Genomic DNA, 72,089 nt, shown 5'->3' on the forward strand with positions numbered 1-72,089 from the left:
AATGTAAGATCGCATCAGCATTATTATGCCCATTGTGAGAGAACACATGCAGAAGGCCCAAGAGTCCCAGAACAGGTTGTACAATAGAGCGGCCTAGGTGAGGAGGTTCAACCCTGGGGACCGGGTACCAGTGCTGGTTCCCACGGTAGAAAGCAAATTTCTGGCAAAGTGGCAGGGTCCTTTTGAAGTAGTAGAAAGGGTTGGAGAAGTCAATTATAAAATACATCAGCCTGGTAAAAGAAAGCCCATCCAACTCTATCACGTCAATTTAATCAAACCTTGGAAGGATAGAGAGTCCCTGGTAGTGGCCACAAAACCCCAAATGGACTGTCACACAGATATTGAAAAGATTGCAATAGGTGACACCCTGTCCAAACCCCAAAAACAAGAAACCAAGGAGTTTCTACAGCGGAACAGGGATACTTTTACGGATCTGCCAGGCAGTACAGATGTCATTCAGCATGACATAGTCACTGACCCCAAGGTAACGATAAACATTAAACCATACAGAATCCCTGAGGCTCGGAGACAAGCAGTCTCTAAGGAGGTAAAGCGTATGTTAGCTCTGCAGGTTATTGAGGAATCCAAAAGCCCCATTATATTAGTGCCTAAGCCAAACTGGACCTGGCGGTTCTGCAATGACTTCCGCCATCTAAATGAAGTCTCTAAATGCGATTTCCTATCCTATGCCCCGGGTAGATTAATTAATTAAAAGGTTAGGACCAGCTAGGTATATTACCACACTTGACCTCATCAAGGGGTATTGGCAGATTCCTCTATCAGATAAGGCAAAGGAAAAGACTGCCTTCTCCACCCCAGACGGACTCTTTCAATATACCAGATGCCCTTTGGGTTACAAGGGGCACCCGGAACTTTCCAGAGAGCGATGGACAGGGTCTTGGTGCCCCATAAAAGGTACACAGCCGCATACTTAGATGATATTGTGGTCTTGAGCACAGACTGGGAATCCCATCTAGGTAAGGTACAGGACATACTGGATTCCCTCAGGAAAGCTGGCTTTACTGCTAACCCGGAGAAGTGCGCTATCTGGGGTATATTGTAGGTAAGGGCACAATAAGACCACAGGTAAACAAAGTGGAGGCAATTCAGAAGTGGCCACAGCCTCAGACAAAAAAACAAGTGAAGGCATTCTTTGGGATTGTTGGCTATTACCGCAGATTTGTCCCGAACGTTGCCTCCATTGCAGCACCATTAACAGACCTTACAAAAGCCCTATGCAGTTAGCCTGTGCTGATTTCACCAGACTTCTCAAAAGAGTTTGTTGTCCAGACCGATGCCTCAGAGGTTGGGTTAGGGGCAGTAATGTCACAAGAGGTAAATGGGGAAGAACACCCCATCATATATTTGAGTAGAAAACTCCCCTCCTGTGAGAGAAACTACTCAATAGTGGAGAGGGAGTGTTTGGCAATAAAGTGGGCCCTAGAGGCTCTACGGTACTATTTGGCAGTTAGGAAGTTCCGCTTGGTATCAGACATGCCCCTTTAAAATGGATGCACCGAAATAAAGGGAACAATGCAAGGGTGACACGGTGGCTCCTGGAGTTACAGGACTTTCATTTTGTGGTAGAGCACCGGGCAGGGAAGCTTCATATCAATGCTTATGCCGTGTCAAGGATTTACTGTCTATCAGGGTCAAGTGCCCAGTCCCCTGGCCATGGGCAGAGGGGGGGGGATATGTAAGCATCCAAGGGGTGAGGTTATTGATGGTAAGTATGTGTCACTGAGGCTGCTGCTCTCAGTGATGTAAATCCCGGAGGTAAACAGCAACCAGTGATGTGAGATTGCTGAATTTGTGGTAACTAGAATTTGGGTCTGGGATTTAGGAGTGACTGGAGAGTTTGGGTGGGAAGGTCACTATGTTGTTGTTAGTATCTTGAAGTGAATTGGCTGAGTAATGGGGAGCCAGTGAAGTGATTGGCAGAGGGGCAAAGCAGAGGAGGAATGGGATAGAGGTGGATTAAATGGGCAGCAGAGTTGAGGATCGATTGGAGGGGCACATGAGTGCTAGATTGGAGGTCACGGAGGAGGATATCATAGTAGTCTAGCATGCACTAGCATTTTAATTGACTCAAAGGTGAGGCCGGAGTGAATATGAGAGATGTTCTTGACTTGAAAGCGACAGGTGGGCTCCAGTCACCTCCATGGGACTTCTGAAAATAGCTGAGCGCGCTTGCTCAGTTATTTTTAGAACTCCCGTAGAAATGAATGGAGAGTACACTACACACGCGCAGTGCGCTCTTTCAATTTGAAGGTCCTGTTCTGGAGATAGGAGCTTGTCCCAGAGATAGGACCTGCACATGTCATTGATGGAATACCCTAGAGATAGCGACATGCCATCAATGTCTGAGATGGGCAGAACCCTTTAAAACTATGATTTGCAAAATGTCATCCTTAAAACCAATAAATCTGCAACTAGTCACTAAGGGAAAACATATCTGCCTGTCATTGGGCAGATAGCCATCCCTCATTTTATGTGGACTTTTTCATGCACAGTTTACCGTCCAACCATTTATCAGCAATCACTGGTTTATTTATTTTATTACGACTATGATGAAGTGATGCCAAGTGGCAGGGGTGGAGTACACACATCAGAGTATATATAGAGGGGTAACACAAGCTGGACGTATAGAAGACACGAAGAACACAATGTTCAGCTTCCTCATTTTGCTCCTTGGCATCGGCCATAGTCATGCAGCCAGCTTGGTAAGTTCCTCTGGAAATTGTAAGGTAATTACTTTACGTGTATCACATATCAAACATCTCTGCACTCTTGCATGCCAATAAAAAATACTTTAAAGGCTATAAACACATGTGTGCATTAAAAATCAATAATCCCATATGCAGCACATAATAAAACTGCACTTGTTAGTTTACTGGTATCAGCTTTGCCTTACATGCTCTCAGAAATGCTCTTCCATGAGATTCACTCACTGTTCTCATCTGCCCGGCGTTCCTGTGGATTTCACATGCACCTGCAATGTCAAACTGGGGTACTGAGGGCCCACCAGTGTAACTGATTCTGGGGGCCCACCTTAGGGTTCCTGCACACTAACTTTTCCATGTCTGTACCGTTCACTTTACTTCAATGGGGCCACACAAAAAAATTACTCAGTGTGCATTCCGTGTCTGTATGTCCGTTCTGCAAAATGATAGAACATGTCCTATTATTGTCGGCATTACAGACAAGGATAGGACTGGTTTAATAGAGGCCGACTGCTCTGTTCTGCATAATGTGGAATGCACATGGCCGGTATCCATGTTTTGTGGATCCGCAATTTGCAGATTGCAAAACATCCAACAATCGTGTACATGAGCCCTTACAGTGATAACAGTAATATGACGGCAGACGTTCACAGCAAAATGCAAAAACATACATGTGGCAGAATTTACACATATTTGGATATCCTGCACTTAAGTTAGTCAGACAGAAGACACATGCAGCGCACACCAATCACTTATTGGACGCATGTGGGACAGAAGACACTTATACATGGGTCACATGCCACTGATGCATATGTCACATACTGCACATACACCACTGATGCATAGATCATACACTGCCTGTCCAAAAAAAAGTCGCCACCTGGATTTAACTAAGCAAATAGGTATGAGCCTCCTCTTGGATAATTACTGCATGGGCGATTATCTTTCAGCTGGCAACAAGTTATTTAACCCCGACTGGTGCCATGAGTTGCTTCTCATTTTGTAAACAACCATGTCGGAAGACACATCTCGTGGTCGTGGAAAAGATGTTAGTCTGTTTGAGAAGGGTCAAATCATTGGCATGCATCAAGCAGAGAAAACATCTAAGGAGATTGCAGACACTACTAAAATTGGGTTAAGAACTGTCCAACGCATTATTAAACACTGGAAGGATAGTGGGGACCTGTATTCGAGGAAGAAATGTGTCGGGAAAAAAATCCTGAATGATCGTGTTCAGCGTTCACTTAAACGTTTGGTGAAATCAAATAAAAACAGTAGAACTCAGGGCTATGTTTAATAGTGAAAGTAAGAGCATTTCCACATACACAATGCGAAGGGAACTCGAGGGATTGGGACTGAACAGCTGTGTAGCCGTAAGAAAACCACTAATCAGTGAGGCAAACCATAAAAAAGGCTTCAATTTGCTAGGGAGCATAAAGATTGGACTCTGGAGTAATGGAAGAAGGTCATGTGGTCTGATGAGTCCAGATTTACTCTGTTCCAGAGTGATGGGCGCATCAGGATAAGAAGAGAGGCAGATGAAGTGATGCAGCCATCATGCCTAGTGCCTACTGTACAAGCCTGTGGGGGCAGTGCTATGATCTGGGGTTGCTGCAGTTGGTCAGGTCTAGGTTCAGCAACAGTATGTGCTCCAAGAATGAGGTCAGCCGACTACCTGAACATACTGAATGACCAGGTTATTCCATCAATGGATTTGTTCTTCCATGATGGCACAGGCATAATCCAAGATGACGATGCCAGGATTCATCGGGCACAAATTGTGAAAGAGTGGTTCAGGGAGAATGAGACATCATTTTCACACATGGATTGGCCACCACAAGTCCAGACCTTAACCCCATTGAGAGTCTTTGGGATGTGCTGGAGAAGGCTTTGCGCTGCAGTCAGAATCTACCATCATCAATGCAAGATCTTGGTGAAAAATTAATGCAACACTGGATGGAAATAAATCTTGTGACATTGCAGAAGCTATAGAAACAATACCACAGCGAAAGCGCGCCGTAATCAAAGCTAAAGGCGGTCCAATGAAATATTAGTGTGTGACCTTTATTTATTTTTTTTATTTTTTTTGGTGCCGACTTTTCTTTTGGACAGGCAGTGTATATAGCACACACCAATCACACATAGGAAACAAACAATGCACACACCAAGACATTTATGCCTAAGAGTACTTTCACACTAGCGTCTCTGCCCTCCGGCAATCTGTATGTAAGCGGATACCATTTGTAGACGGATCCAGATGCGGATCGGTCTCACAAATGTATTGCAATACCGGATCCGTCTCTCCGGTTGTATACTGGAAAAACGGATCCGGTATTTATCTTTTTCCCATTTTTAAAGGTCTGCGCATGCTCAGACCGCAAAACCGGATCCGTTTTTCCAGAACACTTGGGGCCTGATATGGCATTAATGCATTTCAATAGAAAATAATGCCGGATCCGACATTCCGGCAAGTGTTCCGAAATGCTGAGGTATTTTCTCCATCCAAAAACTCTACAGTGACTGAACTGAAGACATCCTGATGCATCCTGAGTGGATTGCTCTCCATTCAGAATGCATTAGGATAAAACTGATCTGTTTTTATCCGTGATTGAGCCCCTAGGACAGAACTCAATACCGGAAAAGAAAAACACTAGTGTGAAAGTTCCCTTACCCTATTAAGTGTGGCACACTTCAGCAATTGGCATTTATCATGTAGAGAAAGTTAATACAAGGCACTTACTAATGTACTGTGATTGTCCATATTGCCTCCTTTCCATCACATTATACACAGCACGTATCCGTGGTTATTACCACTCTGCAATCCAGCAGTAGTGGCCGTGCTTGCACACTATAGGTAAAGGTGTGAGGCAAACCAGAAAAAAAAAAGGCTTCAGTTTGCCAGGATAAAGATTGGACTCTGGAGCAATGGAAGAAGGTGATGTGGTCTGATGAGTCCAGATTTACCATGTTCCAGAGTGATGGGCGCATCACTGCTGGATTACACGGTGGTAATGCAGCTTCCCACATGTGTGTAAATGGGACACTTCAAACATCTTAATGAATATACATGTGTTTATTTGCATTGTATGGTATTTTCCTTTTATCAGACTGGCAATGTCATTACACCCGCTCGCCCCTAGGTGGTGCTGGCACCACATAATATATGTAGCTTGGGTGTGTCTAGACAGGAAGTGAAGTTAGTTAGGGTTAGTTAGGGTTAGTTAGTAGTTGGTGAGAGGAGGAGAAGCAAGTTCATGGAGGAGAGAGACAGGCTAAAGCCACCATGTAGCTGTGTTCCTTTCCTCTGAGCCCTGATCAAGCCTGGAGAAGACAACCACAGCAACCGAGCACCAGACAGTGAGTCTATGTACAAAGATACTTAGCTTATGTGTCACGAGACGCCGGGGCGCTCGCTCTCCTCATCGCCGCCGGCGTCCCATTTCTGCGCAGGAGCGATGACGCGCACTGCATCCTCGTCTCCTTGGTGATAGGGGGCGGGACGGACCGGCCACGCACATCTTCTCTGCGCGACCGGCGTCCTCAGTTTCCCCAGTTTGGGGAGGTCTGAGCACAAAGCTGGGCACTCGGTGCTCAGCTGTTCTTCCTAGTGCGGGTCATGTGGCACTGGCCACGTCACATGACCCCAGCTAGCCAGTATTTAACCGGCAGCCTGCTGGCCACAGGTTGCCTGTTAATTTAGGTTCCTGGCGATTGTTTGATTCCTGTATGCTTACCTGATCCTGTTCCCTGACGATCCTCTGCCTGCTCCTCCTGTACTGCGCATTCCTCCTGTTATTCTGACCTCGGCTACCACTTGACTATTTTTTGCGGACTCCTGTTGTACTTCACTACTCTCCTGGTATTTGACCCCGGCTCTCAGACTATGGAAACACTAAAACATGATTTTATTTGTTTCAAAAATGAAATCATTGTGTAAAACTTACATAAATAAAAAAAAATAGTACACTACGTGCAGAATTATTAGGCAAATGAGTATTTTGACCACATCATCCTCTTTATGCATGTTGTCTTACTCCAAGCTGTATAGGCTCGAAAGCCTACTACCAATTAAGCATATAAGGTGATGTGCATCTCTGTAATGAGAAGGGGTGTGGTCTAATGACATCAACACCCTATATCAGGTGTGCATAATTATTAGGCAACTTCCTTTCCTTTGGCAAAATGGGTCAAAAGAAGGACTTGACAGGCTCAGAAAAGTCAAAAATAGTGAGATATCTTGCAGAGGGATGCAGCACTCTTAAAATTGCAAAGCTTCTGAAGCGTGATCATCGAACAATCAAGCGTTTCATTCAAAATAGTCAACAGGGTCGCAAGAAGCGTGTGGAAAAACCAAGGCGCAAAATAACTGCCCATGAACTGAGAAAAGTCAAGCGTGCAGCTGCCAAGATGCCACTTGCCACCAGTTTGGCCATATTTCAGAGATGCAACATCACTGGAGTGCCCAAAAGCACAAGGTGTGCAATACTCAGAGACATGGCCAAGGTAAGAAAGGCTGAAAGACGACCACCACTGAACAAGACACACAAGCTGAAACGTCAAGACTGGGCCAAGAAATATCTCAAGACTGATTTTTCTAAGGTTTTATGGACTGATGAAATGAGAGTGAGTCTTGATGGGCCAGATGGATGGGCCCGTGGCTGGATTGGTAAAGGGCAGAGAGCTCCAGTCCGACTCAGACGCCAGTAAGGTGGAGGTGGAGTACTGGTTTGGGCTGGTATCATCAAAGATGAGCTTGTGGGGCCTTTTTGGGTTGAGGATGGAGTCAAGCTCAACTCCCAGTCCTACTGACAGTTTCTGGAAGACACCTTCTTCAAGCAGTGGTACAGGAAGAAGTCTGCAAGGTAAGAAAAACATGATTTTCATGCAGGACAATGCTCCATCACACGCGTCCAAGTACTCCACAGCGTGGCTGGCAAGAAAGGGTATAAAAGAAGAAAATCTAATGACATGGCCTCCTTGTTCACCTGATCTGAACCCCATTGAGAACCTGTGGTCCATCATCAAATGTGAGATTTACAAGGAGGGAAAACAGTACACCTCTCTGAACAGTGTCTGGGAGGCTGTGGTTGCTGCTGCACGCAATGTTGATGGTGAACAGATCAAAACACTGACAGAATCCATGGATGGCAGGCTTTTGAGTGTCCTTGCAAAGAAAGGTGGCTATATTGGTCACTGATTTGTTTTTGTTTTGTTTTTGAATGTCAGAAATGTATATTTGTGAATGTTGAGATGTTATATTGGTTTCACTGGTAAAAATAAATAATTGAAATGGGTATATATTAGTTTTTTGTTAATTTGCCTAATAATTATGCACAGTAATAGTCACCTGCACACACAGATATCCCCCTAAAATAGCTAAAACTAAAAACAAACTAAAAACTACTTCCAAAAATATTCAGCTTTGATATTAATGAGTTTTTTGGGTTCATTGAGAACATGGTTGTTGTTCAATAATAAAATTAATCCTCAAAAATACAACTTGCCTAATAATTCTGCACTCCCTGTATACATATTAGGTATTGCCGCATCCGTGACAACCTGCTCTAAAAAAAAATACCACATGATCTAACCTGTCAGATGAATGTTGTAAATAACAAAAAAAATGGTGCCAAAACTGCTATTTCTTGTTACCTTGCCTCACAAAAAGTGTAATATAGAGCAACCAAAAATCATACAGATACAACATCGCTAGCACTCCCTTCAGAATCGCGGGAGCGCAAAGCGATTTCCAATTCAATTAGCAAACCCGAATCGTGTAAATAGCCATTGAGAAAAATCAGGGTGCAATGTTGGTTTGTGAACACCAGATGGCGCATGGAACTACAGTCAGTTACTTAGTTCCGGTGCGCTATACAGTAAATATCAAAGTATCGCTGTGGAGATACTGTAGAAGTACTGTAGGTGTCAAGGCTTTTTAAAGTGGATTAAAAAATAAGGCAGCAAAGTTCATGTACTGTAGCAGCGAAATTCATAGAGCGATATCTCTCATGGGGCTGGTCCAAATATATGCACATGAATCCGTATAGACCTTATGGATTCATAAATTAATGATATCTCCTGTGTTAATTAATGGTTATTATATAATCACATACATTTCATCCATATTTAAAATATAGTGTTCGCTGTATAATATTCGTAATGCTTCCTGAATCAGACAAAAAATGTTATTTGATTACATGTAGCCCTGGTTTGCTTGAATTTATAATCTAACCCCTCAAGAATGTTGTATTGTAATACACTGGCCCCCGGCAGCAGCTTCACATCCTTGGCCGCGCCGATCCCATCACACGGTATTAAGGTCAATTATTTGTTTTGACGACCTGTCATAATCAATTGACCTTAATACCGTGGGAGCGCCCATGTTCAGGGTATATAAGGACCAGAAAACAAAATGGCAGTCCCCTTTATGTTTAAAGCCGAAAAAATACTGTCCTTTTTTTTCCTTTTATTGACCTCTAGTTATACTGCACATTAACTCTTTCTCTTAAAATAAAGACACAGTGAGTCACTCTCTGCACCGGCATTCATTGAACACATGCCTTTAAAATTAATCTACACATGGCAGCTGCCATCGTCATTTAGAAGATACATATAATCCTGGCAGCCAAACATCTTAAGTGGGGGGGGCACTGACAGGGACGAACGGGTAAGGGTTATATCCAGAGTGGGGAGACTCGGGTAGGGATGAGGGTACCGGTATCCGGGATAAAGCGGCTCCCTCAACACTGGAGATAATTTGAGCTCTGACAGCGGGGAAGAGCATAGGAAATAGGGAAGCGCTGCAACGGTGTACACCCCCTCCCCTGTAGAGAGTACATCCAGTTAAAGTACATTACTACAGATTCGAATACTACTGATTCATTTTGTACTTTGGCTCAACACTGCCATCTACTGGCCTTGTTATGTATTGCTATTGTGAAGAAGAGAAAATCGCGTTTTGTTTGTAACTATATGCAAAATCTGCATGTACCCTAAACTAGTACCAACAAAACTTCCACCCTATCCCCTAGTTTCTAAAATGGGGCCACTTTTTTGGAGTTTCTACTCTAGGGGTGCATCAGGAGGGCTTCAAATGGGATGTGGTGTAAAAAAAAACAGTCCAGCAAAATCTGCCTTCCAAAAACCGTATGGCATTCCTTTCCTTCTGCGCCCTGCCGTGTGCCCGTACAGCGGGTTACCACCACATAAGGGGGGTTTCTGTAAACTACAGAATCAGGGCCATAAATATTGAGTTTTGTTTGGCTGTTAACCCTTGCTTTGTAACTGGGAAAAAAATATTAAAATGGAAAATCTGCCAAAAAAGTGAAATTTTGAAATTGTATCTCTATTTTTCATTAATTCATGTGGAACACCTAAATGGTTAACAAAGTTTGTAAAATCAGTTTTGAATACCTTGAGGGGTGTCGTTTCTAAACTTCTAAGCCTTGTAACATCCCCAAAAAATAAAATATCATTCCTAAAATGATCCAAACATGAAGTAGACATACACTACGTGCAGAATTATTAGGCAAATGAGTATTTTGACCACATCATCCTCTTTATGCATGTTGTCTTACTCCAAGCTGTATAGGCTCGAAAGCCTACTACCAATTAAGCATATTACGTGATGTGCATCTCTGTAATGAGAAGGGGTGTGGTCTAATGACATCAACACCCTATATCAGGTGTGCATAATTATTAGGCAACTTCCTTTCCTTTGGCAAAATGGGTCAAAAGAAGGACTTGACAGGCTCAGAAAAGTCAAAAATAGTGAGATATCTTGCAGAGGGATGCAGCACTCTTAAAATTGCAAAGCTTCTGAAGCGTGATCATCGAACAATCAAGCGTTTCATTCAAAATAGTCAACAGGGTCACAAGAAGCGTGTGGAAAAACCAAGGCGCAAAATAACTGCCCATGAACTGAGAAAAGTCAAGCGTGCAGCTGCCAAGATGCCACTTGCCACCAGTTTGGCCATATTTCAGAGCTGCAACATCACTGGAGTGCCCAAAAGCACAAGGTGTGCAATACTCAGAGACATGGCCAAGGTAAGAAAGGCTGAAAGACGACCACCACTGAACAAGACACACAAGCTGAAACGTCAAGACTGGGCCAAGAAATATCTCAAGACTGATTTTTCGAAGGTTTTATGGACTGATGAAATGAGAGTGAGTCTTGATGGGCCAGATGGCTGGATTGGTAAAGGGCAGAGAGCTCCAGTCTGACTCAGACGCCAGCAAGGTGGAGGTGGAGTACTGGTTTGGGCTGGTATCATCAAAGATGAGCTTGTGGGGCCTTTTTGGGTTGAGGATGGAGTCAAGCTCAACTCCCAGTCCTACTGCCAGTTTCTGGAAGACACCTTCTTCAAGCAGTGGTACAGGAAGAAGTCTGCAAGGTAAGAAAAACATGATTTTCATGCAGGACAATGCTCCATCACACGCGTCCAAGTACTCCACAACGTGGCTGGCAAGAAAGGGTATAAAAGAAGAAAATCTAATGACATGGCCTCCTTGTTCACCTGGTTTGAACCCCATTGAGAACCTGTGGTCCATCATCAAATGTGAGATTTACAAGGAGGGAAAACAGTACACCTCTCTGAACAGTGTCTGGGAGGCTGTGGTTGCTGCTGCACGCAATGTTGATGGTGGACAGATCAAAACACTGACAGAATCCATGGATGGCAGGCTTTTGAGTGTCCTTGCAAAGAAAGGTGGCTATATTGGTCACTGATTTGTTTTTGTTTTGTTTTTGAATGTCAGAAATGTATATTTGTGAATGTTGAGATGTTATATTGGTTTCACTGGTAAAAATAAATAATTGATATGGGTATATATTTGTTTTTTGTTAAGTTGCCTAATAATTATGCACAGTAATAGTCACCTGCACACACAGATATCCCCCTAAAATAGCTAAAACTAAAAACAAACTAAAAACTACTTCCAAAAATATTCAGCTTTGATATTAATGAGTTTTTTGGGTTCATTGAGAACATGGTTGTTGTTCAGTAATAAAATTAATCCTCAAAAATACAACTTGCCTAATAATTCTGCACTCCCTGTATGGGGAATATAAATTAATAACTATTTTTGGAAGTATTACTATGTATTATAGAAGTAGAGAAATTAAATTGGTATTTTTTTATAAATAAAAATCTTTTTTTTTTTACTCCATTTTACCAGTGTCATGAAGTACAATATGTGACGAAAAAACTATCTCAGAATGGCCTGAATAAGTCAAAGCGTTTTAAAGGTATCACCACATAAAGTGACACTGGTCAGATTTGCAAAAAATGGCCTGGTCCTTAAGGTGAAAATGAGCCCCGTCCCTAAGGGGTTAATTCTTTTGGAACACCTAAAGGGTTAACAAAGTTTGTAAAATCAGTTTTGAGTAACTTGAGGGGTGTAGTTTCTACAATGGGGTCATTTATGGGGGTTTCCACTATGTAAGCCCCACAAAGTGACTTCAGACCTGAACTGGTCCTTAAAAAGTGGGCTTTGGAAATTTTCTTAAAGCGAACCTTTCACCTCATTTTCACTTTATAAACTAGCAACAGTACCTTATAGATTATCTTAAGTGTGTTGTTATCCATGTTACTGCCGCTTTCCTGCGCTGTTTATTCATAAAAAAAATCGTCTTAAAGTTCACATTTCGTGCTCCAGCAGTCAAGCAACAAGTCAAGGGGGTAGCCCTTCCCTCTCCTCTGGCCGTACCGCCCCTGCCCTAACGCCGCCTCTATGCGCTGTAATTGACAGCAGGCTCACTCGCAGGGACAGCGCTTCTGAATCCTGCGCATGCGCCGTCCTCCTCATTCGCCTGAAGATAGTGGAGCGCACGCACGGGAGGGAGAGCAGACAGGCAGGCATCGCGTAAGGCGCATGCGCGATTCATGGTCGCGCTTGTGTCCGCCAGAAAGACAGGATCGAGCGGCGAATGAGGAGGACTGCGCATGCGCAGGATTCAGAAGCGCCGTCCCGGCAACTGAGCCGACTGTCAATTACAAGGCATAGAGGCGGCGTTAGGGCAGGGGGGGTACGGCCAGAGGAGAGGGAAGGGCTACCCCCTTGACTTGTTGCTTGACTGTTTGAGCACGAAATTTGAACTTTATAAGACGATTTTTTTATGAATAAACAGCGCAGGAAAGCAGCAGTAACATGGATAACAACACACTTAAGATAATCTATAAGGTACTGTTGCTAGTTTGTAAAGTGAAAATGTGGTGAAAGGTTCGCTTTAAAAATTGTAAGAATTGCTTCTAAAATTCTAAGCCTTCTAACGTCCTAAAAAAATAAAATGACATTTACAAAATGATGCCAACATAAAGTAGACATATGGGAAATGTTAAGTAATAAATATTTTATGAGGTATCACTTTCTGTTTTAAAAGCTGAGAAATTTAAATTTTGAAAATTGCGTATTTTTTCAGAATTTTGGTAAATTTTGGATTATTTTATAAATAAAGATGAAATATATCAACTCAAATTTACCCCTGTCACGAAGTACAATGTGTCACGAGAAAACAATCTCAGAATGGCTTGGATAAGTAAAAGCGTTTCTTACCACATAAAGTGACACATGTCAGATTTGCAAAATTAGGCTCTGTCAGGAAAGGGGTAAATGGCCTGGATGTGAAGTGGTTAAATACACAGTCATATGTTGGCAATAATTATAAGTACTAACCCGTACGCTTGGGAGATGACTGCACCCTGACGTACGTTTGGCTCAACTTCTTCTACAGTACCACACCCCAGGAAGAAGTTGGTTGAAACGTACGTTGGGAAGTATTTGGATACACTTCTTAATTAGATATGAATGAATTTCCCAAAATTCATTTTGAGTCTGATTAGCTTGAATCATCAGTCAGGTTCAATTTGGTTCAAATAAATTAAACCTGAATCAAAAGTGCACCAACTGCCCTGAAAAGTTGTGTTTCTACTACTGTATCCAATCCCTTTCAAGCTCTTTAACTCCAAGACAGCATTGCTAATGTCAAAGTCACAGCGACATATATTGCTTTAGGTAAATGCATGGTACTCGGTGGTAACAGCCTGTTTAAAAGTACTCTGTACTATTGCATTTTGTAAATAAAAAAATAGTCCAAAACAAATCCCTTTTTGGTGGAAGATGCCTTCTCTGTTTAGTGACCTGTAAAATGGTGGCTGCGAGTTTAAGCGATACACGCGGGACAGATCCCAAAAGTTTTCACATTTTAGTTTGAAATTTGTAATAAGTTTGATTGATGTAGAATAGATTTGCTCATCTCTATTCTTAATCTTTGACTTCGGGTGTTTTATTCGGCCCCATTGTTACAAGTGTATACAATCCAGCTCTTAGCCATGCAGTCTGCCTTTACATTTATAATAGGACCATTGCAACAAGTCACTTTGTGACATTTCTTCCCTCATAGATACTCCACCATCAACTGTGAGTGGTATTGTTATAAAAAAGAAGAGTTTAGGGACCTAGAAACTCAGTCACAAAGTGGCAGGTACATAAAATTACAGAGCATGGTCGCCAAATGCTGGAGCGCACAGTGCAAAAAGTCACCAATGTTTTGCTAACCCAATAACTGCTGTTCTGCCCAGCAGGGTTTGAATTTATTTCTATTTAACGTCAGCTAGGGTTTACTATTGCTATAGTTATTAGTTTGGTAATAGCACCATCTAGCGGTCTTAAAAATTTACTACACCTTGTTTTTCTGTTAATAAACATTATTGTATTGTGGGAGGTGCAAAGCATTGTGGGACAGTAATGCATCCTGGGAAAGAGAAGCCCAGTCTCCAGTCTTCATGTTACAGGACATCGCAGTGCCGTTTCCTGCATATCTCCTTTTCAAACCCCACAATCCTTGTACATGCATATCTGGTAAGACATCTACCTTTGTTTTAGGGACATTATGTATTCAGTGCTGTTTAGCTAGGTATAAGTGTTACTTAGGAAAAGAGGTTGTAACTGTTAGATGCTAGACATGCAATCCATGTATAGGCAGCGATTTTGGACATATGCCCAGTGTTAATGTAATGTTATAATACATGCTGTTCTATGCTTTCTGCTGATACATGTTATGTCTTATACTTATGCAAGTTCTTGTATTCTTATAGTTTTACCAATTGATCACATCAAATACTCCTGTGTTTCCATGGCCAAGCAGCGGCATGCAAGCCTTACATCACCAAGCACAATGTCAAGCATGGGATGAAGTGTTGTAAAGCACGCCACCACTGAACTCTGGAGGAGTGGAAACTTGTTCTGTGGAGTGATGGATCACACTTCTCTTTCTGGTAATCAGATTAGTGTGGTTAGGGCAAATGTCAGGAGAATGTTAGCTGCCTGACTTCACTGTGCCAACTGATGCCAAGAATAATGCTCAAAATTGTTTTTCAGTGGTTGGCCTAGACCCCCTTAGTTCCAATGAAGAGAAATCGTAATGCTTCAGCATACCAAGACATTTTGGACAAGTGTATGTTTCCAACTTTGAAGGAGCAGTTTGGAAAGGCCATTCTCTGTCCCAGCATGACTGTGCCCCAGTGAACAAAGAAATGTCCATAACGACATTGTCGGGTGAGTTGGGTATGGAAGAACTTAACTGGCAGTAAAGGGTCAGAATCCAGTTGTTACAGTTCGCCTTTCTGTGTGTGAACTATAGCTTATCCATTAAACCACACAGCACCTTGTGGCACTTTAGGGGTTAACTCCTTTTTGCTCTGTGTACCCCCCTCCCCTTATGCACTTTCTTCTTTGGTCCAGACGGTTGTAGGAATTTTTTTCAGAAGAATAGGAGCATCATTGTTCTCATTGGGCTCCCAAGACCTCTCCTCCGGACCAAAACCTTTCCAATCTACCAATCTGTCTTTAACTCTGTAGTACCCAAGACAACCATGCAGTACAAGGATAGCCTTTTCATGTCAATGGATGGGAGCGATGTAATGCTTCATTTCCCCCATGATGGCATGGTGGGGAAATTGAACCCTTGCTGCAAATCAGAGCCCTTTTATGGCTAAGTGAATGGAACAACAAAAAAAGTTATGGCTTTTGGAAGATAGGGAGTAAAAAACAAACACAAAAAAAACAGAACGTGAAAAGTAGAGAGCTAGCAAATAAAGTCCTTTCTGTTGGACTGCTTATGGCAAGAGCTTACTCACATATTGTCTCTGTACTGAAGATTAGAGGTTAAGCTTATTTTGAAATCGCCTGTAGATGTCAGTATAGCGCCACAGTCATATTTTGTTTGTAGTGTTGTTTGTAAGTAGTGTTGAGGTAACCTAGATTGAAAGAGTGTTCTGGTTTCATCAAATACATTTTTTTAAATATGAAAATTAAAATACTGTACAATTTTCCAGTATGTTTCTGTATCAGCTCCTTACAGCTTTCAAGATCTCAGTTTGCAGACTTATTCCTGCAGTGGGCGTGAGAAGGGGAAGAGGAGTGGAGGTCAGGAGTGGTTATGGCAATGATGGTGGTAGATGGTGGTAGTGGTTACTCATGGTGACTGTCCTAACTCTGGCGCACACTGGGGCTATGCAGTGATGAGAAGGACACACGTTTTCTTGCCTTTGGGCCCTCCTGGGCTTTGGGGAACCTGCTAGGGTTAGCTGGGGTTCCCTTCCTGTAGATGAGTTTTGAGGTGCAAAACAGGGATCCTGCAGACAGGCTGTGGTATGTCAGCTATGGTGATGCAAGTGATAGTTCAGTGTAATGAAGAGTCTTGTACAAGTACACTGTAATTTACTGAGGCAGTTTAATGGGTGGTTCACATATTGGCATATACAGTTTCTTAAGGCTGTGTATGGGAGGCAGTGGGCCCAATGAAAGTTCCCTCTAAGTCTATTTCTTATATTCCGCACAATCTTCCCAAATTGGGGTGAAACTTGTTTTTCCCTCACTATGTTGGTATCTCCACAGTATCCTCAGAGGGATACAATCTCTCAAGATAACCAGTGTGTTCTATGGTGGGTATGATGGAGAACCTGAAGCTTATTGCCTCAACCAACATGCAGGGAAGTCTGTAGCCAAGATGTATATGCGTTACCTTCTCTGACATATACTCTGAATTTTCCCTTATATGGCCACAAAACTTTCTGTAGAATTCAGTAGTTCTTTCCATCTAGGATGCATAGTACACAAAGACTAGTTACATTGTAGGAACTCCTGTGCTGATCATCTCCTAGCTGCTTATCTCCTTCATAATTCAGATAACTGTACTGTAATTGTAACACTATGCCCGTACGTTATGTCTCTATTAGCCAAATGGTGTACCAAGATGTAAGGGCATATAAGGTCAGACTAGGCCGGCAAAAATAGGGAAGAAATATTCTAGAAGGCAGGCATACCTTACTGTCTATAACCAGCACATCAGTTGTGTCCGGGAGTGAATTATCACCAGTCCCAAAGGCATAACCAATTTTGGGGGCTTCTTCTCCTACTACCTTTTTGAAAATTAGAAAAAAATTGTGCTAATGCAACATTTTATTAGAAAAAAAAATATTTTTCAATTGCATGGCCCAGTGTTAATAAATTCTTTGAAACACCTGTGGGGTCAATATGCCCACTAATCCTTGAATGATATGGTATCCAAAATGGACCTTCTTGAGGAGTGTTTATTATGTTTTTGGCAGCTCAAAGCCCTAAAATCCATAAGGTGCTCCTTCATTTCTGAGGTCTGTGTTTGAGTCAATAAGAACTCTAGGGCCACATAAGGATTATTGCTATAAAATGTAGAATCCGGGGAAGTGGGGATAAATATTGAGAATGCTTTGCTGTTAACCCTTACTGTATTATAGGAAATAATGGATTAAAATGGAAAATCAGGAAAAAAAAAAAGTAAAATATTTAAATTTTACCACCATTTTGCCTTCCTGTGGAACAACTAACGGGTTAACAAAGTTTCTAAATTAAGTTTCAAATTATTTGAGGGGTGCAGTTTCTAAAATGCTATTTATGTTATTTATGGGGGTTTTCTTTTATATAGCTACCTCAAAGTCACATCAGAACAGAATTGATCCCTAACAATGTAGGTTTGTGAAACTGTGATAAATTGCTGCTAAAGTTCTAAGCTATTTAAAGTCCTAAAAAAGTAAACTTACATTTACAAAATAATGGCAACTTAGAGTAGACATATGGTGAATGTTAACTATTTTGTGTGATATCTGTCTGCCTATCTGTCTTAAAAGAAGAGAAATTCCGATTCTGAAAATTGCAAATTTTTCAAAATTTTCTGTAATGTTCCGAATTTTTTAAAATATAAATATATAACATACTGACCATAAATACCACTGTCATGAAGTACAATGTGTCACGAAAGAACAGTCTCAGAATCACTTGGATATCTCAACATATTCCCAAGTTATTATTATATAAAGTGACTCGTCAGATTTGTAAAATGAGACTGTGTCAGGAAGGTGAAACCTGGCTGCATCGAGAAGGGGTTAATAAAGACCAATTGGAGAAAAAAAAATTGTTGCCAAAGATAAGTAGAATGCAATTATAATACAAAGGTGTCCACAGTTTTTTAAAGCCTTTATTGACTCACCTGAACTGTTAAGATATTGCAGAATCCCTACAGTGAAGACCACTACACCCAACATGTTCCTATATTGATGATTAGCACTATTTTTGCCGGCATCCAGTGTTTTATAGATTTGATTTCTTTATTGGTCTCTGATAATGCTTCAAGGCCTTTCCTTTTGTACTAGTTCTAAATCTGAATATTTCAAGAAGAGTTCTCATGGTAATCACATTTTTGTTATATTTGAAATCATTCATATAATAAATGAAGAATACAAGACGAAAATGCTAAATTCACACACCCTCTCCATCATGCTGGCTCCTGCGCGTCCATGTTCCGGTCCCCACAGTGTTTACATTCAGCACTGCAGGGTCATGGTCACATGCACCATTTCAGCCAATGATTGGCTTCAGAAGTGATGTGCCACCTCTTGCTACGTCACCAGTGAAGCCAGACATTGGCTGTGCCAGATGTAAGTACTGAAGGGAGCATAAGAGTAGCCTGGAGCCAGCGTGGAGGGCCAGGGCAGGTGGGGCAGATGAGCATGAATCTTCTGTTTATGGAGGCAGGCTGTGGGCATTAGACAAAAGATAATAATTCCAAGAAAACTTATTTAAACCCAATCAATAGGATATGCTGAATATAAAATTTCATGAAAACTTTCAGTTGTAAAGTGGTATTTTGCAATATGTTTATGGCTGGACTGGCCCAAAAAAGTTAAAGAGGATCCTCTGGTGGGTTCAGGCTCTAACACAATAATAGGCTCTAAAGGTCCAGCAGAAGACCGTCCTATTTGAGCTGATTATGCGACCAATCACTTGCAACATGGGTCTTCCAGGTTGGTTTACAAGTGACCTATTAGATGATGATTTGTCCTATGTGTACAATGATGACAACATTCACAATGCAATGTAGACTTTATTTATTCTGATTCTGTTACATTTGTATCATGATTTTCATTAAAGAAGGAGGAAAAACAAGATAAATTTTAATTTGGAAACATTATGAAGATCAAATAATTTATAATGCCAGTGAAATAACCATAATAAAAAGAATTCCAAGATTTACTTTAAGCTAGAGGCTTGAAGTTAACATCGTAAATTACCTCAAAGCCTTTGTTGTACATGTAGAGCTTGTGGTCATTGGCGTTGTAGGATAGACTTTGAATATTGTCCAACATCTTTTCGAAAGGGATTTTCAGGAAGCGTTCTTCACTCGTGTTGGTATCAAACATGTAGAAGATCTCTTCTTCTCTTGTGTTGAGGGTTCTTGTTGCATACATGACCCCACATACCATGAATGCATTGGTAACGTTAGGCCTATATACAGAGGTGACCCATGTTTTCATTAATTCAAGGGACGTTTCATTCAACATTCCGATAACTATATTACCTTGTACATCCTGCTTTGAATAAAGAACCCACAGACCGTTTTCATCTCCCTCCAAGTCTAAGTCTTGGTACTGTGATTTTGAGTAGGAAAATCCATGAGCTGCATTAGATAGAGTCTTATGATCTACTTTGTTAGTGTCCAAGTTAAGTTTGCAAATATCAGTGCTGTAGCAGTTATAGTATAAGGAATTGTCATATAGAGTTAAATCATTTCCTCTACCGGTTACAGAAAGTGTCTGGTCCTTATAGTTTTTGTACTGCTTAAGATCTTTATAAGTGGGATAAAATCGCACCGTAGTGTAGCTGGAAATATTGTTACTGAGCTCCCAATATAATTCTTGTGCGGAGCCCGAAAATGTGTCCTTCCCCCATCCGCCTGTCACGTAGGATGTTCCCCTCCGGTTGATCTGGACAACTTGTGGTTTGCTAATATTCATAATCCCACCATGTTCACAAGTACCTAAAATACAATACCGTTACATCAACTGTATACTACCATTGAGAACTAGGAAGTATCAGTAGGCAAGGACATAATGTCTTCATAAGTTTACAGTGAACCTATAGACAAAGTCTGATAATTTGTAAAGTAGGGCTACTAAAGTCATGTAACATACCAGATCCATTAGTTCTTTCACTAGAGGTTCCTCGATGCAAGTTTCCAAAGCGCTCTGTACTGTATGGATCATTAGTAACACAAGAAATCAGAACTACTGCTGCACTACCTTCCTTGCCTTCTATAGCTACAGGATGAAGCTTTTACCTCATGGACGTTCTGCTCTGTCCACCCTCCGCATGAACTCTGTACATAAGACTGGCATTACAGAGAGCTCTCCGCTCCATTTTAGCTTCTTCCTTCTCAGTTTGGTCCAAAAAGCAGCTTTCAATATTGCACTATTTTATTATTCATTAATGTATTTTCTTTTCTTTAGTATCCCTTCCTTCCACCTCAGTCTCTCCTGATAACTTACTTACAATAGTATTATGATTATGAACTGCCTCACATATGAGCCCCAGATGATAACTAGAAATTCATGTTTAAGTTTCTACAGTATAAGTACATGTGGACTTACCGAACTGCACATGAAAAGGTGATTGACGTTTTCTGCGTTCATCCAGACGTTTTTGCAAGGAAGCGGTTTGCTTTCTGAAATCTATAATATCGTTCTTGTCATGTCTCTCTGGTTGGTTCTCCATGGCAGATATGTTGAGAATCTAACAAAACAGGAGAAAAATCTCCTTATATGACCTTTATATAGTCTCACATATCATATGTAAGCGTTCTACACCAGGGTTCTGCAACCTCAGGCACTCCAGCTGTTCTGAAACTACAACTGCAAGAATGCTATAATCACGTCTATGGCTTATAAAGACAGCAAAGCAAGTGTGCATACTGGGAGTTGTAATTTCACAACCTTCAGCTGGAGACCTGAAGGTTGCTGGCACATGTACACAGGGCCGGCTCCAGGTTCATGTGGGCCCTTGCGCGATAAATCTCAGTGGGCCCCCTTGTGGCATTTTTTGACATTTAAATATACCCCTGTGGCTCCCACACCATCCATATAAAGACCCCCAGTGGCCACGATACAGTATAATGACCACTAGTGGCCCTTCACACAGTATAATGACCCCCCCCAATGCCCCCACACACAGTATAATAATCCCCAGTGGCCCCCCACATAGTATAATGACCCCACAGTGGCCCTCTATTCAGAATAATGACCCTCAGTTGCCCCCCCATTCAGAATAATGACCCCCAGTGGCCCCCACCCTGGGGGTTTTACTATATGGAGGGGACACTGTGGGGTCATTATACTGTATGGGGTCACTGGGGGTCATAATACAGTATGGGGTCACTGGGGGTCATTATACTGAATGGAGGGCCACTGGATATCACCACCATACAGTGACTGGATAAAAGGGTATAAGAGAGCACTGTACATGGTATGGTAAGAGGGCACAATGCAGGGTATAAGGGGGCACAGTACGGGGTGGGGGGCACAGTACGGGGTGGGGGGCACAGTCATGTGACCCTGTGACATTAGAAGGTCCTTATGGTGTGTGAGGTTTACGCACCACCATAATGAGAGGCAGAGGAGTGAGGCAGGTGACCGGGGCCCTGGATGGGCAGGAGGGTGGACACAGCAAGTAGGTGGAAGGGGCTCTGAGGGGTATTCATACAAGAAGTAGGGGCAGGAGGTCTGTGCAGGGCAGCAGTAGGAGATAGGAGGGTGGGACAGGAGCTCTGGATACATGAGGGAGGAAAGGAGACAGCAGGGGCCCCATGAGGATGAGATAGGACAGGATATGAAGGGGAGGGGCAGGTGTCATGGAGGCAAAATGCTTAATGAGGCAGTAAAACAACTAAATAGTATGAAGCTGCTGGTCTACTACAGCATCCAGCAGCAGCTTGAAGAGTTCCCTGCCCCCCCCCCCCCATCCCACAGAGAAGAGACAGTCACAGTGCAGACTCCTTCACAGACTGTCTTCTCACTTCTGCCCCAGCCCTGCGGTCTCTATCCTCCTCAGGTAGCAGTGTCTGAAGCTCCGCAGCACAGGAGCTTGTAAGGGGGACAGCAGCAGCCGGCCTCTGCATGCTGTTGATGCTCCCTTGCTCCATTCTAACTCTGCAGCCCTGTTACTGCTCCTGGGCCCCAAGCAGTGGCTTCCATAATAGCTACACCCCTGGAGCTGCGGTTAGTGAATGAAATGACCACAGCTCACTGTGCTCCAGCAATGAGCACTTCAATCTGTATTGATGGAAGCGCTCATAGCAGCGCAGTGGGCCCCCCCCAGGGGCAGTGGGCCCCGGAACTTGCCTGGGTATGCCGGGTGCTGGTGCTTGTCCTGCATGTACACATTCAAACATCTAGACAGCCTTCAAGGTAAAGGGTTTCATGTGCAGTAAAAACTGCAGGAGTCACAATTGTAAACAAGTTGATGAAGTTTCTAACTTACTTGTTGTTGACTTAACAGTTATATATTCAAGGCTTTATGTCAATTGAATACCTCAGAAGTCACCAGCACTTATCTCCATATACAGGGCTTCTACTTTCTCATTTGACCCAGTTAATGAAGACTTGAGTTCTTTCACCAAGGCGTCCAACTCACTGATCTCGAATTTCAACATCTCAAAGTCTAGTTGGCTAAATGAACTGTCTTCCTCTTCACAGAACGCCACTCTTCGTGTCAGGTTCCTTATAATTTTGAGGCAAATATCTACCTTGTGCTGGTAGTCTTGTATCTGAGGAACATATAATTAATAGAAAACAAGAATGCCTGGTCATATATTATAATTATAGCTTATAATTAGTGTTGAGCGAATCGAAGCATCCGAAGTCGACTTCAATCTGAATTTTTCAAAAAAGGAATGGAAAGCAAAGTTCACAGATGGGTTTCTCTTGCTTTCTGTCTCTTTTTTCATTATTTTCGTCTTTTTCTCTGGGTGTCTGGGGGCTATATTCATGCCAAATTCTCTTTAAAACCGTAAACTTATGACTCTTATTATGTCCTTTTTACATTTAACAACTAGATGATGTATTCTTATTTATTTATTTTAAATTCTTATTTCTTAAAGGGGTTGTCCAAGTTATATTTATTGATGACCTATCCTTAGGATAGGTCATCAATATCAGATCGGCTGGGGTACGACACCCGGCACCCCCGCCAATCAGCTGTTTGAAGAGAAGGCGCGCTCTGTGCCAGCGCTACCTCCTCTTCATTGTTTACCTTCTCGCCGTTGCATCTGCAGCGGTGAGCAGGTGTAATTACACCCAAGCCGTCACATTAATTTCAATGGTACGGATCGCTATAGAAGCAATCCGTACCATTGAAATTAATGTGACGGCTTGGGTGTAATTACACCTGCTCACCGCTGCAGATGCAACGGTGAGCAGGTAAACAATGAAGAGGAGGTAGCGCTGGCACAGAGCGCGCCTTCTCTTCAAACAGCTGATAGTCGGGGTGCCGGGTGTCGGAGCCCAGCCGATCCGATATTGATGACCTATCCTAAGGATAGGTCATCAATAAATATAACTTGGACAACCTCTTTAACATTATAAAAGGAGCAGTAATGTACACTTATATGTGAAATTTGTATTCAGCACAAATGACTATAGGTAATTAGATAATAACCTAAAACCTCACTTATCCCTGTACCTTATCAATTTCTTCCTGAAACCTGCGACCCAAGTTGAGGTTAGATGTCTCCAGAAACTCAGTTTGTTCTGTAGAAAACAAATCTGGAATGGCAAGAGAACAATGACAGACACCCTGTTCGTCCATTGAACCAGACACAACCTTTTCCTTCGGAGGAGAAAAACCTGGATACTAAAAAGAGAAGGAAACAAATTCAAATTTGTTAAGGATATTCCCATTTTACCCCCCATGGTTGAGCTAAATATGTTTCACCATTATGGTCATTTTCCTCATTTTTTAATAGGAGGTTTCCGAGTTCTTGTGAAACATTCTCAACCTAAAGTTCTTGCAATAGGCTATCTTCTATTCTATCTCCCTAATTTTTGTATCTATTGGCTATTAATTTCTAATGTATCCTACATACTGTAGACTGAGCCAAGCAAACCCCCAGATTCCACAATAGCAGGATGATGGTCTTCATCTTGTATTTGTATTCTCTATGACTCTCAGCATCATTGGACTGCATTTTATATAACTCTATAAGGAAGTTCTGGCACACAAGGTATATCCAAGTTCCTTGAGTTACACCCATTTCTTTTTTCAAATTTTGAATATGATAGAGTTTTTTTCAAGTTCAGACAAACATTGCTCATTGACTGAATTTACACAATACTAGCAAGGATTTGTTGTAAATGTCAATGAAGCATTGCATGTTAACAAACTGATGTAAAGTAGAACTGGCTTAGTTGTCCATAGCACTGGAAAATTATAAAAGGAATCTGATTGGTTGCTATGAGCAACTAAGCCAGTTATACTTTACAACAGTTTGATAAATGATCCCCTTAGTTTTTGCCATCAGTGTATCACTCATTTATCCCCAAGTGTGGTTGATATGACACCTATCACGTCTCCCCACTTCACTGATTCCTTCTGCTGACAGCTGGATCCAGTTACCATGGTAACTGACACTTTTAGATTACATCAGTACAGTATTTTGTTAAAAGGGGCCTCACCTGCAGATTAAAGTACATCTTTTGCTTGGTTCTAGCATTTAACTGCTATTTGACTTTGTTCCTGACCTTGATCTTGGCTCATTATTGGCTCATTACTGGCCTGGCTCTGACTCCAGTCCTGTTTTTTGACTGTGTTTTGTTCTTATGATTATCACGTCCTCACTGTCCTCCTTGTGACAATCTTTGGCTATGTTCCTGACTACACTCCAGTTCTATTAGTGTTACTACCACCAATTGGTGACAATTCTAGTGACCACAACCTTGTAATCTTACTGGGAAAGTCCATACCTCCTTGGGGGCTTAAGGGAGAAGAACATGGAGATTCCTTAGACTCCACACCCAAGTCTAGCCAGCACCAAACCAATTGCAGCTTAGAGGATCAACTTCTGTGGTGAGAAACATAAAACCGAATATGGTTCTCAGACATTTTTACAAGATATCTTAAACAGTTTTTAAACAAGAGGAACTAATGTTAGGACTAATATCAGAGAGATAACATTGTTCATGCTGCAGTTCATGCTGCACCCAGGAATTTTGTCTACGGGGGGGTCCGAAAGGCAAAAAAATGTGGCACATGTAGCGAGCTGTGTCAATCCAGCACATTTTTCAAAGCCCCCTTGATATTTAAAAATGCGGGGGTGGGGGAGGGGGGGTGTAGCTTGTTGTACTGATTATTTTGCCTGGCCATTGAAGGAGTTTAAAAATGTGGCGCTCGCAAATTTTTTAGTCCCGCCCATTATTAAAAGCCCTTCCTACATATAATAGGCCACTCCCAACAAACACTGTACAGCTGACATTCTATAGTTGCGGCCTGTCTCTACACATCATACGGAGAGGGGGGGAGTTCTGTCCTGGCTGCACTGCCTGCTTCACATTATACTATAAACAGCAGCCGGCTACAGCCAGGAAGCTCCTCCGCTCTCTTCCCTCCCCAGATCCTGCTCAGGGACTGTGGTTCCCCCCACCATCTGCCACCCGCCCATAACCTGCTGCCCCCTTTGGCTGTCCTCACACAGCTCTGAATCCTCCTTCTGCAAATGGCAGGGGAAGCAGCCGGAGCATCTCCTCTCCTACATAGCGCCCCATACCTCTTACATCCAGTGATGTCACCTTTGTTGTAGACGTTCTATTTCCTCATCTTCTCCATTCAGACCAGACCGCCATGATGATTTTTCAGCCATCTCCCGTCTCTGCAGAGATTGACAAACAGACATTAGTTTCCCACATTTCCATCATCTTCACATCTTCTGAACACCCTTTCCTGCCACCCCCAATACTATACTGCAGAAACAGTCCCCCTGGAAATACTACTACCACACAGATAGTGCCCCCTTAAACAATTATTGGCACACAGTGCTCTATAAAAATAACTGCGCCCAGACACTAATAGTATAAAGATAATGTCCCCCAAAAATAATTGTGCTCAGCTGATACTGTGCCAGGGTGCCCCCCAAAGTAACAGTCCTCCCCAAAATCCCACCAATAGAAATAATTCTCTGCCAGAGCACACTTAGTAGTAATAATGCCCCTATAGAGCCCATACTAGTAATAATGTTCCTCATAGCCCCCCAGTAGTAGTAAAGCTCCTCATAATACCCCCTAGTAGTAATAATTCTCCTTATAATATGACAGTACACGAAATACCCCCGCTTAATGCCCGCAGTTGAGCTAATGTCCCCATAATGTATGCCAGTATAAAATACCCCTATATAGTGCCCCAGTAAATGCCCTCATAGTGCTCCTCTCCCCCTTCCCCATAGTGTCCCCCATAATATGCCAGTAAAAAAATGCCCCTTCTTAGTGCCCCCAGCAGATGCCCCTATAGTGCTCCTTTCCCCCATAATGTGCCAGTAAAAAATGCCCCTTCTTAGTGCCACCAGATTCCCCAAAAGTGCTCCACTCCCCCATAGTGCCCCCAAATGATGCCCCATAGTGCCGCTCTCTCCTATAGTGCCTCCCATAATGTACCAGTAAAAAATGCCCCCTTAGTGCCACCAGATGCCATAATGCCCCCCATAATGGGCCAATAAGAAAAAAGTCCCCTTTAGAGCCCCCAAATAATGCCCCTATAGTGCCACCAGATGCCCAATAGTGCTGCTCTCCCCTATAGTGCCCCCCATAATGTGCCAATAAAAAAATAAGCCCCTTTAGAGCCCCCAGATGCCCCCATAGTGCTCCTTTCCCCCATGGTTCCCCCCCATATTGTGCCAGTAAGAAATGCCCCCCCCCCCCCAAAATGGTCAAGAAATAAATGCCCCCAGAGTGCCACCCAAAAAAAATGGGGCTGTAAGAAATGCCAGATCCCCCTATAGTTCCAGCTCCCCCCCCAAAAAAAACTAAAAAAAACTAATACTTACCTCCATCAGCAGCGATGCGATGCAGGCCTCTTCCGGCCTGTGCTTCTGCTGTGTGCTGCCTGGCTCAGGCGGCCTATCAGAAGAACAGGGAAGGGAGACGTCCTGAGGACGGCGATACAGATGACTATGGAGATGAGCACTTCCACAACTAGAAGCAGGGCCTGTGGTGATCGGCGGTGCGGCCCTGAGGGATAAAGAAAATAAAATATTGGCGGGTTGTTCTAGGGGGGTCCAGACCCGCTGGACCACCCCTGTAGGTGCACCACTGGTTGTCCCTAATTACAAATCTGGTGGCCTCTTCGAAGGGTACATAACACGCCTCTCTGATGAGCTACCACTGCCTGACTTCAAAACAAGACATTCTCCCTGCTACGGTGGTGTGGTGAATAATGAAATCATTTGCCACTTTACTCTGCTCATACAGACGCTCCTGCATATGCAAGGTGGAATTCCAGTGAGTTGCAATGTCATGGATCAAGCGGTGCAATTACAGATCATCCTGTCACTGCAAGCCAAGGAGAGAGTTCCTTTCCATATAAGAAATCGAAGGACAGTCTCCTGGACATGTCCAGCACCTTCTGCAAGCCACAGTACTTTATCATAAAGCATTGCACCACTAAATGTGCGCCATGCAGGGAGGATGTGTTATTTCCCCTAAGTGCTGAGTAGCCACATTTCTGCCATTATCACTGACCATATTGCCCAGTTGGAGGTCTTTGCCCAGTAGGAGTTGGCAGGGAGACAGCCAGTGGGATATTTTCTGCTTGATGAACTTTAGCAACTGATCGCCTGTGTGGCTACTCTCGCCAGGGCTCATCAACTCTAACTCAGCATTGCAAAACTTCCCTTTACACATAGGAGAGGGGAGGAGTGGAAGCAATGTAGTGCCCTGCTTCTGCTAGAAATGAGAGGATGTCCATAAAGGAGGATGTGGTAGGAGGAAGCAGACAGACATGGAGGTGTCAATAGGACCTCGCCATGTTGTTTTGGTGCTGCGTCACTGCTACCATAAAAAACACTGACCCAGTGGGCCGTGAAAAGCATGTACTTTTCTTGCCCATAACAGCTGCTCCAGAAATAATGCTGGCTAAGTATTTTCCATTGAAGTTCGAAATGGCATCATCCCTAAAGGCAGCAGAATCCACAAAGTGGTACGACAGTGACTGCACCACCAGCAACTTGGCCATGTGGGAGTTAAGTTTTCACATCATCGGATAGATGGTCATATAATGTTGTTTCATGGCCACACAGTCCTTTATCAATGGCTGGTGAGAGAATGGAGTAGGAGGAAGAGTAGAGTCAGACGACAGTCTTGTTCTCTTTGCTGGCCAGTTCTGTTTTCCCACTGGATTGGGTGATGCCACTTCATGTGCTGCAAAAGAGCTGTGTTGCCTATGTCTGGGTTAGAATGCCCACAGCTTATTTTACCTGCACACAGCGAATACGGCACTGTGGAGAAAAACTGCCAGATGGGAGCAACTGAGTTTGGCTTGAGTCTGGCACATTATGAGTCTGCACCCACAATATTGGCCACACCAAAAGTTTCCGAGCTGACCATAAAAGCAGATATGACCCTGGCAGTTTTTTTGGAGGTTCTGGCCATAAGTTGCCTCTGCTCTTTATTGCCATGACCACCACCCTCCTCCTCTGAGGTCACTTCCTCCTCAGCACCCCAATCTGGCTCCCAAGTTATGTCCAACACACAATAATTATCATAGTCCTCACCCTCCCTGCCTCTTTTATCAGACTGTAGCATGTCATTCTGGGCTGCTTGGCCCCTCTCCCAATTCCTTGCTCTGTAGTGCCTCTATGGCCAGGATTACCACTGGCCTTACCACCACCAACACTGTGGCTACAAGTGCCACTACTACTACCACCACCACTGACAAAGCTATTCATGATGTCCCCCACCTCCCACTGAATCTCCTCATCATGGCAGTTCAAATGCTGACCATTCCCACACAAGTCATCAACAGGTAGACTATTTTGAATATCTTTGTTTTGTTGCCACTTCTTAGGGAAAAAGAAGGTGCCTCTCTACGAGGGTACAATAAAGACAGAGGTGATGCAAATAATAGGCTTTTCTGAGGCAGCAAGAAGGAGGAGCAAGAAGAATGCTGTGACCTCTGAGTCCAAGGCATGGTGTCAGACTCAGAGGTGACACTGACATCATCCTTCTGTGACTGAGAGGAAGAGTGATCCATCCAGTGCAGAATCTCATCTTCTTTGTCCTCAATAACAATGTGGCGGCTATCGGAAGCGAAGGAGAACTGTGGCCTCCTACTAGCGAATGGCTGATGCTACTACTGCTGTTTGGACTACTGCCCAGATTCTGACTCTCTAAAGCCAAGGCATGGGTCTTTCATTTTCCACTTTTCCATTTACCACTCATTTTATTATGAGGCATATATAAATGTAAAGTCACAGGTTTAGTACACGGTTTATTAAACTGTAGCAAAATTGCAAGTGATTTTTCTGTAATTTACAGACAAGCACCACTAAATGTCCCTCACATTCTACAAACATACTGCGCATTAGTACTGACAATTTACAATAGTCACAATGTGCTGAAATGCCCAATTACAAATGGTAGAAAAAGTGAAACTGGTTCAATGCTGAATGTACTGGCAATAAACCTATGAACTGAAGAAATTTGAGGTTTAAAAAAAAAAAGTTGGCTGGCTGTTCATATACAGAAAAAATAAGGTTGTTTCATTTTTGTTATTTTGTTGCCAGAAAGCTGTATGGTCAAACAACTACGAGGGACCAACATCTCACTGCCTTTGCTTTCCTTGATAAAATCGTAAATCTACCTTTGCTCTCCCTATCACATTACATTGTTACCTTGGCATACACGGCCAAAGTATATGCTTTCTGATTGCAAACTGCCCATAGAATGGCGTGTATGGTTTTGTGAAAGACCTACCAGAATATTGCCCCTGATTGGTAGACAGTCTTTCAGCCTCTGAGCCAGTAAGGGCAAGCCCCCTTAACCTTCCCTCTCAGTGTTGTGTGATTCCTCATGTTCATCCTCCCTCCTGTTTTCCCCTCCGATTATCGTAGTAAATTGTCGCTGGTACCATTTTTGCACAATTTGTCCAAAACAAATTGCCAAAACTTCGGATTCATTTGACAATTGAACTTTTGTTAAATTCATGACGAACACGATTTGTTTACAATCAGTTCGCCTCTATCTACCTCTTCTGCTTTCCATTATACACTCACCTAAAGAATTATTAGGAACACCATACTAATACGGTGTTGGACCCCCTTTTGCCTTCAGAACTGCTTTAATTCTACCTGGCATTGATTCAACAAGGTGCTGATAGCATTCTTTAGAAATGTTGGCCCATATTGATAGGATAGCATCTTGCAGTTGATGGAGATTTGAGGGATGCACATCCAGGGCACAAAGCTCCCGTTCCACCACATCCCAAAGATGCTCTATTGGGTTGAGATCTGGTGACTGTGGGGGCCATTTTAGTACAGTGAACTCATTGTCATGTTCTAGAAACCAATTTGAAATGATTCGAGCTTTGTGACATGGTGCATTATCCTGCTGGAAGTAGCCATCAGAGGATGGGTACATGGTGGTCATGAAGGGATGGACATGTTCAGAAACAATGCTCAGGTAGCCCGTGGCATTTAAACGATGGCCAATTGGCACTAAGAGGCCTAAAGTGTCCCCAGAAAACATCCCCCACACCATTACACCACTACCACCAGCCTGCACAGTGGTAACAAGGCATGATTGATACATGTTCTCATTCTGTTTACGCCAAATTCGGACTCTACCATTTGAATGTCTTAACAGAAATCGAGACTCATCAGACCAGGCAACATTTTTCCAGTCTTCAACAGTCCAATTTTGGTGAGTTTGTGCAAATTGTAGCCTCTTTTTCCTATTTGTAGTGGAGATGAGTGGTACCCGGTGGGGTCTTCTGCTGTTGTAGCCCACCTTTCTTTCCCATTCTGACATTCAGTTTGGAGTTCAGGAGATTGTCTTGACCAGGACCACAACCCTACATGCATTGAAGCAACTGCCATGTGATTGGTTGACTAGATAATCGCATTAATGAGAAATAGAACAGGTGTTCCTAATAATTCTTTAGGTGAGTGTATACTGCCATCAGCTTTGATACAAGGAGTTAAACAATGACGGTTAGTGGCGGTGCCCATGCATGAATATATTGTGTGTTCGATGCTTTTACAGTGCTGGATCTTGAGTGGTTAAAATAATGTTCTGTATGTTTATTTTGGATTAAATCTTCTGAAATTTTTGTGGTTTTTCTTTCATAAATTTTTATTTGCATAATTGAACGATAATTTCTGTGTACACTGAGGAACAGATAAATGTATGCCAATATATATATTTCCTTATGTGTTCTTTTATGAACTGTGGCAGGAAAAGAGAGAAGACAGAACAATAAGACGGAAGGAAGATACATCTAGAAAAGTAATATATAAGGCTGGCACTCAATTATCAGGTTGTAGCAGGAAAAATTTACATCACATTCAAGTTATATCAAAATGATTTTAATCACATCCACTTAATAGATATATGCTGAGTACATCAAAGAAAAAAAAAACTTAAAAATAAAATTAAAAAAATTTATAATAACTATAACGATTTTATAAATATAGTAATTTATAAAATCGTATTACTATATAAACCCCAAATAAAAACCTTTATAATCAAATGACGTGCATGTCCACTTTACCAGACTGCGTGGTGTTGCGTATAAGCAAGTGGCTATGCACATCGCAATTGACTATACATTGTACCACATTAATATGGGTATAGATGGACAGTCCCAAAAGCAGAACACGTTAGAATCCAGCACCAGTAAATGTCCTTTATATTTTCTTCAGTTACACCTGTATTATATCAGTATACTCGCTAGAAGGTAAATCTCCACTTAGTTTGCAAAATCTATACAGTCTAAGATGAGAGTAGCCTTGTTCATAAACACTGTATTGTTGTTGTTACAATGTTGCAAACAGCGCTGTAGATAGTATTAATATCTTGAATAAATGGTTACTTTATTAGTCCGTATAGTCATGAAGCACACTTGCGGGGCAGATGTTATCTCAATGAATAATCTTATAATACCTCTGCTTTACTCAGTGGAGTACTTAGTTGGCAAAAACGAAACAGTCTCAGATGAGAGTAACCTTTCTCATAAACACTGTGTTATTGTTGTTGCAATGTTGCAAACAGCGCTGTAGATAATATTTTAAATGGATGGTTACTTTACCAGACCGTGCAGTCATGGAGCGCACATGCGGGGTAGATGTTACCTCAATGAAGAACCTTGTAACATCTCCGCTTTACTCTGCGTCCCACGTGTTCTCCCACGTGTTGCTAAGTTGCTGATCTTTTCCTGCTCCTGAGAGAAATAGACAAGCGGTGAAGTTCTGGAGATCGAGGAGTGCTCCTCCTTGTTACAGGTGGATAGCGTATGACCCAAAGTTCTCAACACATGGCTGTTGAAACTTCAGTTAACAGCTTATTACAAGCATGGTCGGCACACCCCAAAAAACTAATTTTGAGGATTCCCATTGGGCAGTTCCTGTGTGTACGCAAGATCTGCTCAAGTGAGGAAGACTTCCAAGTACAAGCAAGGGACTTAGGTAACCGATTTGGAAGTAGAGGATATCATGAGCACTCCATAAGACAAGGATATTCAAGGGCCAATAATACCAAACAAGAACTCTTGATCTATACCCTGGGTAAACAGCCACTGGGAGCCAAGGGGAGAAAAGAACTTATTACGATTTATTACGACCTTTTCCCTTGGACATCAAGATGTAAGGAGGGCCCTGGCAAAATACTGGAATGTTCTAAATATGGACACTACTCTCCAGTGTTATCTATCAAAGACACCTAGGATCACATTTAGGAAAAACAAAAGTCTAAAGGATTTACTTACCAAGAGTCATTATATGGGAGTGAAACCTGAATAAGCCTTTGGATCCAAGGGACCTAAGTGGGGGTGTCGGCCGTGTGGAGAATGTGTGGGATGTCCCAATGTAGTTAGAACCACGGTCTTCACAAATTCAGGAGGAGACAAAGAGTATACAGCCGTGGCCAAAAGTTTAAAAAATTACATAAATATTGGAAATTGGAAAAGTTGCTGCTTAAGTTTTTATAATAGCAATTTGCATATACTCCAGAATGTTATGAAGAGTGATCAGATGAATTGCATAGTCCTTCTTTGCCATGAAAATTAACTTAATCCCAAAAAAAACTTTCCACTGCATTTCACTGCTGTCATTAAAGGACCTGCTGAGATCATTTCAGTAATCGTCTTGTTAACTCAGATGAGAATGTTGACGAGCACAAGGCTGGAGATCATTATGTCAGGCTGATTGGGTTAAAATGGCAGACTTGACCTGTTAAAGGGAGGGTGATGCTTGAAATCATTGTTCTTCCATTGTTAACCATGGTGACCTGCAAAGAAACGCGTGCAGCCATCATTGCGTTGCATAAAAATGGCTTCACAGGCAAGGATATTGTGGCTACTAAGATTGCACCTCAATCAACAATTTATAGGCCTTTGAAACGTATGAAGTTCGTGTAATTATATTTCACTACATCACAGAAACAACTGAAACAAAGATCTAAAAGCAGTTAAGCAGCAAACTTTGTGAAAACTAATATTTGTGTCATTCTCAAAACTTTTGGCCACGACTGTACAATTACACAGTCCATCACTTGCAATACCATCAGGGTGATCTACGTAGCAAGTTGCCCTTGTGGCCCTCTTTATGTGGGCTTAACAACACGAGAAATGAAAAGAAGGGTATGGGAACATGTGTTGGGAATACAAGCAGCAAAGGAGGAACAGGATGTCTCCATGTTAAAAACTATTCCCAGGCATTTCAAGCAGCACCACAACAGCGATGGTCGTCTATTGCAGGTGAGAGGGATTGATAGAGTAGACTTCAATGTTAGGGGGGGCAATGCGAGGCGCCTTCTGGCACAATGGGAAGCACATTGGATATTCATACTGAACACGGTGACTCCACATGGACTTAAAGGGAACCTGTCATCAACTTTATGCTGACCTCACCAGCATCATAAACATTGCAGCACAGGCCTGGAAAAGAGTCAAATCTACCTGAGAAGAGTCCTGGTTATTCCTAATCTCCTGCTCTCCGCCATCTGCTGATGATTGGCAGTTCTCTCCTAGAGAGGAAGGGAGAAAACTAGGTAGAAGACTGTCAGTCATCAGCAGGAGAGCAGGAATCCATCAATAACCAGGACTCTTCTCAGGTGGCTGGGACTCTTCCAGGCCCAGTCTGCAATGATTGTGATCTTGGTTCTTGGCAACCACTTACTTTTAACTTATAAATGACAGACCTCTGAAATCAACTCAAATATCTCTACTTTATGCTTTCAGTAGTATGGGCAGCATAAAGTTGATAACAGGTTCCCTTTAATGAAGAGTTGAGTTTTGCTCCATAGTTATGTTATAAAAACGGATACTTCGTTTCTGCTTGTACATATGGGACTATTGGTCCCTTGGTAGTCTCTGGTTTTAATTGTTTTTAAGTTGTGTTCTGAGTATACTCACCTACTAACATTATTTTATGGCTTCCTCCCTTTAGAACACTGAAGTGTTGCTGATATCATTGGCCGCTGGATAGATTGGGGACATCGCTAGATACATCACAACGTGCACAAATATTCTCCTCTATTGTATAGACGTACTGTATGGGATTATCCAAGTGAACTCGAGGATGCACTTTATTTAATACTGTGCAATGAATCACATTATGGTTATACCTGGACTTATTATAGTTCATGAAATGTATTATCAATCATGTATTAATTATTAAATTGGGGGATGTATGGATATATATTTATAGTTTTTATCATATGTACTAAATTGTGTCATTTTACTATTGATTATGTAAATTTGACGATGCACTTTATTTAGCTAAATGCAACTAATCACATTTTGTCACAACTAGGATCTGTTAGAGTTTATGAAATGTATTATTAATCATGTGTTAATAATTACAACTAATTTGGACATGTATGGACATATGCGTAGTTTTTTGTATGTCACTTTATATTTTTTTATATGTTATGATTCATGATATATGTGCACTTTTTCACTGTCACTTTTTCTCATTCATCTCCACTCCCACTTTAATGTTGACTATCCATCTGCAGTTCGGTATTTGGCACTTTATGCAATGACCCTATGTACTCCATACGGTGACTTCATACCCCTATTTTTGTATGATTGAATTACACTCTGGCGTTTATACTGTCTGTAATCCATTGTGTGGCAATTCTAGCCTCATGTGTATTTGCACCTCCAACTGATTTTAACTAATATTTTATGTATCATGTACTAATAAAGATATATATTTATTATTTCTTATCCGGATTGGCCGTTGTTTGTGTTGAGTTTCAGATGAGTAACCTTTCTCATAAACACTGTATTGTTGTTGTTGCAAACAGCGCTGTAGATAATATTTTAAATGGATGGTTACTTTACCAGACCGTGCAGTCATGGAGCGCACATGCGGGGTAGATGTTACCTCAATGAAGAACCTTGTAATATCTCTGCTTTACTCTGCGTCCCACGTGTTGCTGAGATGCCAATCTTTTCCTGCTCCTGAGAGAAATAGACAAGCGGTGAAGGTCTGGAGATCGAGGAGCGCTCCTCCTTGTTACAGGTGAATAGCGTATGACCCAAAGTTCTCAACACATGGGTATGGATGTTTCGATGTGTACTGTTAATTCTTTAAAATTCCAGACGCGTTTTGGAGCTACGTAGTACCTAGGGACGAGACATTTCCAGGGTCCGATCCGAGATCCAACACGAGACAAACTGTTCCGCATAGAAGTTTCCCACAGGCAGTCTCTAGAGATGGATTGAGGAAGTCAGAGGTCAAGCACAGGCAGTCTGGAAGAATGTGAACAGCAACATACACCCGGGTTGTCAAAACAACAGTGGGCACTGACCAGCCAGGGAGATCACCTCCTAAACACCTGCTAGCCAATCACAGAGTGCCATGTGTCTATTCCTCATAGGCCATATGATTATCCTAATCCCTGACATTTGTGCGGCCTTGGCTGGTCTTTGATCACTTAAGCCATGCCTGCCCTCTAATCTACTAGAGCTTATGTACAGGTATAACTACAGTGTAGCGAAAAAGATGCGCGTATGTCACAACCAGACAGCTGAGAAGCTCTGACAGAAGCCTTTCAGAACCTCCTCCTTGAGTTTTCTTTGTTTTGGTTTTCAGTTCCTCATCTCGTTAGCCTCTCTCAGCTGTCATGTAGTTGGACTGATTGCATCCCTTTAAATTCCTCCCCATAATGCATTAGTGTGCGGTTTATACAGCTTCCTGGAGTGTGTGTGCATGCTGATCCTATTTCCCAGTCTTCTACAAGTTAAGTGCTGTACATTCATTTGTGATTTTCTGTTTGCTGGATCCCAGGTGACCCTGACTCCCTCCGTGTCTAGTGTAGGGAGCCGGTGGTCGTGTCCCTTCACTATTGTAGGGTGTTCAGGTGTTATATAGTCGAGGTACGAGGATATGCGATCATCCACCATTGGGATTATCGCATAGGCTGAGCAGTAAGGGAGAGAGCCAGGTCTGATGCAGGGGTCTCCCTTTTTGTTCCTTAGTTTTGGATCCAGTGAGTCATATATTCATTTTGCATTGTCTTGCTTCCTGTACACCTTTCTTGACATTATAAAGCGCCAAAACCGTCTCAAGCATGGATCCGGTTTCACTTTTGACTGAACGCTTCCAGGGTCTTTGATTGGAGGTAGCTGATCTCCGTAAGACTCTTTCTCAGTTTCTAGTGACCGGTTCAGCTTGCGTTCATGGAGTTTGTTCTGAGCCTAAGATCTCGCTCCCGGATACGTTCTCCGGGGGTAGTGAGAATTTTGTGCGTTTCAGAGAGGCTTGCAAACTCCATTTTCGCCTTCTTCCCCATTCCTCTGGTGATGAGGAACGGAGGGTGGGGATCATTATATCGCTGCTCAGGGGTAACGCTCAGTCGTGGGCCTTTTCGCTGCCGGTGGGGGCACGGCCCCTCCGTTCAGTGGATGAGGTCTTTTTAGCCCTGGGTAAGATATATGATGATCCGGATCGTGTTGCTTTGGCTGAGTCTAGACTACGTCTGTTATGCCAGGGTAAACAATCCGCAGAGATATACTGCTCAGAATTTCGGAGATGGGCAGCTGATACTGGTTGGAATGATGCTGCACTCCGAAGTCAATTTTGCCATGGTCTTTCAGAGGGATTGAAAGATGCATTTGCCTTTCATGAGAGGCCTATCTCCTTGGACTCTGCTATGTCTCAGGCCGTTCGTATTGACAGGCGTCTTAGAGAGAGAGGAGAGATCTCTCCTTCCTGTCATACTCAGTCCCAGGACAGTGCAGCGGTCTCATTCTGTGCGCAGGGGTCTCAGTCGCCGTCAGCCCCTTCTGAGCAGGAGCCCATGCAGCTGGGGTTGATTGCCTCTGACAATAAAAGATTCAGCCCGCATGGGAAGGTTTGTTTTTGTTGTGGAGGTATAAATCATTTGGCAAATGTTTGTCCCTCTAGGAGATCCAGGCAGTTTTCTGGGAGTAATAAAGAAACAAAAAGGAAAAGGAAAAAATCTTTTAAAAATGTTCCATCTGTTACTATTGGCAGGGTTGAGGCGGAAATTGAAGGTTTTCCGTTTGCTTGTAGTTCCCGTTTTGTCCTGCCTGCCAGGGTGGCGCTAGAGAGCAAGAACATTTTTTGTGAGATTTTTGTAGATAGTGGAGCAGCTGTCAATCTCATTGATAATCATTTTGCGATAACTCATGGTTTCCAGGTATGCACTTTGGGAAAGGATATTCCTGTTTTTGCTATTGATTCCGCTCCACTTTCTCAGAAATCATTAAAGGGCATAGTTCACAATATTCGTTTAATTGTGAGTGATGCTCATGTTGAGGAAGTGTCATGTTTCGTCCTTAGCGGATTACCTACTCCTCTTGTGTTGGGGCTACCCTGGCTCACTAAACATAACCCCACCATTGATTGGCAAGCGAGGCAAATAAATGGTTGGAGTGACTTTTGCAGAGAGAATTGCCTCACAACATCTGTTTCTGAGGTTTCTACTAAGACTGTACCACCTTTTCTCTCTGAATTTTCGGATGTCTTCTCTGAGAGTGGAGTTCAGGATTTGCCCCCGCACAGGGAGTACGATTGCCCTATTAATCTCATCCCAGGCGCCAAGCTGCCTAAATCTCGTTTATACAATCTTTCCCAACCTGAAAGGGTCGCTATGCGTGCTTATATCTCGGAGAGTCTGAGAAAAGGACACATACGACCCTCGAAGTCACCTGTTGCCGCTGTTTTTTTCTTTGTTAAGAAAAAAGATGGTTCTTTAAGACCTTGTCTGGATTTCAGGGAGCTGAACAGTATCACTATTCGTGACCCTTATCCGCTTCCTCTGATCCCGGACCTGTTTAACCAGATTGTTGGGGCTAAAGTCTTTTCCAAATTAGATCTAAGAGGGGCATACAACCTGGTCAGGGTCAGAGAAGGAGACGAATGGAAGACGGCCTTCAATACCCCTGAGGGCCATTTTGAGAATTTGGTTATGCCTTTTGGTTTGATGAATGCCCCAGCCGTTTTTCAGCATTTCGTGAACAGCATTTTTTATCATTTAATGGGAAAATTTGTATTAGTGTATTTGGATGACATTTTGATTTTTTTCTCCTGATTTCAAAACTCATAAGGAACACTTACGTCAGGTCTTGCTCATCCTGCGGGAGAATAAATTATACGCGAAACTGGAAAAATGTGTGTTTGCGGTTCAGAAATTCAATTTCTGGGGTTTCTTCTCTCCGCTTCTGGTTTTCGCATGGACCCCGAGAAGGTCCGCGCTGTGCTTGAGTGGGAGCTTCCTGAGAATCAGAAGGCGCTGATGCGTTTTTTGGGCTTTGCCAATTATTACAGGAAGTTTATTTTGAATTATTCCTCTATTGTTAAACCACTCACTGATATGACCAGAAAGGGGGTAGATTTTTCTTCCTGGTCGGTAGAGGCGTGTAAGGCCTTTTCTAATATCAAGGAGAGTTTTGCTTCCGCTCCCATCTTAGTACAACCTGATATTTCTCTACCCTTCATAGTTGAGGTTGATGCTTCTGAGGTGGGTGTGGGTGCGGTATTGTCTCAGGGTTCCTCTCCTGCCAAATGGCGACCGTGTGCCTTTTTCTCGAAGAAACTCTCCTCCGCAGAGAGAAATTACGATGTGGGAGATAGGGAATTGTTGGCCATCAAGTTGGCTTTTGAGGAATGGTGCATTGGCTAGAGGGAGCCAGACACCCTATTACCGTGTTTACTGACCATAAAAATCTGGCCTACTTGGAGTCAGCCAAGCATCTGAACCCGAGACAGGCCAGATGGTCTTTGTTCTTTTCAAGGTTTAATTTTGTTGTCACGTTCCGCCCTGGGGTTAAGAATGTGAAGGCAGATGCCCTGTCACGTTGTTTTCCGGGAGGTGGGAATTTTGAAGACCCGGGTCCCATTTTGGCTGAAGGTGTGGTGGTCTCTGCTCTTTTTCCTGAATTGGAGGCAGAGGTGCAGGCAGCCCAGTCAGAGGCTCCTGATCTTTGTCCTCCTGGGAGGTTGTTTGTGCCTCTCGCTTTAAGACACAAGATTTTTAAGGAACACCACGATACGGTCCTTGCTGGGCACCCGGGGGCAAGAGCCACAGTGGATCTCATCGCTCAGAGATTCTGGTGGCCTGCGTTTCGTAAGTCGGTTGAGGGTTTTGTGGCAGCCTGCGAGACTTGCGCTCGTGCCAAAGTCCCTCATTCACGGCCATCAGGTCCTCTCCTTCCCTTACCCATTCCTTCCCGTCCTTGGACACATCTGTCCATGGACTTCATAACAGACCTGCCTCGTTCCTCGGGGAAGACTGTGATTCTGGTGGTGGTGGACCGTTTTAGCAAAATGGTGCATTTCATCCCTTTTTCTGGTTTGCCCAATGCTAAGACGCTGGTGCAGGCATTTATTGATCACATTGTCAAATTGCATGGTATTCCTTCAGACATAGTCTCTGATAGGGGCACGCAGTTTGTTTCCAGATTCTGGATGGCTTTCTGTTCTCGCTTGGGGGTTTGGTTGTCATTCTCTTCTGCTTTCCACTCGCAGTCGAATGGCCAGACAGAGCGCGTCAATCAGAATCTGGAGACATATCTGCGCTGTTTTGTGGCGGAGAATCAGGAGGATTGGTGTTCTTTTTTGTCCCTTGCTGAGTTTGCTTTAAATAACCGTCGTCAGGAGTCCTCTGATAAGTCACCATTTTTTGGTGCATATGGGTTTCATCCGCAGTTTGGGACTTTCTCGGGAGAGGGGTCTTCTGGTTTACCTGATGAGGACAGATTCTCCTCGTCTTTGTCATCAATTTGGCAAAAGATTCAGGATAATCTAAAGAGCATGAGTGAGAGATATAAGCGTGTGGCAGATAAGAGACGTGTGCCTGGTCCGGACCTGAATGTTGGTGATCTGGTGTGGTTGTCTACCAAGAATATCAAATTGAAGGTTCCCTCCTGGAAGTTGGGTCCTAGGTTTATTGGGCCAAAATCCTGTCTATCATCAATCCTGTTGCCTACCGTCTTGATCTTCCTCAGACTTGGAAGATCCATAATGTTTTTCATAAGTCCTTATTGAAATCTTATGTTCAACCCATTGTACCCTCACCTTTGCCTCCTCCTCAGATTATGATTGATGGGAATCTTGAATTTCAGGTCTCTAGGATTGTGGATTCTCGTCTTGTCCGCGGTTCTCTCCAGTACCTCGTTCATTGGGAGGGTTATGGTCCTGAGGAGAAGATGTGGGTCCCAGTGACGGACATTAACCACTTCAGCCCCGCTAGCTGAAACCCCCTTCATGACCAGAGCACTTTTTACACTTCGGCACTACACTACTTTCACCGTTTATCGCTCGGTCATGCAACTTACCACCCAAATGAATTTTACCTCCTTTTCTTCTCACTAATAGAGCTTTCATTGGGTGGTATTTTATTGCTGCTGACATTTTTACTTTTTTTGTTATTAATCGAAATGTAACGATTTTTTTGCAAAAAAATGACATTTTTCACTTTCAGCTGTAAAATTTAGCAAAAAAAACGACATCCATATATAAATTTTTCGCTAAATTTATAGTTCTACATGTCTTTGATAAAAAAAAAATGTTTGGGCAAAAAAAAATGGTTTGGGTAAAAGTTATAGCGTTTACAAACTATGGTACAAAAATGTGAATTTCCGCTTTTTGAAGCAGCTCTGACTTTCTGAGCACCTGTCATGATTCCTGAGGTTCTACAATGCCCAGACAGTAGAAAAACCCCACAAATGACCCCATTTCGGAAAGTAGACACCCTAAGGTATTCGCTGATGGGCATAGTGAGTTTATAGAACTTTTTATTTTTTGTCACAAGTTAGCGGAAAATGATGATGATTTTTTATTTTTATTTTTTTCTTACAAAGTCTCATATTCCACTAACTTGCGACAAAAAATAAAAAATTCTAGGAACTCGCCATGCCCCTCACGGAATACCTTGGGGTGTCTTCTTTCCAAAATGGGGTCACTTGTGGGGTAGTTATACTGCCCTGGCAATTTAGGGGCCCAAATGTGTGAGAAGAACTTTGCAATCAAAATGTGTAAAAAATGACCGGTGAAATCCGAAAGGTGCACTTTGGAATATGTGCCCCTTTGCCCACCTAGGCTGCAAAAAAGTGTGACACATCTGGTATCGCCGTACTCAGGAGAAGTTGGGGAATGTGTTTTGGGGTGTCATTTTACATATACCCATGCTGGGTGAGAGAAATATCTTGGCAAAAGACAACTTTTCCAATTTTTTTATACAAAGTTGGCATTTGACCAAGATATTTTTCTCACCCAGCATGGGTATATGTAAAATGACACCCCAAAACACATTCCCCAACTTCTCCTGAGTACGGCGATACCAGATGTGTCACACTTTTTTGCAGCCAAGGTGGGCAAAGGGGCACATATTCCAAAGTGCACCTTTCGGATTTTGCAGGCCATTTTTTACACATTTTGATTGCAAAGTACTTCTCACACATTTGGGCCCCTAAATTGCCAGGGCAGTATAACTACCCCACAAGTGACCCCATTTTGGAAAGAAGACACCCCAAGGTATTCCGTAAGGGGCATGGCGAGTTCCTAGAATTTTTTATTTTTTGTCGCAAGTTAGTGGAATATGAGACTTTGTAAGGAAAAAAGAAAAAAAAAGAAAAATCATCATTTTCCGCTAACATCATTTTTTTGTTTTTTTCTCACAAAGTCTCCCTTTCCGCTAACTTAGGACAAAAATTTCAATCTTTCATGGACTCAATATGCCCCTCACGGAATACCTTGGGGTGTCTTCTTTCCGAAATGGGGTCACATGTGGGGTATTTATACTGCCCTGGCTTTTTAGGGGCCCTAAAGCGTGAGAAGAAGTCTGGAATATAAATGTCTAAAAATGTTTACGCATTTGGATTCCGTGAGGGGTATGGTGAGTTCATGGGAGATTTTATTTTTTTACACAAGTTAGTGGAATATGAGACTTTGTAAGGAAAAACAAAAACAAAAACAAAAAATTTCCGCTAACTTGGGCCAAAAAAATGTCTGAATGGAGCCTTACAAGGGGGGGGGGGGGGTGATCAATGACAGGGGGGGTGATCAATGACAGGGGGGTGATCACCCATATAGACTCCCTGATCACCCCCCTATCATTGATCACCCCCTGTAAGGCTCCATTCAGACGTCCGCATGATTTTTACGGATCCATGGATACCAAAACACATGCGGACGTCTGAATGGAGCCTTACAGGGGGGTGATCAATGACAGGGGGTGATCAGGGAGTGTATATGGGTGATCACCCCTCTGTCATTGATCACCCCCTGTAAGGCTCCATTCAGACGTCCGCATGATTTTTACGGATCCATGGATACATGGATCGGATCCGCAAAACACATGCAGATGTCTGAATGGAGCCTTACAGGGGGGTGATCAATGACAGGGGGTGATCAGGGAGTGTATATGGGTGATCACCCCTCTGTCATTGATCACCCCCCTGTAAGGCTCCATTCAGACGTCCGCATGATTTTTACGGATCCATGGATACCAAAACACATGCGGACGTCTGAATGGAGCCCTACAGGGGGGTGATCAATGACAGGGGGGTGATCAGGGAGTGTATATGGGTGATCACCCGCCTGTCATTGATCACCCCCCTGTAAGGCTCCATTCAGACGTCCGCATGTGTTTTGCGGATCCGATCCATGTATCCGTAAAAATCATGCGGATGTCTGAATGGAGCCTTACAGGGGGGTGATCAATGACAGAGTGGTGATCAATGCAGGGGGTGATCAGGGAATCTATATGGGTGATCACCCGCCTGTCATTGATCACCCCCCTGTAAGGCTCCATTCAGACTTCCGTATGTGTTTTGCGGATCCGATCCATGTATCAGTGGATCCGTAAAAATCATGTGGATGTCTGAATGGAGCCTTACAGGGGGGTGATCAATGACAGAGGGGTGATCAATGACAGGGAAGTGATCAGGAAGTCTATATGCGTGATCACCCACTTGTCATTGATCACCCCCCTGTAAGGCTCCATTCAGACGTCCGTATGTGTTTTGCGGATCCGATCCATGTATCAGTGGATCCGTAAAAATCATGCGGATGTCTGAATGGAGCCTTACAGGGGGGTGATCAATGACAGAGGGGTGATCAAAGACAGGGAACTGATCAGGAAGTCTATATGCGTGATCACCCACTTGTCATTGATCACCCCCCTGTAAGGCTCCATTCAGACGTCCGTATGCGTTTTGCGGATCCGATCCATGTATCAGTGGATCCGTAAAAATCATGCGGATGTCTGAATGGAGCCTTACAGGGGGGTGATCAATGACAGAGGGGTGATCAATGACAGGGAAGTGATCAGGAAGTCTATATGCGTGATCACCCACTTGTCATTGATCACCCCCCTGTAAGGCTCCATTCAGACGTCCGTATGCGTTTTGCGGATCCGATCCATGTATCCGGGGATCCGTAAAAATCATACGGACGTCTGAACGGAGCCTGACAGGGGGGTGATCAATGACAGGGGGTGATCAATGACAGGGGGGTGATCAGGGAGTTTATATGGGGTGATCAGGGGTTCATAAAGGGTTAATAAGTGACGGGGGGGGTGTAGTGTAGTGTAGTGTTTGGTGCGACTTTACTGACCTACCTGTGTCCTCTGGTGGTCGATCCTAACAAAAGGGACCACCAGAGGACTAGGTAGGAGGTATATTAGACGCTGTTATGAAAACAGCGTCTAATATACCTGTTAGGGGTTAAAAAATTCGGATCTCCAGCCTGCCAGCGAGCGATCGCCGCTGGCATGCTGGAGATCCACTCGCTTACCTTCCGTTCCTGTGAGCGCGCGCGCCTGTGTGCGCGCGTTCACAGGAAATCTCGGCTCTCGCGGGAGGACGCGTATATGCGTCCACCCAGAAGAGCAGGGCCGCCGGCAGGACGCAATCCTGCGTACGGCGGTCCTGTAGTGGTTAAGGCCACTCGTCTCATCAGGGCTTTCCATAGGTCCCATCCTGAGAAGGTGGGCTCTGAGTGTCCGGAGTCCACTCGTAGAGGGAGGGGTACTGTCACAACCAGACAGCTGAGAAGCTCTGACAGAAGCCTTTCAGAACCTCCTCCTTGAGTTTTCTTTGTTTTGGTTTTCAGTTCCTCATCTCGTTAGCCTCTCTCAGCTGTCATGTAGTTGGACTGATTGCATCCCTTTAAATTCCTCCCCATAATGCATTAGTGTGCGGTTTATACAGCTTCCTGGAATGTATGTGCATGCTGATCCTATTTCCCAGTCTTCTACAAGTTAAGTGCTGTACATTCATTTGTGATTTTCTGTTTGCTGGATCCCAGGTGACCCTGACTCCCTCCGTGTCTAGTGTAGGGAGCCGGAGGTCGTGTCCCTTCACTATTGTAGGGTGTTCAGGTGTTATATAGTCGAGGTACGAGGATATGCGATCATCCACCATTGGGATTATCGCATAGGCTGAGCAGTAAGGGAGAGAGCCAGGTCTGATGCAGGGGTCTCCCTTTTTGTTCCTTAGTTTTGGATCCAGTGAGTCATATATTCATTTTGCATTGTCTTGTTTCCTGTACACCTTCCGTGACAGCGTACGTTTGGCCGTGTAACCCTTTGCAAGCCTCCTCTCAAGCATGCACGCGGACGCTCAAGAGGCCCAGCATGGATACGCAATCGCGTCGGCATGGACGCCGGAACCGCGTCCGCCCGCAAAGGAGTTGGAACCGAAGATTCCGCAGGCACATGCGTGACTTGTCCCGCTACTCCGATGGGGTCCCCCGCAGGCCGAGCCCCACGAGAATTCCTAGGGACCCCAGTGGACCGCGAAACAGGAGAGTGTCTTAAAAATATGTTATAAAAAACGCATAAGCGTTTCATATGCGTTTGCAGTGCATTTTTTCTTATACATGTTCTCTTGGTGTATTTTTACTTCACTATACATACACACTATTGATGAATTATTGGACTTTCAAATAAATAATCGCTCCCAATTACATAGGAAACATAATTCACAAGATATATATGTATACTACATACACACTGATTCCACCACCTTTAGTAATAGTATAATATATACCAAACTTGTGTATTAGTTCATGGATATCATCTTCATCCGTTTTCATACATCTTTTATCTTCAAGTAATTGAATGAAGAGACGGGGGGCCCACCAAGGAGGGGAGATCGAGGTGCTGGTAAACAGCCTGACCTACATGTCCCGTCGTCAATGGGGCACCCTACCCATACACCTATAAGAAGCCAAACTGTTCCATCTCTGCATTTAGATCGGCAGGGATTAGTGTATCGAACTCAAAGGTTTTTCTTGACTCAGCCCTGGACATTTTGGCGATATGGTTCCCCCCTCTCTTCTAACTTTCTCCAGAGCCGCAAAAGTGAGTTTAGTGGGGTCTTTATTATGATACTCTTTAAAATGTTGTGACACAGAGGGATTTTCAAAGCCATTCTTAATATTAGTGATGTGTTCCGCTGTTCTTCGGTTTAAAAATTCTTTTAGTTCTCCCTGTATATTGTTTATGACATGGACACTCCAAGATGTAATTACATCAGCTGTGTCACATTTTAGACTATCTTTAATTGTGAAATAAAAATAATTATGTGTAGAATGTACTTGTACTGTTTTTCTTGGAAAATTGGTTAATTTTCAATTACTACATCTCCCACATCGATGGAACCCTTTTGAAAATAGCCAATTTGTCTTAATCCCCATTTGTCTCCTTGTTTTTATAGTCGGTGCAATTAACAGACCCAAATGATGTACTTTAGTGTATGTAATAAGAGGCTCAGGGGTCAGAATAGATCCTACCACCTTATACATCAATAGATGATGCCAATGTCTTCTAATTATTCTTTCTATTGATCGATATTGGGAATAGAAGGGAAGTACAATCCGGAAATTGTCCTCCTCTTTATTTACCCTCTTCTTTATCTCAAAAAAAGAGTTTCTATCCATATCTCTAACTTTATTCAATGATGTTTCCAGCACCTTTTCTGGGTATTGTTTCTGTACAAATTGTTTTAAATGGATGGCCTCAAATTGTTCATTAGTAGTACAATTCGGCTTAATCTGTCTAAATTGACTAGTCGGGATGTACAGGAGCCATCTCGGAGGATGACAACTTGAATACAAAATATTAATAAAAAATTAGATAGGCACTCAAAATCTGAATCCACTATGTACAATAAGCATTTATTAACGCATTGTAGGGATTTGCTCTGGTAGGCAGGGTAAGCGGTCGCAGTACAGAGGCAAGAACATGGTAGTAAAGCAAAAAGTTCAGTGTTTATTCACACCAAAGGAAAAAAGTAACACAAACACTTTGCAGAGTCCTGGTGTTAATTCACACCGCACAAAGTCCATAGAACAAAGATGTCACCTGGCAGGCTGATTTGTCCACGGCAGTCCACAGCTGTCCAGAGTAGACTTTAGGGCGCCTGATTCCCAGCAGTGTCACTCCAGCACCGTACCAAATGTTTAGGTCCCAAAACAGAGCCTGACCGAGCTCCACTGTCAGATGGAGGATACATTCCACACCCAGCTGAGCTGCTTGCTGGGTTTCTAAACCCAGCCCAAAACCCGGCCTGGACGTGGGGAACAGCCACCCGCTCTACTCTTTGGCCGCTCCCAATAAGAACCGGCCCGGATTGGCTTTACAGCCACACTAAGTAAAAACACAAAATTACCAGTCCTTATCTCACCAAGGCCAGGAACCTAGGTGACACGTACCTTCCGTCAATGACGGACTCCTGCGCCTTCCTACATTATATACTGATAAAAATAAAAATCACAATAAATTCGCATAAAATATACAACGAACAATAAAAAATATATAAATATAATAGCTTGTAATAATAAAATTGATGGTTGAGGTGTCCCCTATAGCCGGCGATTCTGATTTAAATGCAGCAATGTGACGCACTCCAGCCATATAAGACAGCTCAATCCATTGTAGCATATAGCAACACAGAATTGTCTCTTTTGAAATACCATTAGAGATATCCTCTCCTTTGATGGATGTTATCCACTAGTAGTTGTTATTTGTGTATAATTTGGATTGCACTGTGTTCCCTAACTTTGCAATATATAAATTCTGATATTTGTACTTAATTGCAAAATGTCTTTGGATGAACCTGCGCTATATTGCGCTGTGTCGCAGTCCATTTCATCATTATGAGTCCAGGTATTGTAGAATAATCCCCCGATATCAGTGGATATAGGAGTATAATGGATCCAGTATTAATTTTTGCGTCTTTAATGTCCAATATCGGTAACAGACATTTTATCTTATACCTAATACAGATTGTGCCTTGTTAGGATGCGGTATCGCAATTCAACTTGCGCCTTCTTATTATCTCAGTGATATAGACAAACGTTGCTGTTCAGAATGAATACATTGCTTGTTCATTGATATGAAGGAGGCGCTATATTATTGGACGATCTTCATGTTTAATAGCAGCAAATTTACTCACAGTTTGGTGGATAGAAGCGGAGATAGGTGCCCACCGTGGCGTCCAACGTGGTGATCAGCGTTTTCAATCTTACCTCCGTATATCACCTCCAGTAGTGAGTATTGCGATGCTGTGTTCACTCGTTATAGCGTGAGAGTGTTATCGGCGTCCCACATGTTAAGACCTCTCTGTAGCTGCGTCTTCTCAGCTGGATACAGGTCTGCAGCGTTGTATCAATATTGAATGCCGGCAAATGAAAACATGGAGCAGTCCCTGTTAATAGTCCAATAGCCATAGGTGCTTGGGCATAGATTCGGTCATACCAGTATTAAGGCTTACTCCTTCTTCAGTGGTTGAATTTACTATGACCCATGTATCTTTGAAGTCTTTATGCCAAGATCTGATTGGGGTTGGTCCAAACTGTGGAATGGATCGTGGTTACATTGATATGTACTGTCTAATTATGATGCATTTTAATCTCTTAAATGTTGCTTCTTTATTAAAACAATCAATTAATCAATCACTTGCATTAATCCCTATTCCTCTAAAATCAAGGTAGGTGGTATTTTATTCCCCTTATGGGCAGACTAGATGGGCCAAATGGTTCTTATCTCCCGACACATTCTATGTTTCTATGTTTATATTTCTCTTTTGTGTATTATGCATCGTTTATATAGAGTTTTTATTTCTATCTCTTTTTTCTTTTATAACACCGATGAAGAAGGTATGACTGATGGCAGAAGAAACAGACGGAAACATGGGCTTCCGTCTGTTTCTTGGCCTCCACCCATGCTTCCATCTATTTCTTTGGCCCCCACCCATGCTTCCATCTATTTCTTTGGCCCCCACCCATATTTCCGTCTGTTTCTCCTGCCATCGGTCATGCCTTCTTCATTGGAGTTATAAAAGAAAAATGAGATAGAAATAAACACTCTATATAAACGATGCATAATACACAATAGAGAAATATAAGGGGAATAGAATACCACCTACCTTGATTTTAGAGGAATAGGGATTAACGCAAGCGATTGATTAAATAAAGAAGCAACAACTAAGAGATAAAACGCATCATCTGAAAAAAACGCATGTAAATCGCATACAAATCGCAACATGGGGATAAAGTATTGTTTTTTATTGTTTTCACACCATTATTGTCTGTACATTTTTGTGTTTTATGTTAAGGTCAATTAGATTGTTGGATCCAACCAGAAAAGGTTGTGCACCCCTGATCTAGAAGAACTGAAAATGCGCGCATCTGCAGTGCTCCCATAGGCCCCAATATCCACAATTATAAACTTATAAGTAGTGTCTGCCAAAGCCAACAGCACTACAGAAAAGTATTGCTTATAATTGTAGTACCGAGACCCAGAGTGATGCGGAATCCTAACACGTATGTGCTTGCCATCCATTGCCCCTAAGCAGTTTGGAAACTAGATGAAATCCCTAAGCAATTCGGATCCAATCCTCAGCCTTGGGCTCTGGCGTTACTGTGTCCTGGAGTCGCTGCCAAGTCACTTGACATGTTTGACGAACAATTCCAGAAATTGTTGAGATGCCCAACAGGAACTCAAAATGCAGCAATGCAAATGAATTCCCAGTTGCCAGATATCTAAAAAACACAACAATACAGAATTCTATTACTTTTAACACGCCTTGCACAGCAACATGTCATTAAATGTATCTATACGCACTAATATATAGATCATAAAATCAGGACAGTACGTTCAGTCGAAAAATAAAAACCCTTAGTTCCCATAGGTCATATATACCAAAACTTTAACCATCAATTTAAAGACAAAATAGACCACGGCCCTTTCTCAAGGTGTCAAAAAGTGTAGTCCTTGTAGTCACCTATGCCACGTTTTAAATCACTTACTGGGACCATTTTCACACTAGCAAACAGTCCCTGTAAGTGGACTGATTATTCCCAAACAAGGAATAGACATATTTACAGCTTATTATAGGGCCGTGGTCTCTTTTGTATTTTTACATATACTGTACATGTCTGTATATACAGTGAAGAACAGAAGTATTTGAACACCCTGCGGTTTTGCAAGTTCTCCCACTTAGAAATCATCAGAGGGGTCTGAAATTGTAGGTGCATTCCCACTCTGAGAGACAGAATAAAAAAATATAAAAACAGGAAATCACAGGGTATGATTTTTAAAGATATTATTTGTCTTGCACTGCTGAACATAAGTGTTTGAACACCTGAGAAACAGCCAGAATTCTGCCCCTCAAAGACCTGTTACTGTGCCTTTAAAAAGTCCACCTCTACTCCACTCATTAATCTAACTTAGTAGCACCTGTCTGAGCTCTTTAAAGACCCCTGTCCACCCCACAGTCAGTCAGACGCCAACTACTACCATGGGCAAGACCAAAGAGCTGTCAAAAGACACCAGAGACAACATTGTGGACCTCCACAAGGCTGGAAAGGGCTACGGGGCAACTGCCAAGCAGCTTGGTGAAAATAGATCGTGCCCATAATTGTGAGTTATCGGCCATTTTCTCTCTGTATTGTCTATGGAATTCAACAAGTACATTCTACACATAATTATTTTTATTTCACAATTAAAGATAGTCTAAAATGTGACACAACTGATGTAATTACATCTTGGAGTGTCCATGTCGTAAACAATATACAGGGAGAACTAAAAGAATTTTTTAACCGAAGAATAGCGGAACACATCACTAATATTAAAGGGGTTGTCCCACTTTGCTATTTCAATCTTACCAGCAGTAGATGTCCTGATAACTTCCTGGTTCGGCTCCTGTAGTTGAGTGAAGGCCGGCCACGCCTCCCCATGACTCACCCTGAGAGCTCAGTCCTTGCGTGCTCGTTCATGTGGATGAGTCATCCACATGGAGCCGACAATGTATGAGAGGTCCCGCCCCCCCCCCCCAGTATAATAAACATTGAGTGCGGCCCCCCCCCCCAGTATAATAAACATTGAGTGCGGCCACCCCCCCCCAGTATAATATACATTGAGTGCGGCCACCCCCCCCCCCAGTATAATAAACATTGAGTGCGGCCCCCCCCCAGTATAATATACATTGAGTGCGGCCACCCCCCCCCAGTATAATATACATTGAGTGCGGCCCCCCCCAGTATAATAAACATTGGTGGCGCAGTGGGAAGTGCCAATGAGGGTTAAAAAAATAAATAAAAAATTAACTCACCTCCACCAATTGATCGCGCAGCTGCCGGTCTCCTGTTCTTGCTTCAGGACCTGTGGTGACGTCACTGAGCTAATCACATGGTCCATTACCATGGTGATGGATCATATGATGTACCATGTGATGACCACAGTGATGTCACCACAGGTCCTTTCACAGGTCCTAAAGAAAGAACAGGAGACCGGCAGCTGCGCGATCAATTGGTGGAGGTGAGTTAATTTTTTATTTATTTTTTTAACCCTCATTGGCACTTCCCACTGTGCCACCAATGTTTATTATACTGGGGGGGGTGGCCGCACTCAATGTATATTATACTGGGGGGGGGGCGCACTGCGCCACCAATGTTAATACAAATGCAGGAGGTGGGTGCCGGAGTGAAATAGCCGGCACCCGACCTCTATGATAGGGGGCTGCGATCAGCGGCAGTTAACCCCTAAGGTCCCGCTCCCTGTCATAGAGGTCGGGTGCCGGCTATTTGATTCCGGCACCCGCCTCCTGTATTTGCGCATGCGCGGACGTGCGCGTACTCGTAGGAATGGAGAGGCGGCCTTAGTACTTGTTCAGCTGTTGTGCGCAGGCGCGGCACAGCGATGCGGCCGGACGAAAGAGGCCGTATCCATGGGATACCGAAATCAACAAAGGGATCGCATAACAGGATTTTTTGTAAGAAAGGTAGCTTTTTGATTATGACATGGATAGGAAGATATGTTGTGTGGGGGTAAATACATTAGATAAAACCTATTTAATGAAGTGGGACAACCCCTTTAAAGGGTTTCTACCACTTGCAGATCGCATATTTGGTGATCAGACACTAGCGATCCGCTAGTGTCTGATGTAGCTTACAAGCTAATTATTACCTTAATCCGTTCGGCCCATACCTCAAAAAAAGCACTTATATCTTTATGCAAATGAGCCTCTAGGTGCTATGCAGGCGTTTTTCCAGCACCTAGAGGCTCCGTCTACCTTTCAGTTTGCCGCCCATCGCCTCGCTCCAGCACGCCCATCTCTTACCGTATTCGATCCTCCCCCTGCTTCAGCCTTCAGAAATCCCGCGCCTGCGCCGTTCGTCGCGGCATTCGAAAGCATTCGGCGCAGGCGCAGTCAATGTCTGACCGCTCCGTGCTCAGACATTTCCACTGCGCCAGGCTGAAGCAGGGGGAGGATCGAATACGGTAAGAGATGGGCGTGCTGGAGCGAGGCGCTGGGCGGCAAACTGAAAGGTAGACGGAGCCTCTAGGTGCTGGAAAAACGCCTGCATAGCACCTAGAGGCTCATTTGCATAAAGATATAAGTGCTTTTTTTGAGGTATGGGCCGAACGGATTAAGGTAATAATTAGCTTGTAAGCTACATCAGACACTAGCGGATCGCTAGTGTCTGATCACCAAATATGCGATCTGCAAGTGGTAGAAACCCTTTAAGAATGGCTTTGAAATCCCTCTGTGTCACAACATTTAAAGAGCATCATAATAAAGACCCCACTCAGCTCACTTTTGCTGCTCTAGAGAAAGTTAGAAGACCCTGGAGAGGGGGGAACGATATCACCAATATGTCCAGGGCTGAGTCAAGAAAAATCTTTGAGTTTGATCCGCTAATCCCCGCCGATCTAAATGCAGAGATGGAACAGTTTGGCTTCTTATAGGTGTATGGGTAGGGTGCCCCATTGACGACGGGACATGGAGGTCAGGCTGTTTACCAGCACCTCGATCTCCCCTCCTTGGTGGGCCCCCATCCCTGTCTCTTTATTCAATTACTTATATAGATGAAGATAAAAGATGTATGAAAACGGATGAAGATGATATCCATGAACTAATACACACGTTTGGTATATATTATACTATTACTAAAGGTGGTGGAATCAGTGTGTATGTAGTATACATATATATCTTGTGAATTATATTTCCTATGTAATTGGGAGCGAATATTTATTTGAAAGTCTAATAATTCATGAATTATATGTATAGTGAAGTAAAAATACACCAAAAGAACACGTATAACACTTAACATATGAGGTATTATGATAATGCGTGTCCATCTATACCCATATTAGGCATCACTGATTATTTATGACAATAACTTGACTCGTATTCATCACCCATACATTTGATTTATTCCAATCACCTAATGTGGTACAATGTATAGTCAAATGCGATGTGCATAGCCACTTGCCTATACGCAACACCACGCAGTCTGGTAAAGTGGACATGCACGTCATTTGATTATAAAGGTTGTAATTTTATTTAAACCTTTTTTTTTCTTTGATGTACTCAGCGTATATCTATTACGTGGATGTGATTAAAATCACTTTTATATAACTTGAATGTGATGTCAATTTTTCCTGCAACAACCTGATAATTGAGTGCCAGCCTTATATATTACTTTTAGGGTCTATTCACACGTCCGTGTGTTTTGAGGATCCAAGGATCCGTGGATCCGCAAAACACGGACATCGGAAATGTGCGTTCCGCATTTTGCGGACCGCACATTGCCAGCATTCTCATAGAAAATGCCTTTTCTTGTCTGCAATTACGGACAAGAATAGGACATGTTCTATTTTTTTTTCGGGATCGGAATTGCGGACCCGGAAGTTGGTATTGGGTGTTGCCACAGGGAGAGTGCACCTTATCTGTGTGATTCGTGCTGGATGAGCCACTGAAAATATTCACATTATTTTTATACATCTAGAAAAGCCAAGTTTTTTTATTCTGGTATAATACTGTGTAATGCGTGTCCTGTGTGTTTGAGCTCATTAATGAGATGTGATGCAAATTCCAAGTTCAAATATCCTTGTACATCATTAGGGACAATGAAAGTTGGCACTTAAGAAAAGCACATTTCATCCTGATTCCCGAAAGATATACATCACATGACAAATATACAGTTATAAATCAATTTAAATGATGGCCTCATCAAGAGAAATGATGGCCCCACCACCACCACTTTATCAGACCTGTAAATGGACTTACCTGCTTCCCAGCGCTGGCTCCCCGCTCCTTCTCCCCCAGACCTTCTCAGCTCCCTCAATGTAAACACCTGATTCAGTCAATCACTGCCTGTGATGGAGACCTGATCCCCTTGCATCATGTGACCATTTATCATGACGTAAGGGGAGCCGGTCACCGTTGCAGCCCAGTGGAGCATCCCAGGCCTGGAGGAGAACGAGCGGGAAGCAGATAAGTAATCTTTCCTTTACCGGTCTGGTAAAGTGGGAGGGTTTTGCTAAAACTGGCCCATTGTTGCACAACCCATTTAAATGTCTTTGGATATTATTGATATAGTGATGCTTAATACCTCAATTAGACATGACTGGGTGCTGAAGGGGCAATTTAAAAGGGTTCTCCCAGATTTTGATATTGATGGCCTATTCTTAGGAAAGGTCACCAATATCTGATTAGTGGGGTCTGACTCCCGGCACTCCAGCCAAACAGCTGTATGAAGTGATAGTGAAGCACCGTGAGAACTTAGATCTCTTCCTAGTCAACAGTAAATAAAACTGTGTAGAAGGTGTAACACTGGCAGCAGCATCCTGAAGAATAGGTCTAGTCAGTTATCCAGTAATACCAGATATACGCCACAGAAACATCCAGAGATATCTTGGAGAAATAGAAAATGTATCCCTCCAGATGAAAATCAGCTGATATCCTCCGAGCCTGAAACCGACCTGTCATTTACTTTCCACTGGTAACATGCTGCAATGAATCGAGGAAGCTGAATCTCCCTGTGCTTGTGTCTCCTGCGATATCCTTCAGTCAAGAAGAACACCGTATAGTGACATACCGTAACGCACAAGTTTCTGCAAAACACTTTAAAGGGAACCTGTCACCTCCCAAAACCGTCCCAAACCGCCAGCAGTACCTGCGTGTAGCGAGCAGCGTGTTTTTGATGTTCCTAAAGGCAGATGCAGCAAAAGTACAGAAAACTTTGTTTTATCCCGTGCCCGGCGCGCTTCTCCACACATGATTGAAGTCAAGGGGGCAGCGGCCTCCTTGCTTCAAGTCACGGTAACTGCGCCCCCTTCCCTGCCCCTTTGCTGTGACTGACAGCGCTTATGCACGAGACTTCGGCAAAGCCAGCCAAACTGCCAGCCGCCAGTCACAGCGAAGGGGCAGGGAAGGGGGCGCGGTTACCGTGACTTGAAGCAAGGAAGCCGCTGCCCCCTTGACTTCAATCATGTGTGGAGAAGCGCGCTGGGCACGGGATAAAACAACGTTTAAAGGGGTTGTGCAAGAATAGGCCAGTTTTAGCAAAACCCTCCCACTTTACCAGACCGGTAAAGGAAAGATTACTTATCTGCTTCCCGCTCGTTCTCCTCCAGGCCTGTGATGCTCCACTGGGCTGCAACGGTGACCGGCTCCCCTTACGTCATGATAAATGGTCACATGACGCAAGGGGATCAGGGATGGTTTTGGGAGGTGGCAGGTTCCCTTTAATGGACTTACAGGATTAAAACTTGTAGAACAGAATATATAAAAGATCCTTTCGGAATTGCTTGACCCGGGTTTAGCTCTGCTTCATCAGGGACAATAACTCAACACAATTAAAACAGCGAGGTACTTATACACCTCCCATCATCATTTACTCACTACTTCAAAACCTTGTCATATATATTCTTAAAATATGTAGAATTATATAAAAATTACAGTTGTTTTGCCTAGTGTCTTTTATCACCACTATATACACTTCAAATGCTCTTGCTATACATTTTACACCTTTCATTCAATACTTTTTCATTCCTAAACCTCGCGCTGTAGTATTCTAATGGCCACATGACTATTCTGGCCAATCAAGAGCGGGATTACCTTTACTCCCTATGACGCACTTCTGAAGTGACATGGTTAGTCTAGCCAATCCGTGACGGGATCGCCTTAAGATGAATGAGTATTCACTAGTAGAGAAATGAGTAACGGTAGTAAATGAATAGACCAATGTTCACAGTGTATTATCTCTAGTAGAGTTGATTCCATCACGGATTGGCTAGAGTAACCTCGTAACTTCATTCAAGAAAGAAGTGCATCATAGAGAATGTGGGAAATGACATTCTTGATTGGCCAAAATAATTACGTGAACGTTTGACTACAACGGCACAAGATTTATGAATGAAAAATTATTGAATGAAAGGTTTAAAATGGAAAGTAAGAGGATTTGAAGAGTGGTAATTTCCATCGGGAGAGACTTGCCTTCTATTTCTCCAAGATATCTCTGGATGTTCCTGCAGTGCGGATCCGGTAATATTGGATAGATCTCTTCCTAGGCCTGTGATATCACGTTCACTGATCACATGGCCTAGGTGCAGCTCAGTCCCACTCAAATGAATTGGACTGAGCTGCAATACCCAGCACGGCTGCTAATTCAATGGATGGCGCTGTGCTTGGATAGCTCCGAGGAGGCCATGACCTATTCTCAGGATAGATCATCAGTATGGAATCGGCAGGAGCTCGACTCCCGGCACCCCCACTGATCAGCTGTTTAAGGAAACAGCTTTCAATGTAAGAATTCTGGGGCTTCCTGAGGGTGCAGAGGAAAAAAATCCTGTTGGAGTGATACAGTCCTTGATCCTTGAAAATTTTGGAAAGGAACACTTTTCGTCTTTATTCTTAGTGGATAGGGCCCATTGGATTCCCGGGGGTAAACCAACTCCTGGAAGGCAGCTTCGGGTACTCCTGGCAAAGATTCTTGTTTCACGGGATAGAGACATGATCTTGAACAGGGCCAGGGAATGTCCCCCCATTTTATATAATGGTAGTAAATTGTCCTTCTTCCCGGATTTCTCGAAAGAGATTCAAGAAAAAAAGACGCTGTTTTTTGGCTGTTAAAAAACGTCTACAGGCCAAAGACATTAAGTATTCTTTCTTGTATCCAGCCAAATTCCAGATAATATTTAATGGAGCAACTCATTTTTTTGATACTCTGGCCCTGGTCACTGATTGGCTAGATCGGAGCAATGTTTGAGTAGTGTTGTACTTTTTTTTTTCTTTTTTTTTGTGATAGTTTTTTCGGCGGAGGTGGGATTGGACTGAGTAGAGAGGTCTGCTTCTTGATAGTGGCAGATCATGGGGTTTTGGGGGGAGGATAGAGGTTATGTGGGTGGGTAGCGATGCGTCTATTTTGATGGATAATGAAAGGTGCAGAGTAGTATAGGATGGGTATCACAGGCATTTCACTCAACTTTCAGTAACTACTCTATGGGAGTGTCGGTGTTTATACATAAAAAGATTGATTTTGTCTCCTCATCCTCTATTGATTATTATGGGAGATATGTTTTCCTGTATGGTAAACTTGCTGGAAGACTATGTATCCTAGCTTTTATTTATATTCCTCCTCCTTTTTCTCTTCATGTACTTAATTGCCTACTAACATTTATGGAGCAACGTCCGGACTGTCTTACTTTAGTGAATGGAGATTTTAATTGTGTTATTAATCCCAAGATAGATCGGACTTCTATGGGTGGAGATAGTCACATCGCTGTAACTAATAAGGGATCCCTGTTGGCACGATTTTGTCAGGTTTTGTGAATGTCTGGGGTTTTCATGGATGGGGGAGGAGAGTGTACTCTTGTGTATTCAAATCCGGGAACTGTATATACAGGATTGACCTGGCGTTAATTAATGAAAAACATTTGAACAGGTTTTTTTTTTTGCCTTCCTATGGATAAACTTGTAGGATAACAGTCGGAACTGGATGGACAAATGTCTTTTTTCGACCTTATATACTACACTGCCTGTCCAAAAAAAAAGTTGCCACGAATAAAAAGACTTTAGCTTTGATTATAGCACGCATTCGCTGTGGTATTGTTTCTATAGCTTCTGCAATGTCACAAGATTTATTACCATCCAGTGTTGAATTAATTTTCCACCAAGATCTTGCATTGATGATGGTAGATTCTGACTGCAGCGCAAAGCCTTCTCCAGCACATCCCAAAGATTCTCAATGGGGTTAAGGTCTGGACTCCGTGGTGGCCAATCCATGTGTGAAAATGATGTCTCATGCTCCCCGAACCACTCTTTCACAATTTGAGCAGGATGAATCCTGGCATTGTCATCTTGGCATATGCCCGTGCTATCAGGGAAGAACAAATCCATTGATGGAATAACCTGGTCATTCGGTATGTTCAGGTAGTCAGCTGACCTCATTCTTGGAGCACATACTGTTGCTGAACCTAGACCTGACCAACTGCAGCAACTCCGGATCATAGCACTGCCCCCACAGGCTTGTACAGTAGGCACTAGGCATGATGGGTGCATCACTTCATCTGCCTCTCTTCTTACCCTGATGCGCCCATCACTACTCTGGAACAGGGTAAATCTGGACTCATCAGACCACATCACCTTCTTCCGTTGCTCCAGAGTCCAATCTTTATGCTCCCTAGCAAATTCAAGCCTTTTTTTCTGGTTTGCCTCACTGATTAGTGGTTTTCTTACGACTACACAGCTGTTCAGTCCCAATCCCTTGAGTTCCCTTCGCATTGTGCGTGTGGAAATGCTCTTACTTTCACTATTAAACATGAGTTCTACTGTTTTTCTTCGATTTGATTTCACCAAACGTTTAAGTGAACGCCGATCACGACGATTCAGGATTTTTTTCTGGCCACATTTCTTCCTCGAATACGATGGGGTCAACACTATCCTTCCAGTTTTTAATAATGTATTGGACAGTTCTTAACCCAATTTTAGTCGTTTCTGCAATCTCCTTAGATGTTTTCTCTGATTGATGCATGCCAATGATTTGACCCTTCTCAAACAGACTAACATCTTTTCCACGACCATGAGATGTGTCTTCCGACATGGTTGTTTACAAAATGAGAAGCAACTCATTGCACAAGTTGGGGTTAAATAACTTGTTGCCAGCTGAAAGATAATCGCCCATGCAGTAATTATCCAATAGGAGGCTCCTAACTATTTGTTTAGTTAAATCCAGGTGGCGACTTTTTTTGGGGACAGGCAGTGTATGTTACTATGTAAATATGAAGCCAGGTCACTCTCGGACCATGTGCCAGAATCTCTTGAACTTTGTAGGGCTGATTATAGGGAAGGGGTTATACCCCCCCTTTAGATTAAATCCTTACTGGTTGTCCCTAATAGAGAATTACGATTGAAAAAAACAGGAGATTGTGTACTTCTGGGAGGTTAATTATAAATCTTCTAAAATCCAATGGCTGTGGGATGCATTAAAGGCTTTTGTAAGGGGTCTACTTGTTAGTAATATCACTAATTCAAGAAGGGGGTATGGGAAGAAAGAGAGGGCTTAGGAGGCAGCTGTGCTATGTACGATGAATCAGTTCTCCAGGAATAAAACAGAGGAGAATAGAAGGGCAATGCAGAATGCAAGCGCAGCGGACGCCATTACAGGTGACTGACCTGTAGCATAATTGGGTGGTTCACATGGAGGATCTTCCTCTCTCTCTCTCCAATACAATTCCCACACATGTTGGATGTGGGCCTGCAGCTCGTGCTCATCATAAGCTGTGGTGGAAGTCGGTCTGATAACGTTGAGGATCTCTGTCTCCGCTCTTGCGATCGCGGCGGCCGGCGTAAGGCCTGCGCTTGCCTCCGGTACTTGTGTGGCGCCTTTCTCTGTCTCATCGGTAGCGCTGCTCCACGATGCCATGCTGCCTCTCTCTTTCACGTCTCTCTCCTTTACAAGTACCGCGTCATCTGACGTGCTCAGCATGCGTACGCACGTCACGCTCTTCTGGGGCGCGACCCTCCCACTGGGTTCACTTTGCATAGGGGAGGCGCTGGCTCTTGGGCAATACAACATTGGAGGTAAGCACATTGCATAAATGGGGTGGCACAATAGATTTTCCAGCTCTGAAGGGGGTGTACCTCAATTTTCCCCCCGCTAGCAGGGCGTAGCTCAAAGTAATGGCGCAGCAAATTAATCAAGAAGACCTCCGGCGGTCATTTTAGGTTCAATGCAAAAGTCCATTTACTGACAGCAAGCAATGCTATTGACACAGAAACATGCAATTTCTCAACTTTTGATACTGCCATTCTGTAGCAAGTGACTTGGGTAGTATGCCCATGTAGTTTTCAAGCGATTCAAACTATTCTCCAGTGCAACAAGCAAAAGTCTCTCAATAAAGCAAGTGGGGCTTTTTCTTATAAGATTATGGCACACAGTCAATTACAATTTCGAATCCTGTTCGCATTAAGGCGCAAAGGAGTTGATCCTGTTCGCATACATTTCGCATAAGGCGCAGAGGATTTTGGATCCTGTTTGTATAAGGTGCAGGGGGTTTTGGATCCTGTTTGTGACACCAATTCATGCAACGTGCCGGGTGCGCAGGGGAAAACACGTGAGGTTCACAGTGGGCCGATGGGGGTAGTAGTTGCTTTGTACTCACGGTTAGCAGAGCCTCCCTGGGCCGGCAGTGGATGGGAAGACAGCACTAAATACTCCGGGGCACTCTCTATTGCAGGGAACACCAGCCAGATGGAAGTTGAGGTGCCCTTGATGGTGAAGGTGTTTAGGGTGTAATGAAGAATCAGTTGTTGTAAAACAATTCCAACCTTTACTTGAATCAATAGTCTCAAGGCAGATGTTGCAGTCCATCAATAAAGTGCATTCATATGGCATAAGTGATGACTCAGAAATAAGTTTAATTGTATTCCACTTATCAGGTTTAGGCAATTGTCAGTTGAGGAGTTTTCTCTTTAGGGTTGACACTTTACAGGCAAGACGTCTTATAATAGTTCTAAGCTTAATCTATAGCACTCTGGTACTAAATATGCTGTTGTCTACTTATCTTGAGCTATCCAATAAGGGCATTCTCCCTGGTGGCAGGCATCAGTCTTCTGCTACATTATTTGCAGGATGCTCTCCTAAAAAGGTTTAGGTTCTCCACTATATCCAGGAAGGCTTCTAATGAATAAGGACAATTCTGCGCACTAATCATCCATTCTTGTCCCGCCACTTGCAAAGTTGCTCTCAGGTACTTGTGCTGATGAGGTCCATAAGCTAGACTCAGCTGTAACGCCCAGCAGAGGCTCTTTTTCAGGGGACAAAAAACATTTTGTGAATCCAGACGTCCAGAAAAACTGTTGGCTAAAGTGATATCCAATCAGGACCAAAAAAAGAAATACTCATTTTTTGTTTACCCGAGGGCATAATTACTGAAGAGCCGGATAAAATAAAGGGGGCATTCCAAAAAGTTGGAATTATATAGCTCTACCAATAATATTTCGGATGAAAAGATGAATGCCTACTTGGACTCCATAACTTTTCCAGTTCTCATTGAAGCATAGAGGGAATCCCTTGAAGTAGAATTTTCCCTTCAGGAATTAGAGGCAACAATCAAGGCATGTTCGGGAAATTCTGCTCCTGGATTAGATGGTTTTCCATATGAGTTTTATCGCAAGTACGATTAGGTTATTTTTCCATGTTTTTTTAGGGTAATAGTTGAGTCATTGGAGGATGGTAGCCTACATGAGTCAATGACAGAAGCGGTAATTATATTAATTCCGAAAAAAGGACCCCTTAGATATGGGATCATATAGACCAATATCGCTTCTTAATACAGATTTTAAGCTTCTATCAAGGATGCTGGCCACAAGACTCTCCAAGTATTTTCAGATACGTTCAGCAATTGCTAATGTAAAAGAAACTTCACTGTTGGAGATCCACCCTTCTTCACCTTTGAATGAATTGATAGGGAATTTCGGTTTGAAGTGGAAGATTTCACAATTATATAAATTATTAGTAAAGACACTATTTAATGAGGTTGTTTCTCCGGGCCAAAGGGCTTGGGGAACTGATTGCCCAACGGTCTCAGTAGAGGATTGGGAAAATATATTGGGGGATTTAAGACTAGTATCACACAATTTGAATCATATATTAGTACAGTTCAATATTTTACACAGAGTGTATATCATGCCGTTATGGCTTAATAAATGTAGTTTACGGGATTCTGCTAATTGTCCACGCTGTGATTCAAAGATGACGGATTTTCTGCACATGTTTTTGCTGTGTCCAGATTTAAGAGTCTATTGGGGTATAATTCATAAGTTTATTACTCAAAAAATCTGGATGGCACTTCAGTTTACACTACGTGCAGAATTATTAGGCAAATGAGTATTTTGACCACATCATCCTCTTTATGCATGTTGTCTTACTCCAAGCTGTATAGGCTCGAAAGCCTACTACCAATTAAGCATATTAGGTGATGTGCATCTCTGTAATGAGAAGGGGTGTGGTCTAATGACATCAACACCCTATATCAGGTGTGCATAATTATTAGGCAACTTCCTTTCCTTTGGCAAAATGGGTCAAAAGAAGGACTTGACAGGCTCAGAAAAGTCAAAAATAGTGAGATATCTTGCAGAGGGATGCAGCACTCTTAAAATTGCAAAGCTTCTGAAGCGTGATCATCGAACAATCAAGCGTTTCATTCAAAATAGTCAACAGGGTCGCAAGAATTATGTTTCTAGCTAGACTCCTTATCACATGAGTGTGAATGTCACATAATACTCCAAACAGTAAAGAGTGGTTATATCTCGTGAATAAGCTTACGAGATATGAGAGGGTCTTATATAATCAGAGAGATTCTGAGAAAAAATGGTCTAGGGTATGGGGGTTGTGAAAGTTATAGCTTCCTCTTGATCCCCCCTCCCATTGTTTAACTTTATTATTGTCCATTTTTATTATTGTCCATTTTTATTAATAATATTATTTTTATTGATATTATTATAATTATAGAGACGCATCGCTAAGGAGGGTGGGTAGAGATGGTTTGAATGGGTTGGGAAGGGATAAAAGGGGCATGATAATGGAAGATGCCATTAATTATGTATTTGTTTTAATTATGTTCTCTCTTAAATAAAAATTATATTAAATAAAAAAAAGATATATACTGAGGGCATTTATACCTGGTAGGAGATTCTTCTGCTCTTGTGGGAAGCCTCGCTGCTGTGTCTTATAAGGGAGCTAGTCATGGAGGACATAGGTTATTACAGACTGCAGCAGATAAATATCAAGTAAGGATTTCTTGCATCACATGGGTTCTCCTCGTTATCACAGTGACATGAGTCATTTTTGTAGAAGGCAATGAGACAGTTTTTAATATTTGTGTTCTTCATGATCATTGTCTAATTACAAAACTTTCCGGAGCAGCGTTCTTGTCTAGTCCTTCCCGTCAGCACTGGCAGTGACATGAGATGTTGTAAGAAAAAGTAGATTTGCACCGAAGCCGAATTTCCTTGCGCTTCGTGGTAACGGATCAAATTTTTTCAAAAAATTGCTGCTGCACATGTGAGGACATGATGAAAGGAACTCTGGTAAGGCGGGATCACCCAGATTGACATGCATGCAGCCAATCAGTAGCCAGCCAGCCCTGTGATGTCATAGCCCTATAAATAGCGGCAGCCATCTTAGATTCTGCAATTTTCCAGCAAACTTAGTGCAGGGAGAGACGTCAGAAAGCCCTAGGGACAGTGAGAGTAAAGACTTGATTTTGGTGCAAAAATCTATTTATAAGTGCAGGGAAACATTATTCAAGGTGCAGCAAAAGGATAGGGAGAAATCATTCCTCAGCATTTATGTAGAACAGGGTTCAGTAGGGGAGGTTACAGCCTGGGTAATAGGAACAATCCTATTACACCTTGCTGCACTGACTGAGGATCCAAATAGCCATTATACAGCTCTGTATTTCCAGCAAACCGTTCTTGTTATTGGGGTGGAAAAAGAAATATATATTCTGCGTTCAACACTGCAGTTATATGTTGAAAAGCCTTTAGTGGCGTATATACGTGGAAAAAATATATATTTTGCGTTCAGTGCTGCAGTTATCTGTTGAAAAGCCTTTAGTGGCACATATACGTGGAAAAAGAAAAATATATTCTGCGTTCAGCGCTGCAGTTATCTGTTAAAAGCCTTTAGTGGCGTATATACGTGGAAAAATTAAAATATATTCTGCGTTTAGCGCTGCAGTTATCTGTTGAAAAGCTTTTAGTGGCGTATATACGTGGTAAAAGAAAAATATATTCTGCGTTCAGCGCTGCAGTTATCTGTTGAAAAGCCTTTAGTGGCGTATATATGTGGAAAAAGAAAAATATATTCTGCGTTCAGCACTGCAGTTATCTGTTGAAAAGCCTTTAGTAGTACATATACATGGAAAAAGAAAACTATATTCTGCGTTCAGCGCTGCAGTTATCTGTTGAAAAGCCTTTAGTGGCATATATCCATGGAAAAAGAAAAATATATTCTGCGTTCAACGCTGCAGTAATCTGTTGAAAAGCCTTTAGTGGCGAATATACGTGGAAAACAATATATTCTGCGTTCAGCGCTGCAGTTATCTGTTGAAAAGCCTTTAGTGGCACATATACGTGGAAAAAAAATATAAATTCGGTGTTCACTGTTCCAGTTCTATGTGGTAAACCCTTTAGTGGCATATATCAGTAGAAAAAGATGAATATATTCGGTGTTCACTGTTCCAGTTATATGTGGTAAAGCCTTTAGTGGCATATATCAGTAGAAAAAGAAAATTATATTCTGTGTTCAGCGCTGCAGATATCTGTTGAAAAGCCTTTAGTGGCGTATATCAGTAGAAAAAGAAAAATATATTCTCTGTTCAGCGCTGCAGTTATCTGTTGAAAAGCCCTTAGTGGCGTATATCAGTAGAAAAAGAAAAATATATTCTGCGTTCACTGTTCCAGTTATATGTTGTAAAGCATTTATTTGTGTTGTGGGGATTTGCTCTGGTAGACAGGCTTGCGGATGCAGTGTAGAGGCAACGACAACGTCTTTAACTTAAACAGTTTAGTGTTTATTCACACATAAGGATAAGCAAAACAAAAAGTAATTTTCAAGGAAAACAGTCACCTTGAGTCTGGTGTTTGTTCACACCATGCAGCAATGCAGAAGTCCTTGGACATAGCAGAAACCACCTGCTCTCACGCCAACAAGGTAGCAGGCCTTTACGCAGGCCCAAACTCCCAGGTCCCATCACAGAGACTGACAGAGCTTCACTGTCAGAGAGGAGTAAATTCCTACCACCTGACAGTGCTGCCTGTATTTTATAGCCCAAACCAAGACCCGGCCTGGAACTTGGGGAGCAGACACCCACCCTGCACTTTGGCTGCTCCCAGTAAGACCCGGCCTGGATCGGCTTTACAGCCATACTAAATAGCAAAACCATGTCAGCCAGCACTAGCTGCCGCAGACACATGAAATTACCGGCTCTTACCTCACCGAGGCCAGGAATCTCTGTGAAACATACCTTCCGTCAATGACGGACCCTTGCGCCTTACTACAGCGTATATATCTGTAGAAAAAGGAAAATATATTCAGTGTTCACTGTTCCAGTTCTATGTGGTAAAGCCTTTAGTGGCATATATCAGTAGATAAAGAAAAATATATTCGGCGTTCACTGTTCCAGTTATATGTGGTAAAGCCTTTACTGGCGTATATCAGTATAAAAAGAAAAATATATTCGGTGTTCAGCGCTGCAGTCATCTGTTGAAAAGCCTTTAGTGGCGTATATACGTGGAAAAATAAAAATAAATATATTCTGCGCTTTTAGGGGTGTTTTAATATCCTTTTTATTTATTTATTTCAGCTAACAGTATGTCTGACAGAGATGTGCCAGGCCCTGCACAGGGGAGTGGCAGAGGGCTAAATGTTTCCGGCGGAGGCACAGGTCGCAGCAGAGTAAAGAGGCGTGGCAGCAAGAGTCGCAGTGAGACGCCTGATCTCCCGGTGTCATCTAGCAGTCGTGTCTTAACCAGCAACCCAGCAGTTCTTGATTGGTTAACTCGTCATCCACTTCAGCCCAGGTGACATCAGACACCCCCAGCCAAGAGTCAATGGGTTCATCAGACACAACCCTTAGTTGGCATGGCCCGGGAGCAGCACCTGTGCCCTCACCTGTCCTCAACCTGCCTCTGTCCTTTTCTGTTCCCTCAGCCAGAGAAGTATTGTATGCTGTGCGCTCAGCTCCACAATATAGTGAGGACGAGCTACTAAAGGCCAGTCAGCAGGCATGGGAGCAGGTTTTGAGAGCGGTCAGGCTCCTGACCCATAGACGGTAGAGGAGGACATCAGTGACGTGCAGACAGTACTCGATGATGATGATGTAGCTGATCGCACTTGGGAGCCGGGTGACAAAGGGGCTTCATCACCATCAGGAGAAGAGGGTGCCAGCTTGCCCGTGAGGCGGCAGCAGAGCCAGAAAGTCACTAGCGTGGCCGTGAGTCAGCAGGGGGGCAGCAGTAGAGGTCGGGAGCAAAAGGTGCCCGGGGTAGACCACCCGCTTCGTGGGAGCCTGCCTGCCCGGGAAGTAGCGGCGCACAGGTTCACGGAGGCAGCGACGGTAGAAGTCAGTCAGTGCATAGTGTTGGGGGTAACATCACCTACTCGGATGTGTGGCAGTTTTTTGTTAGGCCACCGGAGGAGGTGAACATGGCAATGTGTAGAATCTGTGGGCAGAAGGTGAAGCGTGGCCAGGGTGTCAATGTTGGCGCCATGGCCCTGCATCAACATATGCAGCATCACCATAAAGTGGCCTGGGAGAATCGTGGCTCCGATGTGGTGGTCCAGCCTGCCGCAGCAACCGCTGCATCACCCAGTGGCACGCACCCGGTTTCAGGCAGTCAAGGCTCCACCAACTTAGCCAAAGGGAGCTGTCTGTCCTTCCTATCATCTGCCAATCCTGATGCTCCTGCTCCTCCTTCTCGTCAGTCATTAATCAGCAATCGATCACCGAAGCGATTGCCAAGAGACAACAGTATGCGAGCACTCATCCAATGGCACGGTACCTGAATGTGGTACTGTCCAAGTTGCTGGTGCTGCAGTCCCTCCCTTTCCAAGTGGTGGACTCTGCACCTTTCAGAGAACTGATGTCTTGTGCCGAGCTGAGGTGCAGAGTCCCAAACCGTCATTTCTTTGCCAAAAGGCAGTACCAGCCCTACACAAATATGTAGAACAGAAGGTGGGCCAATCCTTGAGCATGTCGGTGTCTGCCAAAGTGCACGGCAGCACCGACATGTGGAGCTGTAACTACGGTCAGGGACAATACATGTCCTTTACGGCCCACTGGGTGAATGTGGTTCCTGCACAGCCACACCAGCAACTTGGCCAGGGGACGCCGCTTCCGCCTCCATGTTCTCACGCCGTTGGTCCTGCGACAATGTCCCCCTCTGGCTCCTCATCCTCCACCGTGTCCTCAGCCTCCACTGCAGGGACAATTCACAGTGCCCCTCCAGCATGCCAGATGTGCAGGGAACGGCGGTGTCACGGAGTCACACAGGGGAGAAACTGCTCTGTGTGATTAATCAAGAACTCGAATCCTGGCTTTCTACACGACAACTGAAAATCAGAACCATGGTGACTGACAACAGGAAGAGCATGGTGTCGGCGCTGTGTCAAGGAAGGCTGAGCCATGCGCCCTGCAAGGCACACATGTTCAATCCGGTTGTAAAGCGGTTCCTGAAGTCTTCCACCCATCTGCAAGAAATCCTAAAAATGGGCAGGAAACTTTGCATGCACTTCAGCCACTCGTACACTGCAAAGCACACCATCCTTGAGCTGCAGCGGCAGAACAGCATCCCCCAACATAGGCTGATATGTGACGTTTCCACCCGTTGGAATTCCACCCTCCATATGTTGGACCGACCATACAAACAAAGAAAGGCCATCAACGATTTCTTGATGATCCAAGCGGACAGGAGTATTCCCCTGTGTAACTTCGATGTCAGCCAGTGGCAGCTCATGTGTGAAACCTGCCGTTTGCTCAGGCCCTTTGAGGAGGCAACGTTATTTGTCAGTCGCCAGGATGAACAACGTCATTCCACTGCTTCATGTCCTGGAACAGATGCTGGTAAATCTGGCTAGTCAGGGCACCGGAGACGTGGCGCCTACATCTCATGGCCACATGAGCCCTGTGTGATCTGAACTGGAGGAGAAAGAGGAGATTGGAGCACAGGCAATGTGTAGTGAAATGGGTGTTTTTTACACACAGGTAACAGGAGAGGAGGAGCAGCCAGTGGAGCTACAGGGCAATGAGGAAGACGAGGCAGAGGACCCAGACACACCACAGTATGCAGTGGAGATGGAGGCAGGTTCACCCTCCGAGTCACTTGCGCAAATGGCCCGCTGCATGCTCACTTGCTTGGGTAGTGACAGCCGAATTGTCACCATGTCACATGACTCTGTGGCCTCCTAATGCTGCAGCCATCTCCATACTCCGTCATTGTGCCATTCTGTGACCTCCTTCTGATGCTGATGATGCTGCCACCTCCACACTCTGTCATTGTGCCACTCTGCAGCCTCCTGATGCTGCCGCCACCTCCAGACTCTGTCATTGTGCCACTCTGCGGCCTCCTGATGCTGCCGCCACCTCCACACTCTGTCATTAGGCCACTCTGTGGTCTCCTCATGCTGACACCACCTCCAGACTCTGTAATTGTGCCACTCTGTGGCCTCCTCCTGATGCTGCTGCTGCCATCACCTCTAGACTCTGTTACCTTGGCACTCTGTGGCCTCCTCCTGATGCTGCTGCCATCACCTCTAGACTCTGTCACCTTGACACTCTGTGGCCTCCTCCTGATGCTGCTGCTGCTGCCGCAACACTCTGTCTTTGTTCCACTCTGTGGCCTCCTGATGCTGCAGCCACCTCCAGACTCTGTCATTGGGCCACTCTGTGGTCTCCTCATGGTGCTGTCACCTCCACTCTCACCTTTGCCCTCACCGGCTTAAGGGGATGCCTTACTGCTGCCTGGTCCTGTCCTGTCTTGTCACCACGAGCTTCAGAGGTAGTCAGTTTGAAGGTTGAAGAAAAATAGGACCACTTTCCGGTGCTGTAGGCATATAAATAAATCTGCACGATGGCTTGGATATTTTTTCTTTTTATTTAATGATAATAAAGCTGTCTATGCATTTCAAGGGCGTACAGTCCTCTTCCTCAGGACAGTAAATCTGTAAAGCATACTATTGGTCCTATTTTTTTTCAACCTTCAAATGGGCCACTATTTTGCCTTTCGGCCTGGCTGACATCATCATTTATTTGACCCTTCTTCTGATCTGTCAGAAGGAAGGAAAAATGAGATGCACAACGGATCCTGTCTGTGTAGCAGCTGTAAGGCCTGTATGGTCCCATCAGAATTGGCTTATGTTTCGGTAGCCAAAAGCAGGAGTGGATACAAAACACAGAAGACATGCAAATATTCCATTCACGTGTCATCTCTGTTTTGGATCCACTCCTGTTTTTTTTGGGCTTTAGCAATACTGATAGATTACTGACCAAATGCTGACCGAGTGAAGGCGGACGCTCGACAGACAGGATCCGTATTTTGGGGGTTATTGTTCTGACGGATCAGAGGAAAAGCTAAATAATCAGTGACGTCAACACAAACTTACTGCTGACATCCTCTCCACTCTGTCTACTTGTATAAGCGTTTTAATAGAACAGGTTCTGTAGACATCTATGTGGAATCAACTGACGACGGTGTAAAAGGAGTGCGCTTCTTCTTGACGCTAACATCGACCTGTAAGGCTGAGTTCATACTTCAGTTATTTGGTCAGTTTTTGCCCCGTGACTGCCCAAATAAGTGAAGTGTGCAGTGATTCTAAGAGCGACGCCTGTCATCTGCATGTCATATTGACTCACAGTATTATTTCACTACCAGAGCAGACTCCCTATGCGTGTAACTGCAAGACACAGTGTTCTACACCCCTATAAAGGCTCTCTGCAGCCAGGAAATAGCAGTTTTTAACGCGATTCGCCGCAAAGAAATTTGGATCTAACCAAATTGTTTTGAATTTTTCAGTGAACCGGCCGAATTGGATTTTTGAAAAAGTTGCTCATCTCTAATAGAAACTAATAAAGTTCATCTTCTAATATTGTGCAATGTTTAAGCTTAAGGGTATATTCCAATTCACACAAATACACTTTATAAACAGAAAACTACTATTAAAGAGTGTGTTATTCACAAATTAATCTGTATCTAGACTAGAATAAAATAACTTCAATAATTTCTTACTTGTACACTAAAAACAGATACTGACCAATCACTGGCCACACACTAACAACAGGCACAACAATGAGGTGGAGCTGCAAGGATTTGCTAACCCTTTGCTACTTAGTTTTTAGCCCCAATACTTTGACTACATTCCCATATGTTCCAATCCTGCACTAAAGTCTGTTAAAGTCACAAACAAATTCACTGAAAACACCCCATCCAACGCATTTCTTCACAGTTATAAGTATTTGTGCGTCATCGAGGTGTCAAAAAAGTTATTAGAATATTAGCAACAGCACTGTTTGGTGCTAGAACATTTACAGACATAGCATTGTGTTGCGGCATAGGCACTGGTGAGAGCCCTGAAGCATGATGTGAGGCAGCCCTTTAAGCTTCCACCCTTTCTTCAACCCCAACAGTGATGTCAACAAAGCAGCCGCTAGTCAGGACTTACAATGTCACTTGACCTGGCCTGAAAGTCTCGCCCACCTCTGCTGACCTAGCAGTGGAGTGAGGGAAGTGCAATGAAATAAAATGCTAGCAGTCCTAATAGTTGAAAATGTGCCAGGGATAATCTTGGGTGGGTTCTGTCACCGGGGTCATCGCTGTTGAGATGGAGCCATGGCCTTGTTTCCGGATGTGCCTTTGTTTCAGCTGCATTTTTTTTTTGTCTTCTGGGAGTCCAGTTTGTTTGGTGTGCGAATGGGCCGGGGGGGAGCCCGGGGGGGGGCCCGGAGGGGCGTCATTCTTGTGGATGGGGGCCCAGGCACGCCTCCTGCCACAATGTGTCCACCCACCGCTCCTACATCACATTAAAGCCATAACTCTGCCCCCCTTTTCCCTGCTCCCAGCATAAGAGGGCGGGCTTGGGAACTGGTGGGGGGCGTGCCTGGGCTCTTTCCTGCAGGGGTGATGCCCCTTTGGGCCGCTTGCTGGCTCATGTGCATGCCGGGTGAACTGGATCTTCAGACGATAGAAGGCGTCTGTTGTTGAAGAGGGGAACATCTGGAAGTGGGCTACTGGGTGCTGCTAGGCTATGGCTTTGCTTCAGTGGCGATTGTCCCGGTGACAGATTTCCTTTAAGGTATATATTGGTAAGGGACAATAAAGAGTAAGTAAAGAGAATATGTAAAATTGCCAATATATCAACAGGGGAAGGTAAGTGTAACAGTGGCTGCTGTCTGCTGAGGTCCCCCTGCTTACCTCAGTGGTCCCGAGCTATAAAAAATAAAAAGAAATGCATCAGGTGTGTCTACAGTCGAATCCCCGATGATTTCATACTAATGACCTATCCTGAGAATTGTCAAAATCGCAGAGAAGCCATTTAAGGCTGGCTACAATTTCTCCTCGAGCAATAACAGCTGACCATTGGGGCTTTCTAAAGTTCGTTCTGTGACAATCAGATGATAATTGGGCAGCCTCTAAGAGGCAACTCTTTGAAAAACAAAATGAGAACCCAATTACTTTAGTTTTTATAGATATAAAATAGTTTCATATTGTAGAGATCCATAATAGAGCACCATAGTCCTCTAAGAACCCAAACTGTACATCTGTGTATGGAGGTTCTTTGTTAAGATAAGATAAGATGCCTTTATTGTCTTATCTTATCTTAACCAAAAAAAACTGATTTAGTATGAGTCTGTGAGAACAAAAATACTGAAGCACATGAACAGTCTGGGCAATATGCGTGCCATGGAACATGAGTGGTAACATTAATCTAGATAAATAAGATGAGGAAAACTCCTGCATTATCACTGTCCCCTA

The 72,089-nt window shown here is 43.4% G+C and overlaps 1 protein-coding gene across 1 annotated transcript; it reads right to left on the reverse strand.

Moving 5' to 3' along the window:
* Nucleotides 1-19,291: 19,291 nt before the first annotated feature.
* On the reverse strand, nt 19,292-24,339 carry LOC122926255 (olfactomedin-4-like). Its single transcript, XM_044277630.1, has 5 exons — nt 24,172-24,339; nt 23,769-23,939; nt 22,636-22,854; nt 20,684-20,825; nt 19,292-20,073 (listed from the first exon to the last, which is right to left on the reverse strand). The coding sequence occupies exons 1-5, from the start codon at nt 24,337-24,339 to the stop codon at nt 19,292-19,294; spliced, it is 1,482 nt and encodes a 493-aa protein (XP_044133565.1).
* Between the last annotated feature and the right edge of the window lie 47,750 nt (nt 24,340-72,089).

The sequence above is a fragment of the Bufo gargarizans genome, chromosome 2, assembly GCF_014858855.1.
Source record: "Bufo gargarizans isolate SCDJY-AF-19 chromosome 2, ASM1485885v1, whole genome shotgun sequence".
NCBI lineage: Eukaryota > Metazoa > Chordata > Amphibia > Anura > Bufonidae > Bufo > Bufo gargarizans.

Coding starts and splice junctions, on each gene's coding strand:
- LOC122926255 (XM_044277630.1), bottom strand. CDS start 24,339: ATGGGTGTAACTCAAGGAACTTGGATATACCTTGTGTGCCAGAACTTC. Junction 23,940..24,171: donor TTTGCTTGGCTCAGTCTACA/GTATGTAGGATA, acceptor TTCTCTTTTTAG/TATCCAGGTTTTTCTCCTCC. Junction 22,855..23,768: donor TTCAGGAAGAAATTGATAAG/GTACAGGGATAA, acceptor TATGTTCCTCAG/ATACAAGACTACCAGCACAA.